Source organism: Glycine soja, chromosome 15 (genome assembly GCF_004193775.1).
Source record: "Glycine soja cultivar W05 chromosome 15, ASM419377v2, whole genome shotgun sequence".
NCBI classification, from domain to species: Eukaryota; Viridiplantae; Streptophyta; class Magnoliopsida; order Fabales; family Fabaceae; genus Glycine; species Glycine soja.
The window spans coordinates 17,412,164-17,484,252 of record NC_041016.1 but is presented as its reverse complement, the minus strand read 5'-3'; the positions used below and the strand labels follow the sequence as shown (position 1 = coordinate 17,484,252).

The following is a 72,089-nucleotide window of genomic DNA, read 5'->3' as shown; positions in this document are numbered from 1 at the left end:
GCATAAATATTTAAGATGCCATGGGAAATTCAAAGGAAATGTAAGTAGCATTTTTAAGTCACAATAAGAAGACTCACTATTTTTTAGAAGGGGAAAAAACACCAGTTTCCCTTCCATAAATAACAGTTAGTACAAATTCTTTTCTCCACTAGATATTCTCATCATAGACAAAAGGCAAATAGAGTTCTTTGTGAAAAGGCAATTACGAATACACATGAGACACCTCAAAGCATATCAATGGGAGGCTCTTTTGTTGACTAAAGTCATAGTATAAAACATGTTATCCTCTATTCATAACTCTGCAAAACTCGACAACATCTTAAGTGCAGAAGTAGCAGCATCTTGAGTGCCTTTTCTAGATCAAGTTGATCTGCATTAACATTTTTCAAGTTACACTTCATTCATATTTCGAACTCTATTTTAAATATATATAGGTAAATTCTTAAAGTATGTATCTTAAATGAGCTAACCAAGTCAAAATATGGAGAATAACTCTACCTCAATAACTTATCAAGTACTAAGAAAATTGGTGTAAGACATGGAAGCAAATTAAACTAACATAGTAGTCTTAGTTCAATACAATGGAACAACATAAACTAAAAGCCACTCACCATTTACAACAAGAGCTACCACTTCACAAAATATTGGCTCAATTCAAAGTTCATGACAAACATGAAGTGTTGTGTTTCATCATTTTTAGTTTTCGAAGAGGATCCTTAATGGATGTAACTTACCTTGTAAAATAGGAATATAGAAATAAATACACTAAATTTCCCATCCTAACTATTGCGACACAAACAAGTTCAATTTGAAAGTTCAGCAAGCCATGTGAGATAACTTAAATCTAAAGGGTACCTCGACAAAGTTGACCACAAGTGACAATGCAAAAAAGGTTTTATCGTTTTATAGGCACAACTTAAAACCCAATGTGAGTGACCGTCAAATTCCCCAACATTAGTCCTTGAATCCCCTCTTCACCATAGAATAAATGTTAGTGACTAAAAATATCTATTTATCCATTTATCCTTAAAGTCAGATAAAGTCAATATAGAATAGATCACAAAGAGAAAAAGTGGAAGGGAAAAGAAGTTTTGAGAACTAACATACAAGCAGAGACGAAGGACCTCTCTTTGTCTTTGCCATAAACAACGATTTTGAGACCTTCGAGGGAACACAAAGTCATCATGTGTACCCTAGATCTTAAGTATTGAACTGAATTGAAAAGAAAAATCTCAAATTAGGAAACAAGAAAAGAAAAAAAAATTAGGGTTAAGAAAGCATAATAGCTGGGTTGGGGTTGTTGAGAAGGTCAAGAGTGTATACAATGGTGGTGGCCTAAGAATTGTGATTATGTGAAATTAATTCTGAGAGTGAACAATAGTGGTGGACCATTGATCGAGGTCACAAAGTTAAAGGTTGCGAGATGAAAGGCCATGGGAAATAGTGAATATCCTCGAGAAAGGGAAATTCAAAAAGGCCAAAAGAAAGTGACAGGGAAATGCGAAAAAAATAAGAGGGGAAAATTTCAAAACAAGTAAATAAAATACTAATTGAGGTTTCTACAAATCGTAGGTAACTACATGTGGTTTTGCTAAGAACCCTCGTTAATTAACGTTGTTTAAGTAAACCTCCATAAGTTCCATATACTTTCGACGAACCCCTATTAATAATCCCTTGTTAAATCCTTTTTTTCTAGTAGTGAATAACCAACAACCAATGAGTAACTTGAGAGTTAGACGTATCTAGGTTGAACTTAAGGGTAAAACTTTGCTCAATATACTAGAGGATGTGGTGGTGGTTGGCAATAAAGGAAAGAACAAGACACTTAAGAGTTTGTAAGAGGATGAAAAACAAGATTCTTGGAATTGTTATAAACATTAAACAAGTTGTTAACAAGATGAAAATGTGGTAAAAAAAGCTTAATGATGTTGTTGAGATGATGAATACTAATGGATTTGGATGGGATGACACCAGAAATTGTGTCACTTGTTAGAACAGTCAAGTGTTATTTGAGTATATAGAGGCATTTAACTTTCTAGTTTAAGTGCATTGCTTTGTTATAATTATTTTATTTTTATCCTTATCGTTTTCTTACTTGCAAAAGCATCCCAAAGTTGACAATCATGTCTACAAAGAGTTTGAAAGATTGCAAGGTATATTTGGAAAAGATCATGCAAATGGTCACGGGGTTGAGAGTGCAACAGATGTAGTGGAAAATGAAATTGGTGATAATCAAGTTGATGGTGAAGACTGGCTACAACATGATAATTCACTTCTATCTAATGGAAATACTTCGGCAAGGAGTGAACATTTTTCTACCAGGCAACCTCTTAAATGAAAATGCATGGATCAATTGACTACTAGATTTTTTGAACATTTTCATAATAAAATGCACATGGTGATGACTAATTTTGGAAAAATGGTATCCAAAATGCCAGATTTTTCACATCTAGATCCTTCCAAAAGAGATTTTAAAGGAGAGGTTCAAAAATTAGGATTTACTGAAAAACAAGAATATGACTTGGATTTAAAGTTTGTTGAAAATCCAGAATATCAAAAAGTTTTTTTGGGAACTCATAGTGTCACCAAAGAGTGTCTTATGTGAAGAGTTTGTTAGGAATAAGGCAATGAACAAGAACTTGATGATGATATTTAGATGGACTATATGGCAAGAAAAAAAATTATAATTTATGTGTTCATTATTTTTATAGTTTGAATATTATTAATAGTATATTGTTTTTTATTGATGTATGTTAGGCTATATTTGGGATATTGTTGACAATAAACACCTTGGATTATGTGTTTATTAGGTATGTTGATTTGTGGTGCTTGTCTAGTTTTATCAATTATGTTCTTATATGAGTCTACTCATAATTTTGTTGACCCGGTTATGAAGTTTTGATATAATAACAACATCAGAGGGTATGGGAAGACTTTACCATCATGGTTCCCCAAATTTCACTATTTTTCATAAGTTTACCTTCAAGACAAGGTTACTGTGTAAGTCTTTGCATTAGACTAAATTTCTAGATCTATAGTTGTATAACATTTGAAGACTCATAAGGTAGTGTACATATTATAACCATTTCAAACACCCAATCCATAAAGGTACCAAAAGAAAGAAAGATGGAAAAAGAGATGCAACTCAAATGATCTTCAAGTGCAACTGATATGATTTCACTCTTTGTATAAGGTAAAGAAATTTGGGAAGAAAACACAGAAAATATACAAAAGCATGACATTGTATTGCATAAAACATGAGTTTGAATCACAATACACAAAAAACTATTCTTTTGATTTTCTTTTTTCCAAAATTTTATGACAGCATAATATCCAATTACACAATTATAAATATCCTATGTGTAAATCTAAATCAGGTCCACCAAAATGTTACAATCATACAACTTCAATTAAAGGTAATGAGCTACAATGGCATTGAGCTTAATTCAAAATTGTTGAAGGTGTTCCTCTTCACATGTCTTTTCTCTTCTGTAACTTGTGTAGCTTCTTCCACTTAAGGCAAATGTAATATAATTGAAGTGAAAAAAATACCACAAGAAGAAGGGTTGAATTGTGGTTTCATAAACTTTTAATCCCTTTTTGAAACAAAAATATATTTTGATATAACTTTAGAAAGAAACAGTTTAGAATGAACTTTTATGAGCTCATAACGAAAATGCAAATAGTTTACAAAAAAAAGTTTTTATAGTTCAAAGCTCTATTTCAAAAAGAGTTGTTTAGTTGTAAAAAATTTGATGAAAAGGTTCAGTTTTGAGTTCCTTTATAAAAAAATTTCTTTCTTAATGATTTCAAAAATACTGAAGAGATTAACAAATGAAATCAATGCAAATAGAGAGAAGGAAAAAATGATGCACAATAATTTTTATACTGATTCACTCTAACATTGGGCTACGTCCACTCCTCACCCTTCAAAATGAGATTTTACTAACACAACCAACCACTGGATTTCAACAACTTTCTAGCAACCCCACTGGACTTCACACATAGCCACTACTATACCAACAACACCATTGGTTTTCAACCTTTGCCAACCACTTGTGGGACTTTACAACAAGAAGGTTTTTGTGAAGGGGTTTTCACTTAGGAAATTGCAAGTTCTCCCTTTTATCTATGATCTATATCAGTTTAGAATAAAATACAAAAGTGAGTCTCTCTCTTTTGAGAGGGTTGAAGCAATAATGACAGATTTATCACACAAAGATGTTAGCTCGAGTTCCTATCTCTAGGATGGATTCAACTAGTCTTCATGATGCTCCTTCTTGTCCTCTTAAAGATTCAATGTTGAAGTGAAGCCTACACAATCGACACACTTCTAGAAAAAGCAAAAAAATATGATAGTTGTCAAGTCATGACAGCTAACAAGATTATGCTAAGGAACCTTTCTAAGGAACATTCTCAAGACACAACTAATATGGCTCTTTAAGGGATCACAATTTCATCATATTTAACACATCTTCATAGCATAAAAGCATTTTGAAGTAGACTACTTCATAGATAAGAAGTGAATGAACAATTGTTGATGTGTTAGTATTATGTCCACGGTTACACTACACAGTGACTTACATCTTCCATTCTAATGTGACACATCAGATCTTTTCATGGACAATGCTTTCAACTTTTAACTTCATTGCATTTGGAAATGCTTCAACATCCATCTTCTGATGAGTCCTCAATGTATGTGGTTGCATATGGAAGATGAGATGTCTTCAACTTATGTCTTCTGATGAGCCAGCTTCCTTCAGTGACAACATATGGAAGACAAGATATTTTCTATGAGATGAAGACTTGAACAATTCTAAACTCCATCTTGAAGTTCCATCCCCAAAGTCATGTTCTTTCATCATTCTGATGTAGACTCTAATGCATCTTCATTTTGATGTTGGATGCTATCTTTGTGGCCTTTGATATATCTTCTATGTAAGGCCTTGTTGTCTTTGCACTTTTCCCAGTTCAAGTACTCAAAGGAAAACATTCTTCACAATGCAAATGAGCTTCAAAAGGTCTTTTGAGGCTCTCACACTAGACAAATGTTCTGGGACAAATTTTTTTAACTTTGTTGTGAGCACCTCATAATGCATGCACGTATCTGCTTCTTAAGCATGGTTAACACTAAAACACTTAATTAGAATGTTAGTCATCATGGAATCCCATCATCCTTACAATTTGCATTGTTAATGGTTTGTCATAATTAAACTTAGGGGTGTGAATTCAACAATAATATTCTAGAGATATTACAATTAGGTGATGATGTATTGTCTCTCAAGATACTAGCGTGATTAACTCCCAAAAATATTGCATCAGTTGGTTCTATTTGTAGAGATTGTGTCTAGCACAAGGACACTTGTATTATGTCGGGTGACAATAGAACTGACCACACTTGAAGAAACAACATGGAGGAAATTGATTGTTGGACGTGTGGTTGAACCTTTACACTATAATTTTAGTGTTTGTGCACTTAAAAATAGAGTTGTCCTATTTGGTGTTTCGGGACTTAACATTAAACCTATGAATGAGCCAACAACAATGTCATACATGTAAATATATTAATAAGTAATATATATATATATATATATATATATATATATATATATATATATATATATATATATATATATATATAATACCTATTAATATGTCTTAAATTGGATAAAATTAATACTAGTTTGCCACATTCAATGAGTATGGAACCTATTGAAACAAAGAAGTGATAAATATAAAGCCCCCCAAAATAGCTATGTGTAAAGTATGCATTTTTTTAGATGAATTCTTGATGGGGAATAAAGCTTAAATGGGATAGTTACTACTACAAGATTGAAATTTATAGAAGAAAAAGGAAATCAATAGCTCTATAACCTTAATCAACAGTTACTTATGCATCAACAAATTCCTCCAATCAACTAATGGTGGAAACAATAAAGGTGGAACCATTTTCAATATAAAAATTCCATTTCCCAACAGCTTCAAAACCTAGCTTTGACACTACTAAATGTAACACCCTTCTACCCCGAGACACATACACTTGAAATATTTTGTTGCAAACCTTAACTAAAAGGATGCACGACTTTTCAAAAACTTATTTTGCACTAAAAGAGTATTACATGTCATATATTCGTAACCTTAAAGAAAACAACTCCATATATAATGTAGTACAAAGCTAAATAAATCTTGGCACTCCAAAAGGCCATACAAAATTGTGTTAAATAAAATATAAAGGAAACTACTCATGAATTGAGAACATAAATAAATGACTAAAATCCATGCCCCATTATTACATTGTCAAGGCATCCGTAAACATAAAATTAAAAATAATAAAGTAGAAACCTAAGTCTCTCACCTACAAGGGTGGCATTCAACTCGAACACAAACAAGGCAAACAGATGGGAAGTAAGTCATATTTCATGAATTGATACATTTAAAACTTAAAGAATTCATAAAGAGATAAGTTCCATTTATAAACAATTATGTTAAGTTGCACAAACACACCACTGCCAAATCAAACGCCACATACACATCAAAAGTCTCATACTCATAAACACACATGAAATGCAATGCATATTAGCTAGACATGTAGACTCGTATGCATGTGGTACCATATTCATAAAACACTATGAATGTAGACTGAGAGTCCATGTAGTCAACAAACTGTTACACATAGGCAACCTAACATTACCACTCTCACCGAGATGACATTGTTGGCAACACATTTGGGCATTAGGGTGTTCCGACATTGCAAGGATACTCGATCCAACCCAAGAGATCAATGAGCTGGAAGTAGATTCTAAACTGTTGCACCCCCAAGTTCATAGTCATACGTCAACTCATTCATGACCTCTCCAATAGGTTCATAACGTCTTTCACTTCAAAACACATATGTGCATACAACATAATGCATGGTTCACAGACAATATGCACATGGTTTATTTTCAAAATTCTTTGGAGATTCCTATACCATGGGGACTAAGTTCTCCTAATGTTTTCACAACACATATACATACCATGACAAACTGAATTCACATATCATACACAAAGTACCTCGCATCATGGCAAGTCAATTTCATAACATCAGTTTCCACAATTATACTCTTAGCATTTTATCATCTCTATAAACAACAATTAGGAAAGAATCCCATTTTAAGAATCCTTGTACATATATAAATATAGCAAACATATGAATAAAATCATAACTTAATGTTCCCAAACTTCATAAAAAGAATATTTTTAGAAATCCCATTTTTAGAAACTGTGCTGATATTGTAACATTTTAAACATCAATTAATAATAATATAAATAAATATTCCATAATATGTATGTGTATATATATATATATATATAATATACATATAAATAAATTAAAACCTTAAACTTAAATAAATATACATCGAGACGCAAGTCATGCGCATTTAATTCATGATTCACATAGTGCAACAATAGCATAGGTAGGCAAATAATTTATACAATCACATATGATAACTAAAACACAAATATCATGATTATATATACACATTATAACTAAGAACTCTCACTAATTCATGAACAAATTTTGAAAATCATGGTTGTCGAGGTAGATCCTAATTCTCAACGTTAATTCAACTGATATGTATATAAAATTACAAAACCTTATGGCCAAGTCCTCTTTGGTGTTGCTATCAGGGACATCAATGATGTGGGATTCAAGGATGACAATGTAGATCTTGCAGTCAGTGGCAACATCAAAGGCACTGGTGTTGGTGATATAACGGTAGTTTCAAAATCATTGTTCTCTACCAATGATGTTTCAGCCAGTGACACGATAGTCTTTGTTGAGGAGGTCAAACGTTCAGTGCTAGTGGTGACGGGGAGGCCAAAGATCAAATTGACCTCATGAGTGATAAATGTACTAAGATAAATTAAAATAAAGGATATTATGGTAAATTTCACATTTCTTACATTTGTGTTGTGCATTGTTCAACAAACCACGTACAACGTAAAATTTTGTTATGTAACCTCAGCAGTTGTCATGTGCTATTTGGTTTGTCTTATTCCACATTGCGAAACAAACACACCCATAGGATTAATGGAATAAGCACAATATAACATTAATGAAAACACACAATATTAATATCGAGTTTGTTAAAAATATCGACCTATAAGGAATAAAATTGGGTTGAAATTATATTTTTTTTATATGAGAGAAAAATACATGTAAATGGTTTAAAAATAATGAATATCATGTGTAAAATTAAGATTTAAAGAATAATGAAGATGAGAGGTGTAAAATTAAGGTTCAAAAAGAATATTAAAAATTTGTAGCGTTGAAGTGGCTTAGTGCCTCCTTTCAAGCGAAAAAAAAGAATATTGAAAATGTAAGGTACAAATTAAGGATTCAAAGAATAATAAAGATATAGAGGGTACAAAAATAATGTTTAAAGAATAATGAAAATGAAAATAAAATAGGATTTTTATTATTCTTATACAAAAAGATATATTTGTTAATAAAATTATAGAAAAAAGGAAAGTGTACTCAATAAATTAATAGATGCAAAAAGTAAAAGCTTATGTAACATTCACTTTCGACCAACCCACACACACATGGGTCATGTAGCATGCAACATTCTCAAATTTTTTTCTCAATTTATTTTCCTACACGTATAAAATTACACTGTTAAGGACTAGATAATAGAAATTTTGCATTGTATAATTTAATTATATGCTTTTGTGGTTTAATTTATTCTTTGTATGATATTAATTGTATAAGTTTAGTATTAGTTATATTTATTTTTTTAGTGTAAATAATTATTTATTTAGTTGGTAAAAAGTTTGGAAACTGCCTGAACCAAAATTCCATCTGTAGCAAAATTGCATTGTGCACTGAGCGGTAGTGTAATTCAACTTTGCGTGAGAGTTTTCTTTGTGTGAGGTCCACTCTAGATACATGTATTCCTAAGGATATTAGCACAATAACTTAAGCGATTAAGATAAGATTTACTAGTTTTGATAAAAAAAAAGTGAAAATACTCATTTTTAACAAATCTTATCCCTTCCATTTTTGGTAGTTTTGCAAAAAGTAAAACTATCCATTTGTAGCATGAAGTGACATGTTCAAAATGGTCAACCAAGGGGTCATTCAAGTGTCACAAAGCCTTGTCACCTTGAAGCATATGCCTTATCTTCTTGTTCATTGTGAGAAAAAAAATTGAACCCTTCATTCACCATTTTTGCATGAGTTCTACCTTGAGGGAGGGGAGTTTAGCTTTGCTTCTTCTTCTTCCAAGCTCTTTCCTGTAGAAGCAAAGGCATTTTGATGATGCCAAAGGATCATGCTCTTCTCAAGTTTAATTCAAGACAAAAATCCAAGAAATTCAAGATATATGATCAAGATAATCTCTAGAGACTTAGGAAGGGAATTCCAAGTTGAAACAGCAAGAGGTTTGGCCAAAGAATATGAGTTAAAATGTTTTTTCAAGGTATTTACTCTTTGGTAATCGATTACCAGTGGCCAAAACACTTCCTAAAATGCTTTTAAAATAATTTTAAATACTTTTGAAAGCATGTAATTGATTACATGAGGATTGTAATCGATTACCAGTAGCTGATAATATTTACAACAATCATTAGAAATTTGAATTCAAATTTTACAATGTGTAATCGATTACACATGAGTGGTAATCGATTACCAGCAGTTACAGAATATTTTAATTCAAATTTTAAAGCCTATAATTGATTACATAAGTCTTGTAATCGATTACTAGAGGAGAATTTCAGAAAATAATTTCCAAGAGTCACATATGTTCAAATGGTTTTTTTAATGACCATCAAAGGTCTATTTATATGTGACTTGGAACACGAATTTGCTTAGAGTTTTTCAGAACAAAAAGGTCTTATCCTCTCAAAAGCAAAATTATCTTATCCTCTTAAAAATTCCTTGGCTAATACACTTGCAATTCAATAAGGAATTATTTTGAGTGCTCCATTGTTCAATTTATCTCTTTCAAGAGAGATTTCTTCTTCTCTTCATCTTATTTCTGAAAAGGGATTAAGAGATAGAGGGTCTCTTGTTGTAAAGCAATTTGAACACAAAGGAAGGGTTGTCCTTGTGTGGTTCAGAACTTGTAAAGGGCTTTTGCAAGATAGTGGAACTCTCAAGCGGGTTGCTTGGGGACTGGACGTAGGCACAAGGGTGTGGCAGAACCAATATAAATCTGAGTTTGCATTTTCTCTTCCCTTAAACTCTTTTATTTATTATTGCTTATTGCTTCTATTCAGTAAGTTTAATTTGCATAATTATTTAGGAATTCATTTTGAAAGGAATCTTGGGATTTGGGTTAAAACCAAAATAGAATTTTTAATTAGGAAAAAGTTTGTGATATCTTAACTCAACCCCCCCCCCCTTCTTAAGATATCTGAGGTCACTTGTCTAACATTTCCTAGTGTTCTTGTGTCATTGAGCCATCAAGCTTAGGTAAATGAGTTTCATTGTTCATCCTAGACTTGATTTCTCTTCATTCTCTTGTTCTAGCTTCTCTAATAACTTCAAATTGTCATTTTGTTTAACTCATGAAGGGAAACCTTGAAAACTGAACATACTTCATTCTTCCATCAAGATTCCGTGAGTTCATCAAGAGGTAAGAGGGGTCTCTCCAACTCCTGAGTCCTATACATGTCAAACTTCCTTGAACATGTTGTTTTGAAATTTTTGAGCTTGTTGTCATGTCTTGAATCTATGTACTGAGCTGTTTTCCTTGAGTTTTTCATGCCAAAAATGAGTTCTCTGCATGTTAAAACATAGATTTAGCCTTAAATTTCACTTAAATTGGAGTTTCCTAGCAAAAGTTACGAATAGAACAAGTTTATGAACCTTTTGTAAAAATAAAAATTTGTCACGAAATTAGACTGAGTGTTACAAAAGTATGGAGATTTTTTATTAAATTTTTTACCTCAAAAATGAGTTTTTTAGTTTTGAAAATGTAGAGTAGCATATAAGATTTGCAAAAATCCGATTCCCAAAGCATTAGAAGCACTAAAAATAAGTTATGAGCGGAACTTTGTAAAAGTGAGCGACAAAGAGATTTTAGGCACTAGACAACTTAACTTTGAAATCCATGCCCCCGTATAAATTATTGTAGAGTTATTTATTTTCTGGAATTGTTGATTCAATTGCTATTATATTGATGAGATAACTGCAAGATTCAATAACTGATGCATGTTCTGAAACAGTAATGATTCTCTACTGATAAAAGTACTAAAATACGTGCCTATAATTTTTTTTATTAAATGATAAGACCGGTAGAGTGTGAACTCCGACAATTATATTTGTGGCATGCGAATTTATTTTCCATTACATATATGTCTTCATATTGTCATTTTTTTATCTGTACGCCCTATGGTTTGGGTCTAGGGGTGTTCGATCCTCGACAAATTGTTTGTTATGTTTGGTTAGATAGCTATAATTACACTCATTATGCTATCCAATTTTTTGTGTGTGACAAGTGGTTCTACCACTTAAGGGGCCACGAGTGGTTCCTTGAGAGTAGTACGTAGGCTTGAGCCTCCTCTCTCTTTCTTGTTTGCTTGTTGTACACGTTCGTTGATGTATGTGGTACGAGGACTGTGTACATGATGCAGTGGCAAGATTCAAGAGGACGGGACAATGTATCCGTATGTAGCGATCACTCCTGATTGTCATCCAAATGATTTTGTAAGACTATTAAGACCTGAGATGATTGATGGTAGTGATTAGGCCCTATTGTGAATTAAGTGTGATAGTTATGCGCTTTGGATGCGAAAGTGTTGTTTGTTTAGATAACCACACGTAGTGGTTACGTAGATTGTATGTTTTAAATTTTGTTTTATTATTGCCTGTTGTTTATGGTGTTTTACAAGCAGAGGACTCACCCTTGCAACCACCAATTCCAGGGGGAGGTCATGGAGCATCCGCAAGGATGCTCATGTGCATCAGTAGCTATTGCTACAACTACACGATGGAGGAAGAGGTGCGCACTTCGATTACATTTGGCGTCACATTTTGTTGTTAAATGAGCCCCAGATGCCACTGATCACCATAGAGGAAAATGCTACATACCACTTCCTATTCGAGCGTACCCCTCAACATGAGATTAACCATATTGTTTCCTACTATGCTTACTTTGGATTTGTGTGGTCGGACTACCCTTTGCAATTCTCGCAGCAATTCTTTGGGTATGATGGCAATGGGAGGCCTATTAGATCTACCTTCCATCGGGATACAACCATTGAAGTCAACGAGGATGTGGGAGATTTCAGCGACGATGGGGATCTCACACTATCCGAGATCACTTTCTACCAGGATGTCTACGGTGAATAGATATTTGAAGGAGAGATGATTACGTCCGAAGAGGAATGGGATTCCTCGGGAGATGAGTGACCCTTCCGAGGATATGACTTTGCCCTACGTAGCTTGTGGGTCTTGGGTAGTGACTATCCTGAGTGCATGATTGTTTTCCCTTTTTTATGTATATTTGGGGTGAGAAGATTTCTATACTCATGTTTGTGCTATTTTGTTGTATTAAACCTTTTGGCAATCCTGTGTAATATTTTTGAGGGGTAAAGAATATTTTATTTTCTTGCTAATAGTTGTAATGATTTCGGTACACTTATGTTTAAATTTTAAAGGTCATTGAGGCTCAATATGTATGTTTACATATTTCTTCCAGTTTATCATCACTTAATTTTGTGCAAGTTATTTTTCATAATTTGTACACAATATGTGTGTGTGTGATCCTTCTTTTCCCAAAAGAAAAAAAAAACATATACATATATTGAGATATTTTAACAATTTAGAAATAAAAACTAATTTAATGATGCATATTCCATAATATTTATCATTTAGGCAATTTTAAAGCTATATTTTAGAACAAGAATTTGATGTGTTACATTGCATATGAACACTCAATTTCTTTAATAACAGTACACTAATAATTTGTAATGAAAAAAGGATTTTGTTGTATATTTTGTACAACGAACTCATCTTTCCATGTCAAACGTAACTACATGAGTTTCGTTACTCACAATTCACAAAACAAATTCCTTATCAGTAATTAGATTGATAGATTCCCAAATAAACAAGCAATCCCAACAGGCATTTAGTGTGTTAGTTTCAGCTAATCTATCTCTCTTCCTCTCTCTCTCTATATATATGCGTGTAAATGAGACTTTAAGATTTGCCGCTCGTTAGATAGAATTTTTAATTTGACAACAACTATTTGATTTTATTAAATATAATTAATCATTAAACCAAAATTTAGAACCATTAGATCAAATTTGTAATCTTACAACACCCATTGATTTCATGTTATATATATATATATATATATATAATAATAATAATAATAATAATAATAATAATAATAATAATAATAATAACCATTATTATTATTTCTAATATATTATTAACTAAGGTATGAATAAAATGAATTTAAAAAATGCATTATACTCATATATATATATATATATATATATAATTTACTATTTATTTTCTATCCTAAATTATTAATTTAACAAGATGTTATAATGAATAGAATGATACTACTTAATATTAAAATTAATATTTGATTTAGTATTTAATATTTGAATAGATTTAAATTAAAAATCATTAACTTATGTCCTTAATAATTAACTTTTAACAAAAATAAATCATAATTTAATAATTTTTTTCATTTTTTATGCTTGATACAATGTATTAAATAACAACTGAGAGTTGTTAACAAGTTTAAACTCATCTATATTATTATTATTATTATTATATATAAAAGAAAATTTCAATTGAACTAACGTTAGTCGTTGATCAAAAACTCAATTTTATAATAGTCGTTAGATCATTTTTGTTTGTTTGTAACAATTGTATTTTATGAAAAATTAAATTAATCATATTAATGCTACTAAATATACAATTTTAATGATTAAACATTATGTTGATAATTTTCATTTTAAGTAGTAAAATTAAATATTACTTTCTACCTATGACATTTTTTAAATTAGTTAATTTAAACTATATTTCAAGAAAAATAATAATTTGAAGTGATAATTTTAAAAATACGTAGATAAATTTATATAATTCATAACATGAAATAATCAATTATATAAATTATAAATAAAGTATTATGTATATGTATCAATATAATTTGTACTAAATATTCATTACATATGTATAATAAATATCAAGTAGTTGTAAAGTATGAAATAATATATAATTATTATTAATATATCTGTATATATAAAAAATCAAATTTCACTTGAACTTTGAGAGTAGTTGGATTAAAATTTTAACTTCATAATAATTGTTGATCAGGTAACTTCTACTTTAACATTTTTAAGTCATCAAATTGAAACTTTAACTTTACATCGTTGATATAATTCATTGTGATCTAACATTAATGAATGATTATTAATTTTAAAAGCATAATCTTTTAATCTTTTATATATATATATATATATATATATATATATATATATATATATATATATATATATAAAGAGGTTAATATCTATATATTGATAAAACAAAATAGTTTTACATTATTAATGTATAATTTTTTTTCTTTTTTTACGATCCAATATCTTTTGATTTAGTATTTTTATTATTATCTTTTATATATATATATATATATATATATATATATATTTATTAAATAGAAAAAGAAAAAACTAATAAAATTAAATAAGAGAGAACCTAACTACTCCAAAATAATATTCATGCTTACCCATTTCTCAATTGATATTGTTTTACTGTTCTCACTTCTCTAAGGACAACAATACCATTAATAATAATAATATACAATTTTAATTATACTAAATAAGACTGTTTAATTTATGATGCAATGAGTTTAGTCAATTCAAATCTTCAATAATATTACATAAATAAAATTAATATATTTAAAATTTTAAAAATATTATTTTAAAATAATTAAAACTATATCTATTTAATAAAAAAATACACTATTTCAAAAAAAAATTAAAAAAATAATTTTGATAATAAATGTATTTAAAAATTACTACATATTAACATTTTATTAACAATAAATAAATAAACAGTCAAGTTAATAATTATATACTATTGTATATTCATATTTATTATTTTATATTATTTTTTAATTTATAATTTTCATATAGGAAAAATAGACTTAAAAATAAATGACAAATGTTTGATCATGTCTTTGTTTTTTCTTACTTTACATTAATTATGAGCGAGAAATAATATAAGTCTCAAATTACTCATACCATTATTAATTTGTTTTTTCAAAACTATTATTATGATTATTAGATCTGAACCGTGCGATGTGCACTGATATGTTATAAGATAATTTCAAAAATCTTTGAATTCACCTACATTGTTTAGCTGGATGCATAATAGCAATCACCTGTATTTTTTTATCATTTGCTAACTAAATCACGATTTGTATGGGTTCCTTTATATGAACAACAACATTGAGGATATATTTTGTCAAAAGGAGATAAATAAATTTTAAAACAAAACATTGTTGAGCATCATTACGTGTTCTTCTATTTGTGTGTTAGCACAATAGCTGACTTCAATTACTTTTGGATTTTCAAGTTGTGATCTCACTAAAGTGGAAAAGTGGAAGTTGAAGACACTCAAGTTGAACACCATTACAGATTTGACCGACTGATTGGAAATTTGACTTATTACTTAAGTAAATTAAACTTTATTGCCATTCATCCTATTTTCCCATATTGAAACAATCAGATTGGAAAACACATCAAATTAATACATTAATCTTCTATATATCTATATCGATATCTATATACTAAAACTGAAGTATGTGGAATATACTAAAATATCCATGGCTGAGAGCTTGACAACTGTTCAATTTTTTGGTTTTTTAGTCAAAATACCCATAGCTGAGAGCTTGACAACTGTCCAATTTTTTGGTTTTTTAGTCAAAATACCCATAGCTGAGAGCTTGACAACTGTCCAATTTTTTGATTTTTTTGGTCATTTATGCCCCTCTAGGTTGGGTTGGTTTTCTGCCACCTTGCTGCCATGTGTTATTTTATGGTTATGGGTATTGTGTTGGTTTTAAGCCACGTAGCTTGGTGTGTTGTTGGGTGATTAGATTGTCGTTTCCAATTTTAGTGGTTGGTGGTGTACGTGGCTTCTTTTCTAGCGTTTTTAAGTCCTTTCACTAGCAAGTTTGAAGCTACTGATTTATGCTAGGTTTGCATTGTTTCTTCTTGATTTTGATGTCCTCTTCGGTTTCACTTTTTTCCTTTGTTTTTAGTTGGCTTCCATCTTCAATATACCTGTTCTGTTGTTTAGTATTTTGGCGTGAGGCTGTGGTTTCCAGTTCGTGATTTTCATTCTTCTGTGGTTGAAGGTTCGAGTCAGATTTTTGTTGTTTGGTGGTTTTGGTCTGTGCATGTTTATGTTCTTCTAGCACGTGTTCTGTTCTGTTGTTTATTATTAACAAATTCTTGTTTTTCTTTTCGTTGGCTTGCATTTGTCAATTGTTCTTTGGATTGCATTTACATGGTTTTGGATTGATCATATTATTCCTTTAGAGCTATAATTCTTTGGTTCTGTTTTTTTGCTTTTTGCTGAGTTGGCTATTTTGTTTTTTGTCTCTTTTCACTGGCTTCGATGGTTGAATTGTATTTACATGGTTTTTGATTAATCATATTATTGTTCGTCTGTTGTGCATGTGTATTTTTTTATTAACCATATTATTGTTTGTCTGTTGTGCATGTGTGTTTTTGTCAGGTTTTTGTTGTTTGGTGATTTTGGTTTCTGCATGTTTATGTTCCTCTGGCATGTGTTTTGTTCTATTTTTTATTATTTACAAATTCTTGGTTTTCTTTTTGTTGGCTTCCATTTGTCTGTTGTTCGTTGGATTGCATTTGCATGGTTTTGGATTGATCATATTATTCCTTTAGAGCTATAATTGTTTGGTTCTGTTTTTTTGCTGTTTGCTGAGTTGGGTATTTTGTTTTTAGTCTCTTTTCATTGATTTCGATGGTTGGATTGCATTTACATGGTTTTTTATTAACCATATTATTGTTTTAGAGATATAGTATTTCGGCTTTGCTTTTCTGCTGTTTGATGACTTGCCTATTTTGTTTTTGAGTTGAGGTTGTTGCATGTATTGGCTGACTAGATTAATTGATAGTCTAATACTTTTTGTGGTATGTTGGCATTGATGGAAACCTTATTGCATGTGTGGTTTAAGCATGGGTTGGTATTCTGTTTTTTGAAAGCAAAACTTTGTTTGTGTTTGTTTTCGGCCCCTTCCATTTGTTTGTTGATGGTTGCAATATTATTTGTTCGGAGATATAATTTTTTGTTTCTGCTTCTCTGCTATTTGCTGATTTGGCTATTTTCTTTTTGGTTCAAGTTGTTGCATGTATTGCCTTAGTAGTTCAACGAATAGTATCATAGTTTTTATGGTATTTTGACATTGATTGAAATGTTATTGCATGTGTCATTTAAGTCTGTGTTGCTATTCAATTTTTTGTAAACATAATTTTCTACTCTAAATTGACCATCATTCTTTACATTGCATTTGCATCGTTTTGGATTTATTACATTTTTCATTTAGAATTGGCAGGTCTATGTAATTTTATGGCGAGGATTCCTAACAAGATTAGGTCTATTGATTGATCAAAAGAGACGCTTAAGCTTGCTGTTAGAATCACCGATCTTTGGTTCGTTGGGACTCCCAACAAGTCTGAGCAAGAGGAAATGATTTTTGTTGATTCTGAGGTACATTTTGTGCTCTCTATTTGATTGTTGGATTGTTGTTCATATCATTTATTGATTATATAGTTTGCATATTTCAGGGTGATCAAATTCATGCTATTTGTAAATCGGACCACCTCAAGTCTTGGAAAGCTGATTTGAAAGAGAATTGCACTTATGTTATGCATAATTTCAAAGTTGTCAAGAATGATGGTCAATTTAGAGTGTGCGAACATGAGTACAAGTTATTTTTTATTGGAGTGACGGTTGTTAGAGAAGTTGATTTGCATGAACTGCCTTTTAAGTTAGATTTGTTGAATTTGCAAATGTCGTTGCTGGCAATTTTGTGGCTGGCCTGTTGGTTGGTGAGTGTAATCACAATTTGTGCTTTCATTTTGATCATAACTTCTTTGGTTTTTTTTCAATGACCTGTTTTCATTTCTGGTGGTTTAAGATATTATTGGGGTTGTTGATCAGGTGGTCTTTCGGCATGTTTCATCAAAAAATACCAGGGTTGTTTTTAGAATGAAGGATTTGAGGTTATGATTAACCGCAATTTTTGCTATCTCCTATGTATATTTGGTTATTTAGAGTTTATATTGTCGAGGATTTTATTTGTCATTTTGCATGATGCTTATGTCTATTTTATCCTTATGAGGTGATGGATGTAATGTTGTTTCTTTGCTGTAGTGGTGAAATTTTATCTTGCACACTTTGGGAGAATTACTGCATTCAGTTCCTATCCTATTTGAATGAACGTGGGAATGATGGGCCGATGGTTATTATATTGACACATGCTAGAATAAAAGATGCGCAGGATAAGTATGATATTCTATTTACTAATTTGGGTACTCAACAGATAAGTTTTGCCGTTGTTGTTCTTGGCATTTACAGGAAGTTATCCAGCTTTAGTGAGCAATTCCTTCAAGGCGTTGAAACTATTGATTAATGATCCTATATTGGAAATTCAGGAATTTAAAGAGAGGTATTTTGCTTATCATCTTTCCTCTGTGGCTGTTAAATTCATGTATCAATTGTCTTGAGTGTTTTCTGTTGCTTTTTCCTATTTATTCGATTGCCTTAGGCTTTTAGATTTAGGCGTTCAGGTGACTCCAGTTTTACTACCTGGCGATCAAGCAAGTTCATAAGTTTCAGGGGGAAGCCAGCTATCATCAAAGGATTCGTTTCTTTCAAAAGCTGAAGTCAAAACTATTTTTGAGATCAATGGCATTTCTGAGGTGGACCTGTTATCTGTGTTTATTGTGTATTCATTGCAATTGGAAGTTGAATTTGCCTAGATTTGTTCGCATCCATATATTATGGCTAATGTCTCTAACAATGGCATTTTATTGTTGCCAATTTGATTGTTATGGTTTTCTTTAAGGACGTTGTTTGTGTTACGGTGGGGACTATTAGCAAAATAGTCATGGATAACCATTCATGGTGTTATCTAGCTTATGTTCAATGTCATAGGAAAACTGACATCCAAATAGGACCATTCACATGCGGATGTGGCAAGGATAATGATCAGCCTGTTCTGAGGTAATTGGAGTTTTAGTCCATTAGCATGTTTTATTCAGCATTTTGTATTTGACTAGCATGTAAATTGGTAGGTATAAGTTTAAGTAATGGTTACCCAAAACAATGAGAGTAGCAAGTTTTTTCTCTGGGACCGTGAATGTGCTGAATTAATTGGTGAAACAGTTGATGATGTGAATAGGGTCAAGATTGAAGTATGTTCATGTCTTATCATATGCTGCTTCTCATTTTATGTATTATATTTTGTTCTTTGAATTGTAACTGGTAGCTGGTGGATTTGTCCTCTTTCTGGCAGGATGGTGATCTTGATTTGAATGCTTCCCCTCAAGCACTTGACAAATTGTTGGGTCATGTGCTTGCTTTTAAGGTCAGGATTCAATCAAAATTCAAGAATGCAGTTGTTCTTAGATACTCAAATGACCTAGATTTGATCAATGCTATTCTCAAAATGTTGGCTGATAGTGAGGTGCTCTTTTCTGATATCTATTTTAGTTGTTGTTGTCATAATGATATGATTCATGAGTTTGACTGTCATCAACTTATATATGATGTAGGCATGTTGCAAAATAGATCCTTCCAATGTTGATTGCAATAATACTACCCATGCTGAATGTGTAAGTTAATGTTGTTGTCATGAACATCGATATGTTATATTGTTTTCTATTTACCAGTTTATGCTTTATGCAGCAATCTCTGTCTATTACAACCGACCATGATCCGGTTGCCGGATTCCCTTTAACGCCCAAAAAACGGATGTCATCTGATGAAGTTGATGATGATTTAGGAAGCTCGCAAATTTCCCCAGCCCAACTATCGTTTAACAAATTAACAAGACATTCTCATAAGAGCCAATTTAGCTGATTCCAGATTGTTATTGTTGTGTTTTCACAGTGCTATTAAAATATTGTCATATTAAGCAGGCAATTATGTAGTTTTCGTTATCGCTACATTTGACAATTCCCCTGGCGTTTTTTTCCACCATGCTGATGCTTTGGACATTTGAAAACCGGTTTTTTTGGATTCATGCTTTTAGACGTCCTAAATTGAGATCTGTCCATATTATGTGTTCCTGCTGTAGTATTGCAAGTTTTCTTATATTAAATATGGCACTAAAAACAATTGATTTTCCCAGTATTCATTGTTTAGTTGTCCTCGATACAATTGAACTGTTTTTTATCATACATTTGATGGTCTATATGCTTCTAACAAATTAATGGAGGAGTTAGCCTAAATAAAAAAACGGCGAAGGAGATAAATTGATGTTCAAATAACATCAAATATTAAAAACAATGAAGGAGAAAAATTTATAGCTACATTGGCGGTCATGTTGATACTCGATATTCTCACATTCTTAATCTGTTTCTTGGTTAACTGTTTGATGAATTCCATTCTCATCTGAATTGCGTGAAAATAACAACAAAAAAACCAGATTAAGAAAAAAATAGAATGCAGAGGATTGTGTTAAATTTTTAGTTTCAGTTTTCCTTCTCAATTGAGGTGCTCTTTAAATTAATAAAAGTTTCTATCCTGACATCATATTTTCTCATTTAGAATGTGTTTGTCATGAATGTTATCACTCCATTTTTTTTCGCTATCACTGCTTTGCTAAAATCATGTGTTCTATATTTCAATTGCAATTTTTCAGTTCATTGATGGCTTACGCAACTATAATCTTGATTTTAACTACAGCAAAGTAGAACTATATAAAACAAGTCTAATCTATGGCCAAGAGAAATCAAAGAAAAATTTGTGATGTGCCAGACAAGGTTACATAATGCCAAATAAAATATGTAAAATAGAAATTTCACATTTCAAGTTGAACACATGAGCTAATAGATTTAAGCGTACAAATTAAACAAATTTGTGTTAGTGAATACAAAATTCATCAATATATATACAATATCTTCCATTGCAAGCTTAGTAGCAGTTACAAAAGTCAATATTTCCGCCAATGACTATGATCATTTCTACCTTACCTATTTTCGATTATGGCCTTGGTTTATGTGTCTAGATTGACACCAGAGTCCTAAATAGACAATATCTTTCATTGCAAACTTAGCAACAGTCCCAAAACCCAATTTTTCCCGAAACCAAGTGTCATGATTTCTATATTACCAATTTTACTAGCTGTTAACGTTGCATCATAGTTTTGCTATGTCATCTACCTTTGGTCTCATCTCTTTACCTTACAATTCAGTCAATTCTATCATTACCCTTTTTCAATATACAGAATTAGCAACATGAAAACATATCTAATCCAGGAAATTCCACCACTAATAGTCAGCCTATAATCCAGAACCAATGAAATGTCTCATCTCCGATTTCTTCCATCTTCTAATTTTATTGTAGTTTCTGCAGATTTAAAACAAGCATTTGATTCTTCATTTGAACATAAATCTATTGTTTAGTTTATAATTCACTCAATTCTGCCTTTAGTCATTTTCAACATGCAGAACTATCAACATGCAAAGAGATTTGATTCTGCAAAAGCCAGGATCAACAGAAAACGTATTATGCAGCAGAAGCGACATGCTCATGCTCAGTCATCTTCACAACCAACAGTTAACTGCACTTCAGAATATAATAGTGAGACATCTGATATAGCATGTTCTGCAAGAAATCAATTTACTTAGCTGCCTTAATCACATTTTCTTTTGTTTTTTCTCTATTTTTTAGTGATTGCGTTTGATTCATCAAAAAGTGAAAATTCTGAATCCACACAAGGTACTGAAAAAAAATGTTTCATGCTCTTTTTTGCTATGGTTCAAACATTGCTATTATATGTATTTCTAATTTATGTCACCACTAATAGTCAGCCTATAATCCAGAACCAATGAAATGCTTCATGTCCGATTTTTTCCATCTTCTAATTTTATTGTAGTTTCTGCAGATTTAAAACAAGCATTTGGTTCTTCATTTGAACATAAATCTATTGTTTAGTTTATAATTAACTCAATTCTGCCTTTAGTCATTTTCAACATGCAGAACTATCAACATGCAAAGAGATGTGATTCTGCAAAAGCCAGGATCAACAGAAAACGTATTATGCAGCAGAAGCGACATGCTCATGCTCAGTCATCTTCACAACCAACAGTCAATTGCACTTCAGAATACAATAGTGAGACATCTGATATAGCATGTTCTGCAAGAAATCAATTTATTTAGCTGCCTTAATCACATTTTCTTTTGTTTCCTCTCTATTTTTTAGTGATTGTTTCTGATTCATCAGAAAGTGAAAATTCTGAATCCACACAAGGTACTGAAAAAAAATGTTTCATGCTCTTTTTTGCTATGGTTCAAATATTGCTATTATATGTATTTCTAATTTATACAGGTTCAGGCTCTAATTTTATGACTCCCTTTGAGGATTGTCAATCTCTAACTAATCAGCCTGTAATCAACACTGAAGGTAATGACTATAATTCTGATTTCCAGTTTCAGATGCTACTATACATGCTCTTAAATTAATATTCAAAATTCTTATCATGATATTGTACTATGATATTGAACAATTTTGGGATATTCTGATCTTGGTGATCAATTCATCCAATGTAGATATTGTAATGCGCAAATGTGGTATGATGAAAGAATATCAAAAAATAAGAATTGTCAGAATCCAAGGTTCAGTTTATGTTGTGGAGATGGCAAAGTTGAATTGCCATTATTACAAAATCCACCCCAATATCTCCAACAACTTCTATTTCATGATGATACAATTGATAGTAAAAATTGTCAACATAACTTACGAGCATACAACATGATGTTTGCCTTTACTTCTGCTGGAATTAAGCTAGATAAAACAAGTAATAATTCAAGAGGACCTCCTACAATCAGAATACAGGGCCAACCATGCCATAGAATAGGCAGTCTATTACCAATGCCTAGGAAAAAACCCAAATTTGCACAGCTATATATCTTTGACACAGAAAATGAAGTGCAATATAGAATTAATGCCATGAGGTAGAAGTTCTTTTATTTCTATCAGTGAGAAAATTATTCATTCCCTTACAATAGTTTGTGCAGTTATGAATATTTTTAAATATTGTTTTTTCAGTCAATATTCTAGAATTCAGAGTCATATTGTTTCAGCTTTAAGTCACATGCTCAATCAACACAATTCTCATGCTAAAAGTTTTAGAATGGCCAGGGATAGATTGGCATGTGATCAAGCCAATAATATCAAATTGCAACTCATAGCTGCTCGGGGAAAAGATGGTCGTGTATATAATATGCCTAATGTTCTGGAAATTGCTGCACTTATTGTTGGCGATTTTCATTCAGGCTCAAAAAGAGATATTATTGTTGAAACTCAAAATGGAGAATTACAAAGAATCCATGAACTTCACCCTAGCTATCTACCACTACAGTATCCTCTAATTTTTCCTTATGGAGAAGACGGTTATAGAGCTGACATACTTCACCGTTCTACTTCATCTAGCAAAAAAAGAAAGCGAAACCGTCTGACAATGAGAGAGTGGTTTGCTTATAGACTTCAGTCCAGGTCAAATAAAGCATAGACTTTATTGCATTCTCGAAAATTATTTCAACAATTCATTGTTGAAGGTTATACCATGGTGGAATCTGAAAGACTTAGCTATATCAGAAACAACCAAAAGAAGCTTAGAGTTGATAAGTATTCTAGCTTACAAACTTCATTGGATACTGGAACAGCTAAAGGCTTAACCAAGGGAAAAAGAGTCATCTTACCCTCAACGTTTGTTGGGAGCCCACGTTATATGAATCAACTTTACTTTGATGGTATGGCAATATGCAGTCATGTTGTCGTTTTCCAAATCTTTTTATTACTCTAACCTGTAATCCAAATTGGCCTGAAATTCGTAGATTACTTTCACCTTTGAATCTCAAACCAACAGACAGGCCAGATATTATATCACGAATTTTCAGATTAAAATATGAACACATGCTGTCAGACTTAACAAAGGGTCAATTACTGGGAAAAGTGGTTGCATGTAAGTTGACCATCATTTTTATACTTAAATACAAATATAACTTGGTCATTTGACCATTTTTCTTTGTTGTATAACACAGATATTAATGGCTAAAATATTACAATTTAACCAACACTTTTACAGATATGAAATACAGAATTATACTTACCATCATAACATTATCTTTTGTGAATCACAAATATGCATACTATAGAGTTTAGTTGACCATCATTTTTATACTTAAATACAAATATAAGTTGGTCATTTGGCCATTTTTCTTTGTTCTATAATACATATATTAATGGCTAAAATATTACAATTTAACCAACACTTTTACAGATATGAAATACAGAATTATACTTACCATCGTAACATTATCTTTTGTGAATCACATATTTACATACTATAGAGTTTCAAAAGCGAGGACTCCCTCACGTGCATTTATTACTATTTCTACATCTAGACAATAAATATCCATCTTCAACTGGCATTGATCAAATAATATCAGCAGAAATACCTTCCCATCAAGATGACCCAGAACTCTACAGATTGGTGGAGAACCATATGATACATTGCCCATGCGGAATTTTACAACCCAACTCTCCATGTATGAAAGAAGGCAAATGCAGTCATTTTTATCCTAAACAATTTCAGCCTCAGACTCTTTTGGATTCAAACGGTTATCCAGTCTATCGTAGAAGAAACAATGGTCATTCAATTTCAAAGAATGATGTTATCATTGATAACAGATATGTAGTACCTTACAATCCAAAATTACTGAAAAAATATCAGGCACATATAAATATTGAATGGTGTAATCAAAGTACTTCAATCAAATATTTATTTAAATACATAAACAAAGGCTATGACAAAGTGACTGCTGTTATGGTTTCTGATAGCAATGACGCAGCTCAAAATGTAAATATTCAAAATGATGAACTTAAAGAATATCTAGATTGCAGGTAATTTCATCTTAACCTGCATAATTTATTTTCTCACTATTATTTTTACTAACCAACCTATATCACAGATACATTTCTCCCTGTGAAGCTGCTTGGAGAATATTTGCTTTTCCAATCCACGACAGAAAGCCTGTTGTTGAGAGATTGTATTTTCATCTTCCAGGTCAACACAACATTCTTTATGAAGATCATGATGATATAGATGATGTACTATCGAAACCAACTATTTCATATTCAAAATATCTAGCTTGGATGAACACTAATAAAGATTTTGGTGAGGCCAGGAATCTAACTTATTCACAATTTGTGTCAAAGTTTGTATATAATAAAAGAAACAGATCATGGCAACCCAGAAAAAAAGGATATACCATTGGAAGACTCATATGGGTACCACCAACCACAAGAGAATTGTTTTATTTAAGAATGATGATTGGCAGCTGCAAAGGACCTACTTCATTTGAGGATATCAGGACTGTTGCAAATATCCAATATCCAACATATAGAGAAGCATGTTTTGCAATGGGCTTTCTACAAGATGACAGAGAATATGTTGAGGCAATCAAAGAGGCTAAGGGCTGGGGCACAACTAATTATCTAAGGAAATTGGTTGTATTAATTCTATTAACGGGTGCCATGACCAAACCTAAAGAAGTTTGGAATCAATGTTGGCATTGGCTAGCTGATGACATTGCATATCAATATAGTAAATCAACAATCAACTCAGGTAGGCCGTGACTATTTTTATGTTCCACAGCAATGGTCAGAATCATTCACTAACAACTTGATTTTTATTTTTTATTCACTAACAACTTGATTTTTTTTCTTAGAAGTACAGATCAATGATGATACTCTTAGAAATTTGACATTGATTGAAATTGAACAACTATTGCACATAAACCAAATATCACTAATAGACTATCCTACAATGCCATATCCTCAAGATATCAATCTCACATCCTACCTACAAAACAACTTGGTATTATCAGAACTTGACTACAACCATGATGCAACGAGATCAGAATTTGAGCATCTTTTTGCATCCATGACAGGCAATCTACCTATTCATATATTATAAATTCTATTAATGACAGTTAACATCTTACAAAAAATGCTCATTGCGAATTATAAATTGTATTGATGCTGTTAATATTCTATTAATAACAGGCAATCTACCCTCACTTAATTCTTTCCATCAACAACAAAATTAATCTTCATTTCAATATAACATTAGCTTACCTATCAATGCAGATGAACAAAAAACAATTTATCACAGAATTATCCAAGCTGTCAACAACAATGAAGGTGGAATGTTTTTCCTATACAGATTTGGAGGCACGGGAAAAACATTCATATGGAGAACATTAGCAAGTTCGGTGAGAACAGAGAATCAAATTGTGATTATTGTTGCTTCTAGCGGAATAGCCTCTCTATTATTACTAGGAGGTAGAACTGCACATTCCAGATTTAAAATTCCTGTACCAATTTTTGAAGACTCAACATGTAATATCCATCATGGCACCCAATTAGCAGAATTACTAAACCAGACAAGTCTAATAATTTGGGATGAAGCACCAATGGCCCACAAATTTTGTTTTGAAGCGCTTGATCAAAGTTTAAGAGATATTATCACAAATAAATCAAACTCAAATCAAATATTTGGAGGCAAAGTTATAGTATTCGGTGGAGATTTTTGTCAAATACTATCAGTCATCCCAAGAGGAACCCGCTCAGACATTGTAAATGCAGCAATCAATTCATCCTATCTATGGGATTTGTGTGAAATATTGACCTTGACAAAAAACATGCGGTTACACAGCAATCTAGAATCAGTTGATGAACAAGAAACTGCCACATTTGCTAAATGGATTCTAGACATTGGAGATGAAATTATAGATGATGAAAACGATGGTTATGCTACAATTCAAGTTCCTGCTCATCTACTCATTACTCAATATGATGATCCAATCAGTGCTATAGTCAAATCAACATTCCCAGACTTAGATCAGCACCACAATAATCCTGAATTCTTTAAATCCAAGGCAATACTAGCTTCAACAAATGAAACAGTAAAACAAATCAATCATTACGTACTATCCTTCATTTAGGTAATTATCTCATTACTTATTTAATTGACACTTACTCAGTCAAAAATATAATCACTGAAATTGTAATTTTGCAAATCATAGGTGACCACATGGAATATCTAAGCTCTGATTCCGTTGATAAATTAGAAACCAGTGAAGATTCATATTTCCAATCAATTACTACTGAATTCCTTAATTCATTGAACACATCTGGTTTGCCAACTCATTCTATCAAACTTAAAATTGGAAGTCCTATAATGCTGTTAAGGAACCTCAACCAAAATCAAGGTCTATGTAACGGTACTAGATTAGTGGTAACAAAGATGGCAAAACATGTAATTGCAGCTGATATTATCTAAGGTAAAAACATTGGCCTCGCTGTTTATATTCCAAGAATGTTAACGTCCCCTTCACAATCACCCTGGCCGTTTAAACTATTAAGAAGACAATTTCCGATTATGCTATCCTATGCAATGACAATTAACAAGTCACAGGGACAATCATTATCCATGGTTGGACTTTATTTGTCGAAACCTGTATTCACTCATGGTCAATTATATGTTGCATTGTCAAGGGTTAACTCAGCAAAAGGATTAAAAATCCCGATTCATGATGATGAGCAGAAAAGCATGAATTCCACTACCAATGTAGTATTCAAAGAAGTGTTCAGAAACATTAAAAGTTAAATTTCAGTTGTTTAATATCAGGTTCAATTCTATTGTCATGCTTTTTCAAACAGTCCTATTCTTTAATAATCAATTCTTCAATATTATATTATCACTGCATTATATAATTTAAGTTATTACAATCTTCAATACAATTCAATTGATATTAAATATTGAGAATTGACTGTCAGTTTCAATTCTTTTGTCATGGTTTCTGAAACAGTGCTACTCTTTTGTGATCACTTCTTGCAGACAATTCCATTGATTTTAAATACTAAGAATCCACCAACAATAACAACAACCAATCTATAATTTTTTAAATAACAATAACAATTCCATTGATATAACCGCTTTGACACAGACACACAGTGAGAAAAATACATATACATATACACATCGTTTTATTAATAACAAAATAATAACCATCCAGAAATTTAATTACCACCACAGGAACGTGTAAAATAGTTTAGTGATTAGGTGAACTTTACATTATTAATCTATTAATTAATCCATTAAGGCGAAAACCTCATAGAAAAAATTAACCCATTTAAGGCCCAACTATTACATGCACACCACAAACAGCACTACAGTCCAATCAGTTCTGAAACCATTCACAAAAAAACTGTTCAGTTACTTCCACAATTATTCACGTTCAAACTCTTCGTATCATCACTAGCTTTCCCATTCAAGAAGCAACTATTGAGTTGCACCGTTTCCAACAAAAACCTACCGCCACTTATGCCATCAAAAAGATAAATCAATTAATCAAGTCCACTCAACTATTAACCCATATTACACGTTCCTCTGGAAACATCATCTTAACATCCTATCACCATACCTTTACTTTAGAAAAACCCATAATGAGTATCTCATCCTCCACCGCTTCAACCAGAGTAAGGAGTGTCTCTTACAAAGTTGATATCTTCCAATGGATTATTTTTTCACTTTAAATTTTTGACATTACTAAATCTTGTGTTCATGCATATCAGATATCCAATTGTAAGACCACCTGCAATCATCCAATTTAGAGCAGCTTTTGATGAGGACATGACCAAGAGCAAGGGCAAGGATCCACTTGAAGGACTTGGAGGACCTATGACAAGGGCTAGAGCAAGGAAAGCCAAGGAAGCTCTTCAACAAGTGCTGTCCATACTATTTGAATACAAGCCCAAGTTTCAAGGAGAAAAGTCCAAGGTTGTGAGTTGTATCATGGCCCAAATGGAGGAGGACTAAATGACACCACTTTGTTTCAATTTTAGAGTGTTTAGTCTGTCTAAATAATGGCCCAATCCTTGTAAAGTTGGCTGACCAAAAATATGTTTTGGGTTAATCAACTAAAAGGGCTTTAGTTAGGTTTAGTTCAAGTTGTAATAAGGGCCCAATTGGCAACCTAGGCATCAGCCTTTTGGGAGACCAAATGGTGGCTGACTTGTTGGCTATTGGGGGTGACTTTTGGTTGCCACAATTTCAGTTACACTCAGCCATTAAGTTTTTTTTAATTCCCTAGGTTAATGGCATTAAGTTATTTTAATTCTAGGTTAGTGGGTCATTACTAAAATCTGCTGTAAAGCTTCTATATAAGCTGAACCATTTTATCAATAAACAGAAGTTGAGTTTTATTCAGAAAATTAGAGTTTATCTCTTTTATCTTAGTGAGAGTGATTCTCCTAAATTCTTGAGTGATTCAAGAACACCCTGGCTGTATCAAAGGACTTTCACAACCTTTGTGTGTTGCCCTCGCTGGAAAGAGTGATTCTTTCCTTCCTATCATCTCCACCCTTGTTCTTTCAAACCACAATTCCAGAAAATCCACCTCTGCCCAAAATTATCTCGTGACCATAACTCCCATTTTACACACTCAAATTAAGTGATTCTTGAGCCTAAATTGAATTTCAAAACGAGACCTTTCACCTCGTTTTGGAATCACCTCATTTGGAGCCCTGTAGCTTCCGTTATTGCCATTTCTATATTTCTGTCCAGCCACCACTTAACCTACGTTTTACCATCCCATTCATCCATTTTATGCTAGAAACCACCTTATTAAGACCCACGAAATTAACCACCTTATTTTCCATCCTTTCCTTAATCAATTTCCGCATTTTCCATCAAGGTTTAATCCTAGACGATCCTAAGTCAGGCCTTGTGCCATGAGGGTTCATATCAGCTTTGCACAGTGACCAGGTTATAGTTTAAAATAGAAAAAACTTTTTTTTCGTTCCCTTGCATCTATTTGTTATTCCTTACATTCCATTTGCATGGTTTATGATTGATCATATTATTTCTCTAGAGTTACAATTCATTCGTTCTGCTTTTTCCCCGTTTTCCTGCCTTGCGTGTTCTATTTTTGTCTATTTTTGCTGGCTTCCATGCTTCCATTGCATTTGCATGCTTTTCGATTCACCACATTATTACTTTAAATATATAGCATTTTGCTTTGACTGTAGTTTTCGCATGGAACTTTATATCATTTTCTCTTTTGACATATTATTTCTTTTCATACAATTTCTTCCTTTTTATATCCAGACATTCATAGAAATACCCCCATTCTACCATGAACAGTGGGCACCCAATTACCCACAAGAGGTTCGGTTCAAATACAATGGAGCAACCTACCCAATACGAGTCCAACAACACCGAGGCAGATATTTTTTTGTAGATGGACTCGCAGACGTCAGGGTAGATTTAAAAATCTACGAGTCTATCATCATCAACTTCTTTGCCTGCGATGATAACACCATTTTTTATCTACATTTTACACCTCCCTTAAATCAACAGACATGTGGCAGACCAATACTTCATTCCCATCAACATATCTGGACAACAGAAATAACCCAATGTATACTGGGTGCTCCCCAACCGTTGGTAATATGCAATCACATTAACTTGCATTATTATGAGAATTTCAATCACATTATTAATTTGTATAAATGATATGCTGGAAATCCCATCACATGCAAGGAAATATCTAAAAGAATGTGAGAATCACTGGACAATTTTATGGAAGAATGCACCTCCTCTGCAATGGGACGTTGTTACGCTCGACCGCGACATTAAAGATAAAAGTATCGTCCGGCCATGGTACAAGTTTCTCAAGGAAAACGATTTCCATCACGGAGATGAGGTATCATTCTACTACCGGCCACACGAAAGAATTTGGGAAATAGTCATTAGAAGAGAAAGGAAGTGGCAATAATTTTCGTTTTATATGTAATTATATTTTGTTTATTTTCTCTGAACAACCTCTCTTTTACCAACATTATAAATACATATCTATCTAATCTTCAATTATATTACTGTGATTGCAAATTTACTAACCAAGTGACCCGTGCGTACGCACGGGTTACAGACTAGTACTATCTATAAAAGAGAACCCCCTAGAAAAGCCTATTGTGCCCTTACCTAAGGTTGTGACACCTGTCCATTTCCTTGGTTTTTTGGTCTTTTAACCTTTTCATTTCCCACTCCCTTGGTTGCTCCACATATTGTTCCAAGTGTCTTCTTTTCTAACCTTTTCATTTCCCACTCCCTTGGTTGTTCTACGTATTGTTTCAGGTGTCTTCTTTTCCAATCTTCATCCCAAGTCTTTTTGATTTCCTTTTTATTTTTCCATTTCTCTTTCTCCCGTGGCAAAAGGCTCCTTTCTCTTTCTCTCTCACTCACTTTCTTTCTCTGTACAAGTTGGAAGCTTTCTCTCTCTCAAAGCAGCAAGGTCCTCCACCACCACCACCTCCAATCTCCGTCTTTCACACAGAGAGAGATACTGTGTGTGAGATCAGTTTTTGGTTCATGGATTCCTTTTCTCTTCTACACAATTCCAAGCATCTATTCTTGGTATTTGATATATTTCATTCCTTTCTCTCTCATATATTTTTTTCTTCTTTTAATTTACTATTTTTTGGTTTATAAACGGTCACCTATGATGCGGATTGGATTTTGTGTTGTGCAGGTTTGAACAAGTTTTGGGCTTTTGGTGGTAATGTGGTGGCTATGGATAAGGACTCATGTGGAGTGGGGTTCATGGCGGAATTGTCCGACGAAAGTAGCCGCAAAACGGTGAGTGCGACGACTTTGCCGTTTGCATGTGAGTGTGAGTATGAGTATGGTGTGTGTGGTGTGCATTTTTACGATTCTCATTTTTGCTGTAGGTGATTGATGTTTTGGAGATGCTGGTGCGCATGGACCCATCGGACATCGCTATTAGGCTTTTGGAGCCACTCAAGGCGGAGTTCCCTATTTTGAGCTACGCCGATTTCTACCCGGTGATGATTTTTTTGTCTTTGGTGTTTGTGCGCTTAATGATGTGTTTGTGTTGGCGCAGTTGGCTAGCGTTGTTGCCGTTGAGGTCACGGGTGGACCTGAAGTTCCATTCCACCCTAGAAGAGAGGTATAATATCGCAAGTTTTTAGTTCTCACGGTTGTTCTCTGTTATTTGATTTTATTATGCCTTATTGTATATAATAATAATAATAATAATAATAATAATAATAATATTGTTCTTCTTGATAATATGCAGTACCAAAATCAATTTGCTGATATAGAATACTTTTAATTTTACATGCAGCGAAAAAAAATTTTATCCTGTGATTCAAATTTCTTTTCTGAATATTGTCATTGGAGCCACTCAAGGCGGAGTTCCCTATTTTGAGCTACGCTGATTTCTACCCGGTGATGATTTTTTTGTCTTTGGTGTTTGTGCGCTTAATGCTATGTTTGTGTTGACGCAGTTGGCTGGCGTTGTTGACGTTGAGGTCACGGGTGGACTTGAAGTTCCATTCCACCCTCGAAGAGAGGTATAATATCGCAAGTTTTTAGTTCTCACGATTGTTCTCTGTTATTTGATTTTATTATGCCTTATTGTATATAATAATAATAATAATAATAATAATAATAATAATAATGTTCTTCTTGATAATATGCAGTACCAAAATCAATTTGAATCGTTAATGATATGCAGTACCAAAATCAATTTGCTGATATAGAATACTTTTAGTTTGAATACTAATTTTGTTGATATAGAATACTTTTAATTTTACATGCAGCGAAGAAAAATTTCATCCTGTGATTCAAATTTCTTTTCTGAATATTGTCATTTTAATTTTGCAGGTTAATTTAGAATACCTTGGTAGAGTTGTGCTCAACACAAATGATGGGAACTGATTCACACACAAATATGATTGATAGCCTGGGTGTTGCTGGATGGAGAGTTTTGCCCCAAAAAATTTCAATTTTTTAGAACAAGCACATTCACGGGTACTTGAGATTCAACATTTTCCCCCCTAAATTTCAAGTTTTTAATTTGTTTAGTCAATGTAGACATTAAACCAAAAGATATACAGTTCCAAAATTAGAATTTTGGGGATCCTTTTTTATTGGTTATATATGATAGTGATGATTTTTTTGTCTTTGGTGTTTGTTCGCTTAATGCTGTGTTTGTGTTGACGCAGTTGGCTGGCGTTATTGCCATTGAGGTCACGGGCGGACCTGAAGTTCCATTCCACCCTGGAAGAGAGGTATAATATCGCAAGTTTTTAGTTCTCATGGTTGTTCTCTGTTATTTGATTTTATTATGCCTTATTGTATATAATAATAATAATAATAATAATAATAATAATAATAATAATAATAATAATAATAATATTGGAATTGTACTGCTTTATCCATGTATCACAAGATTCAAAGTGATCTACAATTCATCACATGATACAAAATTGGTTTTTCCTATGTCTAAGTTGATTTTGATATTGATATTCTCTGTTGCAGTCAACCCGAATAGGAAATCAACTCAACATAACAACAATGGGAGAAGTTAGATGTTTCCTTTCTCAAATACTAGCACTTTGGAGGCTTAACAACAGCTATGCTCTCGACTTTGTAGTTGATAGATACACATGCAACATTTGTTAATGCAAATACCATTCAACTACATGTGTCTATGATCATACCTGATACTACAGAGAAATTATTTCTTTTGGATAGGCAATAATGGTTGTTATGACTGCCATTAAGAGTATATTGTTGTCACTGCTATTTTTTTGTTTGTTTGTTATTTTCATGCAGTTCAAGTGGAAATGGAACTTACCAAATAGTTTGGTCAGAAACAAATTAAGTATGTGAGAGTATGTACCATCAATATAGTCGCCAATGTGGCTTTCAATTTTTCTTCTTCTCTGTTTTCAAGGTTTGGTTTAACTTCTACATGAATTTGTAGGAACCATATATTCAATGTTTAATTATACACATGCACAAATTATAGCTAAATCATATATGAATCCATTGTAATTGGTTTTACTTTGTTGTTGTTGTTATTAATTTGTCAGGTCTTGCGAGATGTGGAAAGAGTCGCAGACTAAGGTGGCTGAATTACCTAAGGCCAAACCTCAAAAGAGGAAACTACACCAAGGAAGAGGAGGAAACTATTATCAAGCTGCACCGACATCTGGGTAATAGGTGCGAAAATCTTTTCCCAACTAGAATTACCGCTACACAAGCTTGAAAAGAGTTATGAAATTGTAAATCCTATTTTTTAATTTTAAGGGAGTTTAGTGGAAATTATATAAGAGGGACAGAGGGAAATAAAAAAAGTGATAAATGTAATAAACAATGTGATACAGTTTATTTCAGGCAATAGGTAATGTATCAATTATGAAATAAAATAATATAGAATTGTATGTTTTGCAGTTTTGAGTTTCCCATCTTTTTGGCATGATAGTATGTTGCTTTTTTAATTTTTAATATTGTTGACTTTCAAAAGGAGGTGACTGAGATTTTTGAGTTTGGCCACAGAAGTGGTTTTTCTGTAACTTCAGCATTCTCTATATAGTCCCAAAATACTTGGATAAAAAGTTAAATGGCAGTTGGTTTGTCAAAAGGTGATATTGAATCCAGGAAAAGTAAAATAGGCATACAAAAATTAAGCATTCCTAGACTCTTAGAATATGAGACCACAACACAATATTAGAGTTAACTCTTGCATCTTTTTTTCTTAGAATGTTGCTCCTTCATTTCTCTTTCTTTTTACCCTGTTCTAGCCTTCTAGGTTATATTTATTTATAAATCTTTGAATTACTTAATTTTGATGAGACCTTATATGGTATTACATGCAATAGGTACATACCATTTTATGTGAGTTCGTTGCCCTGCTTGATATTGTTGGTTCTGCTTCTCCAGCATAGATATGATTTATTTGTTAAGAATGTAATGGATTTAAACTTTCCAATTCAAAGTTAGTTTTCAAGTTTATGATTGGGTGAGTGAAGTTGTAATTTTGAGTAGGAAACTATAGAATTTAGAAGCATTATGTTGGTTGCTTTGTTATGCAGAGAATCACTCAGGGACAGAACAAAGTGCTAATTACTGATAGAATGTGGGCTAGGCTTTTATCTTCAACAAATCTGCCCAGCTTTATAATTGCTAAGACTGTCTCTAAAGAAAAAAGGGAAGAAGAAGCAAACGGTCATGTCCCTGAGTAAGGGCATTGTTCAAATAAGCATTTGGCTTAGAAAGAAGTCAGCAACATTTTTCATCCTGCTATATATGTACATGTTTATTGTATTCATTTTATCTTATATCTATTAGAAGCTTTGTTTGTCCTAGCAATTTGGCTTTGACCTTTGTCACAATTTACCTATATGACAAAGTTTTTGTGTAGCAGTTTAGGTTGAGTGACTCCATTATCAATAATCTAATTGATCGAATACATGTTTTTGTGAACTTTGAACAATTAGTTAATTATAAATATTAACTTTCTTCATAATTTACTTCTGAATTTAATTTTAAGCCTATATTGCAATTAAAAAAAGCTTACAAAGTAACTTGAGGGTTCTAGAAACGTTGTTGCATTTTCTGTTCTTGATATGGCTCTCTTTTCATCTATCTCGTCGTCGTTCCTGTAGGATATATCTCAGCCTCCACCGCCACATTTACCTCTTCTTTTTCGGATTCACATTTCTCTTTCTCCGCCATGACACACTTACCTTCAGGTATTTCTTTCTTCCTTTTTGCATTTCTCTATCTCCACTGCAACACACTCACCTTTAGATATTTCCTTCTTCCTTTTTGTTTTTCTTTTTCTTTCACTGTTTTGTTTTTGGAAAAGTTCCATTTGTTTACCAGATTGCCTATACAGTAATCCTACATTTCTTTTAATTCATTCATCGAAAATCAATTGGCGGAACCACCCGTGCGTATGCACGGGTTACTGACTAGTTTATTCATAAATCACATAAAAGAACAAATAGGTAGGGAAAAACCACATGAGAGAATAGAGTACTTACTTTGATATTCTTTAACAACATCAAGGTCAGCATCAAGAAAACTCTTTGTTACAAAAAAAGCATTAGAAATGCCCATATCACCTACAAATTATCCAGTAAAAAATTCATTGATATTAATTTGATATAATTTAGATTATAAAACTTTAGCATACAAATAATTAAGATAAACTTTACCACTGCTTCAGAAAAAATAAACTTTACCATTATGTAACAAAAATAAAGGCTAAAAGTACAATTTTGAATTTTTGATATTTACTGTGCATAAGTTATAGCGAGTGTAGTGTTTATGTTTTTTTATTTAGGTGTTTATGTCTACTGCATAAGTTTCCTGTTTACACTTTTTAGGCTAGCTTTTGGTTTTTATGGTTTTAATGCATTTAGCATAGTATTGATTTGGTCAGACCTTACTTCTTTGCTGTCCATTTTTCAGCTGTCCCCGTACTGTCCCTTGAAAATCACATAATTTTAAATTGAATCACAAAATTAAATATTAATAAAATTAAATATTAACACAAACTAAGTAGACAACAATGGGACTGTTGAGAAAAAGACAACAGAGAAGCCAATTTCGATTTAGTTATATGACAATGTCAGTTTAGTTTGACAGAGATTGTGTACGTCTCTTTTAGATTAAAGAATTCAAGAATTATTCAAATGACATTTCATGTATTAAAATTGAAATAAAGATTTTCCAAATAGTGATAAAAATTAAGCAGAAAGTCTAACACTTGTATTAAATTTTGATTTATAATAAATAATTTTTCATTAAAAAATAATTTCTTTTATTTCTTTCTAATTATATAAAAATATTTCATTCCAAAGTCAGATAAAGCAAGAATGTTAAGCTAAGAAAATAGAACATAATTTCTAGTGTTGTAACCTTGGAAATCTTGCTATGATTGAAGTTTGTAGCTCATCACTAAGACTCAGAACATTACTATAATGTGCATCCTGAGGTAAATCTTCATGTTAATTAGTAGATGAACCATTGACATTAGGGGGTGATAACCTGAGAACTCTTATCTTTTAGGAACTACGGTAACTAGAACAAAAGCCACTAAAAAAGGTTAGGATAGGTAATGCTTTTTTATTGGTCATAATAGGTCTCTTCAAAGTAAATGCTCCTTCAATATGTCCTTTGTTAAATGTCGATTAGGGAAAACTTTTACTCCCCTTTAGCCAATGAATTGCCTGTAACTGCAGAAAGAAAACCCAGACAAAAGTATCAACAACCACAAAAATATATGATTATTGATTTCTTTGATCATGTTGCAATATAGCAGCAAGTCCATTATCAAAGGAAAAAAGAAAACCACAAAAAATAGTCATACTTTTTTCCATCAAAGATGAATTAAAATATTTTTTTTATCAAATGAACATTGTTGCTTTATATGGTCCTCTATGACTAACAAAGTGTTGACTTCTAAAATATAATACACTACTAGAAAATAAGTTTTTTACATCGGTTATCGGCACCTTTCTACATCGGTTATCATGCATCGTTGTAGCTTGATGTCGTTGAAACACAACGATGGTTGAGTGACCGATGTTGAATTCTGACATTCTACATCGGTTGTATCCTGAACCGTCGTGATTCCTACCCCACGATGAAGCATTCAACATTGGTTGTGGCCTGAACCGATGTAGAATTATTAATTATTTTTAATTTTTTTACTTTGACAAAATTTCATATTTGCTATTTTGCTTTCCAAATTCCAAGCATTCAACCCCGATAACCTTTTGTCATTTTTATAACAATAAAACAAGAAAATAGAAAAACCAGAATTGTATAGCTTTCCATCTTAGATAATCAATATTTACCTTGAGCATGGAAGTTTGAATTATATCAATCAGCAATTTGAAAGATTTCATGTTGCCTCAAAGCATTTGTATATCAAGATGTTCCTTTTATTTTCCTTTTATAGATGATTGATAATATTGCCTTAATTAAAATCATTTTCACTGCTAAAATTCTAAGAAAGATACATTTAATTTGAAATGCATAATACACATTAAAAGAGACAAACATTGTATCTTCACAAGTATAATTGTGAGTTTAACAGAGCAATAAATCTACTGATTAATTTAACACATTTTGGCTGCCTAGCTAGGGATCAAGGCATAGGCTTTTGGTGTGAGTGAGAATGTTTCTCTAAAGATTCAAAGTCAAAACTAATAATTAAATTAAAATCTTGTGTCAATTTATTTATACATTTGGCTTGAAGGAGGATTTATGAACATATCTTAACTTCAAGTTGTAATATCTTCTTTATGCACCAAGAGATAACTATTGTAATTTTTAGATTCTTAAAATAATAGTTTATTAGAATATAAAATCAAAAGCTACACAAAGTGTTGTTCTATATAAAATCAAAATAATAGTTTATTTATCTGTACAAAGTCACATTACTATTTTTTATTTATCTATAAAAAATGAGGGAAGAAAAGTGATGTCATCACTAGCGGTCAATACATTTTGGGATAGAAGGTAATCAAGATATTCAGTGCAATACTGAATATTGAATACCCATTCCTAACTCTATATATACTCCACATGTCTTATATTACACCTACTTTAATTTTAGGTGCTTTAATTTATCTTAAAAATATTTAATATAATATACTTCTGAATAATCAAGAAAATATATTATATTTATTTTCAATAATATTTTAACCTTTTTTTTAATAAAGTTAATTTTGTATTAAACACATAATATTTTCAGTTAGATGTTTTCAAGTTGAGATAATAATCCAACGTACTCAAGCTAACCAACAACACAAGTATTTTGGTCAGATGAATAAAAAGCATTTAGGTGCATAAGAAAGTTACCTCTACAATAGGATTGTGCTGAAGGAAGTCGTGAACCACTATTTTCCTCTGAATAAAACAAAGAAGGTATGACACCTGCAGAAGAGGGAGAAAATGCAAATTTAAAAATCAGATGTGGGGTGGACATAGACATGATGCACAAATGTAACTTTCAGCTTACAACCTATTTTAAGAGAGGCATTTAATATTTTTGCCACAACCACTGCATTGCATATCTACATTTTGAAAGAAGTGCAGAAGTAAATCATTGATAGATAAATATTATATGATAATTCTATGAAACTTTCGAGGGCGAGCCCTGGTGCAGCGGTAAAGTTGTGCCTTGGTGACTTGTTGGTCATGGGTTCGAATCCGGAAACAGCCTCTTTGCATATGCAAAGGTAAGGCTGCGTACAACATCCCTCCCCCATACCTTCGCATAGCGAAGTGCCTCCGGACAATGGGGTACGAAGTTTTTAATTCTATGAAACTTTCCACAGACTCATATAACGCTCATTTCGATGTACAAGACAGCAAAATCAGCACCATAGATCAAATGCAACATTGAATTAGCATTAAAACCAATTTTAAACGTAATTCTAGCTTTCTAACATTGAATTTGCATCAAAACCAATTTTAAACGTAATCAGCACCATAGAATTGAATTGCAGTCACAGATTTGTTGAGATGCCACTTATAATTGCTCTAAGTGGATGCTACTGACAAATGCAAAATATGTTAAGTTGTCACAACTTCTAGGTTAAGATATTCTTATTACTTTATTTGTTAATTCCCTGTTTTAGCATGGTTTGCAATGCTAATGAGGTCTTAAATATCTATTAAGGAATAGAAGAAAAAAAAAAGGAAACCTGGTAAAACACCATCCTGGCGCTCAGCACAGGGCTTCCAAGATGTTGTGGAAGAGAAAGGATTTTCCCAAAGTGATGGTGATTCTTTAACCTAAAAATAATACCAAAGAATCCATGTGAATGGGAAAAGAACACCAATGGCATTGAACAATATAGAAGGAGAAATGAAACTCCAAAACACTAGTCCTTTAGAGAACTTACATACGGGCAGTGAAGAACAATCCCATCGTTTTTACACAAGTAAGGCGCATTCTACAAAAAAATTGAACACAAAATCAATTATAAGAACTAGCTAAAAATAATAGTAAGAAATATAACTGTAGCTGAATTGTTTCTTTCGGTATCCAAAAAAAATAAATTGCATGAATTACTTGCACATCTACTCATTACTGAAGTTATACAATAGCTGAGCATTACCAAATCAAAATCAAAACAATAGGTAGTTTAATTCAATTTAAGATAAACAGAATAACACTACACATTAGAGATAAGGAATTTCGTTTTCCACACATCGAAAGGCGAAGAAGGATGCAATGCATTAGTGATTTAGTAGTGAATCTGAAAATGCAGCCAAAGAGATGAGGACTAACGAGATTATTGAAGATGGTGAAAAGGGAGACTAAACCAACGAGAAGAAGAAGTAATGTGAAAGCAAGAGAGATCCTGGAGTTATGAGGCAAAACCCTAGAGTCGTCGGTGAAGAAGGAGCATAGGCCTCTGAAAAAAAATGGAATACAAGAGCAACATTTAGCAATTATACACTATTTAAAAATAAAACACAAGTTCATGTAGGGAAAAATATTTTTAAAAAATAAGGAAAACGGGGACCTTTGTAAAGTTGGTGCTGGCATATTCATAAAGCTTTCTCGTGCTGGAGAATATAACAAGGCCAACTTGTGTAGCACAGAGGATTGCTAGCTCTTTGGCTTTCTTGATCATTTGGAGTGTCCTTGTTGCAGCTACTGTTGTTTTCTTATAGTCTTTCTCATTAAAAGAACAAGCTAGAATTGCCTATGAAGCAAAGAAAGTGATTAGTATTATTTGTTTGATTTTAATTTATTGCACAATTCGGAGAGTTTGAGAAATTAACAACTGGTTTTCATAGATATAAAAGATGTACAAGAAATTAAGAAAATATTTTTTTTATTTGAATAATTACAGAAAATGTCATATTATTTTAATTTTTTATTTAATTTTTTGCCTCCTGTTATTATTAAAAATAGAAATTGAAATCCAAAATTTCCTGTACATATGAATTTGAAAACAAGAAAAAAAATATGATAATTTTCCCAAATAAACAAACAAATATGTTATATTAAAAATTCATTTAATATGAAACATTTGAAAGAGGTTAGTTGAGCTTGTAACAGTAACTTAATAATAGTCTTCCTACATGCTGTTTCTTCTTCTACTTTTTTTTGTGAATAATTAATATTCTTTTATGTATGTTTTTATTTAATAAATGATTGATTAAGTTTACCACAAGAACTTGTACGGCCTGCAAGTTGCATTGAATTGTGAACAATTAAGTTAGAGTAGTAAAAGAATTATGAACAAACAATTAGTCAGCAGAAGCGGTCATAAAGAGAATTTTATGGAAAATAAAGAAAATAATATCCATATATCATTTTTATCCTAGTTAAAAAATTTAAAGAGCACTGAGCTAATTCAGAGGAAGTAGAGTCAAGGAAGGAACCAACCTCTTTGAGCCTTTATTATCTACTACTGCTTGATCCCTAATAGCATTGAATCCATAAGCAATTGCCACATCCTATAGATTAAAGAAAAACAAGAATAATAACAAGTTTATGGTGATATTTGGTTGCTTAACACACAATCAAACACACACTTATACAATACTTACATCTAATTGATACTTTTTATTTGTTTATATCTTTTATCTTTTATCAAGTTTCAATTTATTGTCTATCAAAATTATATTTTTCCTTTTTTATCTCTTTATTTTTCTAGGTCTAGATTAACATAACGTGTCCATGATTTTTTTTATCTCTTCACTATTTTTTAGTGAAGTTGCCTATTGAATAATGAATATGATGAGTATGAGACACTATATCCTTTCAATCAAAGGCCAACCAATTGATGCTGTCACCAATCAAAGGCCAGCCTCTCCTTCCTGGTGGTAATCTGCATTTTCTTTTATCTTTCGTCCTTAACTTGAATTGAAATAGCTTTGCAAATATTGCAATGGCCAGTATCACAGTGCTCTGAAATAATAGCCATGATTCTGAAATATTTTCTCTCATTTTCTGTTTAGAATAAAACGGAGAGAGAAAAGCAAATCACGCCTTAACCTGCCAGAGAAAATTGAATATTCATAGTGCGGTAGACATGGCAATATTAGCAATTCTTTACTTTTGGCTCAGAAATTCAAGAATTGAAATTAGCCATTGCTATGGCATGAACCCCCTTTTTGGCAAGTAACATGATAATGCAAGTGAGTCCTTTAGCCAATATATACAAAATACTAAATGACTGAAAGATAAAGCATGCTTACCTCAATGCACAAAATAGCTACTTCCCTAAAGCAGGATTTGGATCATTAAGCAATTGCAAAACCTGACAATCAATCATGTTTTGGAAGAAGTTATTATTATATGCCAACAATATTTAAATGTACAAAACATATGTACTGGTTATTTGTAAAAGTCAATACAGGGGGGAGGATAGCTTGTTGAAGTGGAAGCTCAGTAGCTGCAAATAGATTAATTGTAGCTGGGACATTTTGTGTAAACTCCTCTCAAACTCTCCAGCTTTTATGTGCCCAAGCAAAGGACCCTGCTCTTTCAACAATTATTGTAGGAGAAGAAACCTGTATATAATAATGATAATAATAATAATCCAAAATGAATGCAAAACGCAAGGACTAAAAACATATCATTTTCTGCAATTACAATCATAATTTTTTCATGAAAGGAAACTATTTCATACTCAAAGGATTTGCAAATTATGAAGTTTGGAAATGTCATTTGGCAAAAAACCCTTCAGACCTTGATTGTCAAGACCACTGTTCATCAGCAGATACAACACCAAGTTATTAACATATTGAGATTGAATATTCAACACAGCTTTCAAAGCAAAATACAATGGCTTTGTACCCTGGTGCTACCAATCTCTTAGCAAAATACAATGGCTTTGAATACCAACAGTACATCCACACAATCTCAAATCCAAAGAACATGCAATCCCTAAATAAAAATGGAAATAAAAATTACAATAGTAGTTCTATCTAATAGATTTGAGATATGCAACAATCTTTCGGTGTTGCACTTGACGAGATTTGAAATTAGGAGTTACTGAAAAAGTGGCCAGAATAATAGGAAAGTAGATAGGTTTCATTGTGGTTGACACAAGGAAGGCTTTGATCATAGTAGATTTGTAAGATGCTTACCGTGTGGGTGGAAATAGCTTTGATGGTCACAACTTGGATTGGGCAAAATCAGAAGATAAGGCTTATGGTGGCCGAAATCAACCTCCGTGGTGGCGAAGCAGAGAGATTGAGGGAGCGAGGTCGAGCAAAGGCCCCAAAGTAAGAGTGCGGAGGGACCTCGATTAGGAGCCAAGGAGAAGAGAAAAAGGAAGGGGAAGAGACTGCGGAGGCCTTCGGTTCGCATTAGGGTTGCGTTGTTTTTGGCTGTGTTTTGTTTTTATTAATTCAGAGGGAAAAATAAAATAAGTAAAAAAATTTAAAATTTTATAAATTCCATCAAAGGGCAGTAGTTAGATCCACTAACAAAGATGGTTTTTATAGAACCCCTTAGTAACGTTCACATCAAAGGCGACTTTATAAAAATCATCGTAGTTATATTTAAAAAGTTTGTTTTATTTACAAAAATGTCACCGTATCATTTACTACATTAGTTTCTTTATAACCGATGTAGATACGGCGATGTAAAAAAACCCTTTTGTGGTAGTGATACCAACTGTACCATTCTAAAAATGGTTCTTATTTCGATTAAGCAAGCAAATGTGTAGGTTCTTGTTATACTGCAAATATTGGTCATTGAAATGAACACTTCAAACTTCAACTGACTTGCTTTCTTTCCTTTCTACCTCTACCACAGTCAATGTAGCCTAGCTTTTCCACAATCTCTCTTCTTCTTGCAATGGATGGAAATACACTTAGAATTAATTATTTATTATTGTCAACTTGTTATTACTTAAAAAAATTATTAGAAAATAAAGAAATTGTTTCCTTATGGGAAATAGTGAGTTGTCTGACACCTTTCCTATGTCCAACTATCTTTTTATAGGAAAGTTAAGTATGAATAGATTAATGCTTATTAGCAGATAAAATTGATCTGATGAGTAAATATGTGTATGGATTTGATGAGTTTTTTTTACGATGTCCAACAATTTTGCCTTTACCAACAATATCAGAGTAATTTATGAGGAGAAAAGACTCAAATTTATCTTGGCAAAAATTAAACGAGCAATGCTCCATCCAGTTTAACATATCAACTTGAGATGTAAGAGATCATGGTGAAAATATCATAAGAATAACCATTGTAAATGGAATTGATTAGTAGAATATTAGTTATTAATTAACACAAATTGCATAATATTTGTTATTATTGACACAAATTTGTTGGTCATTATTATTTTCTTAATTAGTTATCCTAGTTGTAGGATAACATTTATTGCATACTAGCTATTTAATGCAAAGATGTATAAATCAAATTGTATGAACATTATTTAATACAGAATTCTCCATAAGATAACACATAGTTTTTCATATACAACTTTCTTAATCTAATATGGTATCAGTCTAGGTTGTGATCATATCATAGTTCTATCCAAAATTCCCAGGCTCTTGGTTTTGCAAGATTATCCAGTTCTTGCTCCTTGTTCCTTTTGTGATTTCTCTCTTGTAATTACCTGCTTTTTTTCCTTAGTCTTATGTCTAGTGACAAGTATAATGTCTTATTGATTTGTCTTAATGACAAGAACCAATTCCAGTTCCAGAAATTTGTGAAAGTTAAGAACCTTTGGGGTCATGTTGATGACACCAGTTCTGCTCCTAACAATGAAAACCAATCGAATGAATATGTTGAGTGGGAAGTCAAGGATGCCCAAATCATGGCATGAATCATAGGCTCTGTTGATCCTCATATTGTTCTCAATCTCTGACCATTCAACACTGCAGACAAGATATGGGTCTATCTCAAGAAGATTTATAGCCATAATAATACTGCCAGAGGATTCTAGCTGGAACATGAAATTGCCATATTTCAATAGGATAGTCTCTCAATTTCTGAATTCTATTCTCAGTTCATGAATCATTGGGATGAATACACTAACATTGTCTATAAAAATTTGTCAAATGAAGGTCAAATTGCAGTGCAACAAGTTCATGAGACTACAAAAAGAGATCAATTTCTTATGAAAGTGAGATCTGACTTTGAGGCTATTCGGTCCAATCTCACGAATAGAGCTCTTGTCTCATGCCTGGATAAATGCCTCAATGAGCTTCTTCATGAAGAACAATGTCTCCTAACTCAAACATCCATGTAACAGCAAAAATCTAGCTCTTTTCCAGTTGCATATGTTGCACAAGGAAAACCTAAATGTCGAGACTTAGTGTTGTCCAATGCTTTTGTTGCAAAGAACTTGGACATTTTTTCTTCACACTATCCTAAAATTTTTTGCAATTAGTTAAAAAAAGATGGTCATATCATTAAAGAATTCCCATAAGACTACCAAGGATAACTGAAACAACCTTTATAGTTGTGGCTGGTCCTTCTATTGCTGGTGGTTTTGTGAATCAAAATGTTCTTGCCTTTGCACAACCAATGACCCCTGAAATGGTTCAACAAATGATAATTTCTACATTTTCTGCTTTAGGACTTTCAAGTAAACCTTTTTCTTCTTGTACTCTGTGGTATTTTGACTCCGGTGCATCCAATCACATGACCAACAATGTTGAATCCCTTAAAAATGTCACAAAATATTTTGGTAACCTTCAAATTCATATTGCTGATGGAAACAGTTTGTCAATCACAGCTATTAGTGACATTTCTTCCTCTTTAACCAATTGTTTTGTTTCCCTTAGCCTCATTAGTAATCTTATTTCTATTGGTCAACTAGTTGATAATAATTGCAAAGTTGCATTCTCAAAATTTGATTGTCTTGTGCAGGATCAACAATCAGGGAAGATGATCGCGAATGGGCCTAAAGTCAGACGTCTTTTTTTTCCTCTTTATTTCTATCAGCCTAAATGTTCTTTTTCACTTTTTGTTTCTTGTAATTCAACTATTGTTAATTTTCAAATATGACATAAGCGCCTTGGTCACCCAAACTCTTGTACTTCATGACTTACTGAAATCTTGTGTTCTTGGTAATAAAATTTCCCCATCTCTTAGTATTGTTCAATTTGATTGCAACTCTTGCAAACTTGGGAAAAGTAAAATTCTACCTTTTCCAATTCATAAATCAAAGATAAATAATCCTTTTGATATGATTCATAGTGATCTATGGGGGATTGCACCGGTTATATCCCATGCTAATTACAAATACTTCATGACTTTTATTGATGACTATACTCGTTTCACTTGGGTCTATTTTTTGCGCTCTAAAGATGAAGTTTGTTTCAAAAAAATTCATGCCTATGTTCGGATCCAATTTTCTTCCAAGATTAAAATTTTATGTTCCAACAATCGAGGGGAGGGGGAATATACATCTCATTTATTTTAGGAATTCTTATAGACAAATGGTATTTTATCTCTAAAATCGTCATCTTGATGTTGTTTGTACCCTTTTGTTGGAATCTTTTGTGCCACCTCGATTTTGGTGTGAGGCTCTCTCCACTGTTGTCCACCTTATTAACTGCCTAGCTTCTCAACCATTAAACAATGATCATCCTTTTCTTCAAGTTATTTGGTCACAAACCCACTTATTCCAATCTACCTACTTTTGGTTGTATTTGTTATGTCCACTTTCCCAACAAGAACGCACCAAGCTCACAACTCAATCTGTTAAATGTGTTTTTCTTGGTTATTCTGCCCACCATAAAATGTTTGTGTGTTATGATCCTAATCTACATAGGCTGAGTTTCTAGAAATGTCATCTTTCAAGAACATATATATATATTTCCAACTAACCAAGACACTCCCTCTTATACATCCATATTTGTTTTGCCATTATTTCCTAACAATATTGTAGGAAAACCAACACTACAACCTTTATTGGTGTAGCAAAGATGTCAAGTTGTTCCACCAAATCCACCATTCGTACCTCCATGGCCCCTTGCCGATCAATCTCTAGTTGTTGATCCGTGCTTCATCCAACACTAGCTCCTTTACGTCGCAGTACTCACGTTAGTAAACCACTAGAAAAGTATGGTTTCTCTTCCCCTTTATCATTGACAGCAGCTATAGCATTTGCTCCTATTCCTTCTTCATTTAGATAGACCATGGAGCATAAATGTTGGAGAGAAGTTATTGAAATAGAACTTCTAGCATTGGAAGAAAATCAGACATGGGATGTTGTAACCTGTCCTTCTTCTGTCAAACACTTTGACAACAAATTTGTATTCAATATAAAGCTTCATTCGGATGGATCAATCGATCGATACAAGGTCAGGCTGGTTGTTCTTGGAAATAAGCAAGAACTTGGCCTTAATTAAGAGAAGACCTTTGCACTTGTGGTCAAAACGACTACTGTGTGCACTATTCTTGACATTACTGCATCTGAATCTTGGCAAATACACTAGATGGATGTTAAGAACGCATTCCTCCATGGTGACCTCAAGGAGGAAATTTACATCAGACTTCCCACTGGTATGTCTTCACCTTTGCCTAATGTTGTTTGCAAACTAAACCATTCTTTATATGGATTGAAACAAGCACTGAGAATATGGTTTGAAAAGTTTTGCACAACACTGTTTGGTTTTTCCTTCATACAAAGCAGGTATAATTTGTCACTTTTTTATACAAAGGAGCTTAAAAGGAATTGTCATACTTCTTGTTTATGTGGATGATATTGTGGTCATCGGATTAGATCAAGAGGCTATCAGTACAATCAATAGGCTGTGGCATTCAACTTTCCACGTGAAAGACCTTGGCCAACTCACTTATTTCTTGGGATTAGAAATACACTTTCAACAGAAAGACATTTTTGTCAATCAACACAAATATATTCAAGATCCAAGAACCATTGTCTAAATAAAGCCTTGAATACAATGGAGAGTAAGCCCATAATCTTATCTATCAATTTAAGAGTCTAGCAAGGCAAAGACTTCCAGAAGTAGTTACCTGCTTTGTAACAGGTTCAAGAATGAGAATTGGAATTTTATTATATCTCAAGAATGAGAAGTGTTTGGGTTGGTAAGGGTTGCTTCTTGTGTTCGAGACCAAGGATAATCTCCCGGGGAAAGAAGGAAAACAAAAGCAAGCTTGGTGAATTTTCTCTACCTTTATTCAGTACACCGTTGCCTTTTTAAATACATGCAACTTGGAAGTTAACATAATAACCACTACATGGAAGTTAATATGATAACCACTACATGCCACTACATGCTATAATAACCACTACATTAACTACTTCTAGAATGATAACTACCCCTATGGCAGTTTCCATGGCAGAGCATCTTCTTCCTAACATTCCCTAACCCATCAAAAACACATTGTCCTCAAGGTGTTGGGTGCAGAAAACAGAACCCGAATCCCAAATGAAAATGGGTGTAGGAATTAATGCCTGAAGATGATTGCGGAGACAAAGTCCTTTGGCAGCGATGAGAATGGCAAAGAGGAGGAGGTAGAAGGGGTGGTGGAGATTTGTGTCCCTGACCGTGATGACACACACAACAAAAAGGGAGAAGCGGATGTCGTGGCTGGAGAGCTTTGTGTGGGACTGGAGATTGGCAGCCGGGAGGGGGCCGGAGGAGAATGTGTGGTACTTGTTAACGGGAAGGTGGAAAGCTACCATGGGAAGGGAAGGCGGCGTGGTTTCTGCTGTTGGTGGAGGCGGCTTGGTTTCTGCTAGGGGTGGTGGCTTAGCAGAGGAAGAAGATGGGTTGGTTACCTTGGGAAGCAGAGGCAGCATGGGTGGTGACTTCGTAGAGGCAGAAGATGGAGAGGGTTGTCTGGGTACCATGGTATTCAATATTCGGAGAATGACATCAAGTTTGGAAGCCATGGAAGTTTGGGCTGCAAAGATGGAAGTTTGGGCTACAGCGAGTTTGGCCATGGCGGCCTCGAGGCGATCCACGCAGGCGGCGGAAAGTTCGGTGTCCGCCATTGAAGAGTGGCAGGTCGAACCAAATGGTAAGGGTTGCTTCTTGCGTTCGAGACCAAGGATAATCTCCCGGGGAAAGAAGGAAAACAAAAGCAAGCTTGGTGAATTTTCTCTACCTTTATTCGGTGCACCGTTGCCTTTTTAAATACATGCAACTTGGAAGTTAACATAATAACCACTACATGGAAGTTAATATGATAACCACTACATGCCACTACATGCTATAATAACCACTACATTAACTATTTCTAGAATGATAACTATCCCTATGACAGTTTTCATGACAGAGCATCTTTTTCCTAACAGTTAAGCATGTGTCTTACTTTGTATTTTTTCTCTCGAACCTGGAATATGTGGAGAAGAAAAAAATAAGAGTAAAGACATCAATAAAACAATAATATGTACTGAAAAGGATTGACGAAGAAGAAGCAGAGCATACTTAAAGGTGATAATAGGTGATAATAACTGGAAAAGAAATGCTTCAATTAGAAGTAGCATAACATATCTATCAGGATTGACGAGGAAGCATTTATGATTCAAATACAATAATGTATGGCAGAATTTAAAAAATGTTTACCTTGCTTACGTCTCTCTTTCTCGAATCAGAAATGTGCGGAGAAGGAATTTAAAAACTCTTTGATAATTGTTTGAACAGCCATACAAAATATGTGGGTAAAGGATTATTGGAGAAGAAACAGAGCATAGCTTTGAATGGTATTTTTCAGATTGAGTTTAAGAAAATTGAATGACAACGATAAAGAGCATGAATTAAACCATGAATGATTGTGTTAATTTTTACCTAAGGTGTTTGTTTGGCTAATCCTCCAATGAAGGTTTCCTTGCACTGAAATGGGAAAATTAGAAGCGAAACACAATGGGTAGGTCACCTGGCGTTGGAGTAAGGGTTGTCAACACTTCTAGAAGCCATGGATGGAAGCTCCTTTCCGCACCTCCTCCCTTGTTTTTCTCTCTCGTAGACTTGTTGAGTGACGCTTGCACACTCTAAAATCTAAATAATGTGTTTCAGAATGTGGGAGAAAGAATGTTTTCCTTTTCATCATTTATTGTTATTGGGAATTATTAACTATCAATGATAAAATAAAATGAACTGTTATGAAATAATTAATGCTGGATGAGAGATGGATTTGAGCATATTATTTATTTATATATATATATATATATATATATATATATATATATATATATATATATATATATATATATTATAAAATAAGACTCTTTAATAATTTTTCTTTTTTTCTTATTTAAATATAAAATATATAGTTATAAGGAAATATATGTTAAGTTATTTTAATAAATTATAATATTTGATATATTTTATTTTATAGTTTCATAACAAAATTTGGCAATCAAAATGTTTAACTATAGTATTACATTATTATTGTTATTCCGCGGAAGAAAAACAAATAATTATAAATTTTAACAGGCTTTAAGATAATATTTGCTTAATTAAAAATATGATGTATTTTTACTCAATTTTAATATAATTATATTTATTATAAAACTAAATATTTTTTCAAATAATGCTAAATACAAATAATACTAAGTATAAATATAAAAAAATTATAATTTAATCAAATTCATGCATCATATGGGTATAAATTCTAGTTATATACTAAACTTTACTTGAAAATTTTCTAACTATTAAATCAATCACTAAATTTTATGATAGCAATCATATTTAACTAAAATTAATGTTCCCAAATGCATTTAGTGAAGAATTAACTTACTGTTATTAATAATATAATTTTAAAAATTTAATATTAATTTCAATAATTTTAAGATTAGTTGGTAATATTTTATTTATGATAAATTTTTAAAAAAATTCATAATTAAGGATAGAAATTATATATAGTTATTCAAATATATATATATATATATATATATATATATATATATATATATATATATATATATATATATAATTTCATTTTTTTTTATAGAGAATCACATCAACTGCATTAATAATAATTAATACATATTTTTTATAATCGTAACTTAATAACAATAACAATAATTAAAGTTTTTTAAATTCATATGAAAAATTCAATTTTAACAATATAGTTTTTTATTTTTATAAATTCAGACATTACTAATAATAATAATAATAATAATAATTTTTTATTCCTCAAAATTTAGAGCATTAAGTATTACATATTCATTACGTATAATAAATAAATAAAAAGTTGTAAAATATGCAATAATAGTATAATTATTATTAATAATAACGTTATCTTTTTTAATTTAATGAAAACACTATTAACAGATGAAAAATAATGTTTATTATCGATGAATAATATGTATAACAATTAAATTATAAAATATAAAAATTTTGATCACATAATAATCTTTTACAAGTAATAATAATAATAATAATAATAATAATAATAATAATAATAATAATAATAATAATAATAATAATAATAATAATAATAAACGACTAAAAATAATAATAATAATAATAATAATAATAATAATAAACGACTAAAATTACATCAGATGTTTGAGCTGTCAAACAGATTGGTCTGATTCATTTGAACTTGATCCATCTCGACTCACTTATAAGTGGATCAATCTAATCTGGTTTTTTTATATTTTAGTCTTAAAAAAATGGTCCACGGCTTAAGTTAAACGGGTTGGCCCATCTGAAATTTAAAAGAAAGAATTTTTTAAAAATCAACAAAAAAATCAATTTTTTAGAAAAATAAATTTAAATAAATTAAAAACATATTAATTAAATTAAATTTTCTACTGTCAACACAACACAACAAGACATATTATTGGAAAAATGCAAGTAATATGTTAATTTAGATTCTAGTTTTTTTTAGCAGATTTGACAAGTTCAAATTGGAAAAATGCAAACACCTAAAAAATGTCTACACAATAAAACGTGTCAAACCAAAATCAAATCTTAGAAATTGAAAGCATAACCAGAATAAAAAAAGATAGAAGTAGAATGCATATGAAAGTTCATGATTATTTATCAAATTACGCAAATTGCATATATCCACCACCAGCATTAGCAGGAGATAAAATGGCTGCATTAAATATCCCCTTAAATGTAGATTAAAAGTACGAAATAACTAGAAAAAAATTAGGAACTTTATTGAGCAAGTCCCTTATTCCCAGGTCTGAATCAAGTAGATTGCAGATCATAGAGATAGAGTGTTTTATGCTCTGTATCCTCTCAATTTCAGGAAGCTGAGAATTCTGGCCCACTACCCACCACTTTCCAATCTGAACTCCCTTCCCTTGTTCACCACTTTTTATTACCAAATATCCCCTCCTTACCCCTAAAAATTTCAGTTAGAGACTTCTAACTAACAAACTTCATTAACAGAAACTAACAAAGTTTATTACTACTAATCTGTGGATTTTGGTCATCTATTGTTATACCTAACATACACCTTGTCACTATCGTTATCACCGAGTTTCCTAAATGTTATTAATACACAAAACAATTTAGTCAAAATTTGTGCAAGCGACTTTTCCAAAAAAGATTTTGTTTTTTGTAGCAATGGCCCTTTCACTTTTTTCTTCTGCAAGATTACGTGATCTGGATGATTAAGTGTTTGTAAAAACAAATTTCACACATTTTTAGTTGGGCAGGCCTTCAAACCACTTATATTACCACCAACATGAACAGTCCAAATGATGTCCAAGATTCAAATGCAAATAGTAACCTAAAACATATTCAATTAGGAGGGCTTTAAAAAAGATAATTATTCAGCTCTACTCATCCAACAGGCAAAGTTGCAAATAAAATTTCCCATAAGATTTTGACAATGTACGAATTGAAATTTTAACTTTTCTCATACCCTCAATCGTGGAAAACACAACGTTATTAGTTCCAATAAAAAGAACTAACTACAATTTTCTATTCTATGTCCCACAAATAAAAACCAATTTCCTTTATCAACAATATATTATCAAAATAAAACTCTAACTTTAATCAGAAAATAATATAAAAAAAAAGTTCATCCATATTATGCATTTTATTTCAACATCCATTACAATAGTAGTCAATATTTTTTTTCTTCATATTTTCACTGTTAATTTTGACTTGTTAAAAATGCAAAAGAAAGATGGAAGTTTCCCCCGCACAATCATTTCTAGGTGGAACTTGGGGAAGTGTTATTTACTTGTTTCATGTCTCACTTGAACATTCCAAACAAACTATTAATATTAAATTAAGCATGCTCCTAATCTAGCCGCAATTTTGTAGTTTATTAAAACGAATGCTGCGTAAACAAGTCCACAGAACTGAAGTGAAAAATAGTGAGATTATGACATTCTACCCACTAATCCATCATCTTTTCCAATTAATAAAACCTTTACCATATTATCATATAATACTTTTTTTGTTCTTTTCATTACATAATATTACACACAAATTCACGTGGATTAAAAAACGAACGTGGTGGTCCAACTTTGTTTCCTCCAACCTCAACGCGTATGAGCAAAGAGCATATCATCACTGCAATCGTCATCGTCCACGTGTACATCCAATCCCATTCACTTTTACACGCCTTTGAAGTCTTACATCACAGTGAGTCAAACATCTTCACTCGCCCTTCATCACATATATAAACAGCCGCAACACAAAAACACCCATTCAGAAAACACAAACAAACGCAGCCAAAACAACAACTAACGACAAAGATTCTTCCCCAACACAAGGGAAAACCGGAGCAACAAAAAAAGTAACACACACGCACACACGCATCATCGTATAACATTTGTTTTATTTTTTTTAAAGAGCGAGTGTTGTAACAAATGGTGAAGTCGAAGAGCGTGGAGAAACCTGCGGAGGAACAACAACGAGGTGGTGTTTCAGCGTACAGAGGAGTACGGAAGAGGAAGTGGGGGAAGTACGTGTCGGAAATTAGGCTGCCCAACAGCCGTCAAAGGATTTGGTTGGGTTCCTACGACAGCGCCGAAAAGGCGGCGCGTGCATTCGACGCGGCCATGTTCTGCTTACGTGGCAGCGGTGCCAACTTTAATTTCCCGAGCGACCGGCCCAACATCGCTGGCGGGAGGAACATGACGCCCTCGCAGATTCAGATCGCCGCGGCGCGTTTCGCCAATTCGGAGCCCCGAAAGGAGTGTTCGGGTAAACCCGTGGAGTCTTTGACTTCGATTGAGGAAACGACGTCGTTTCCAGTAAATTCGGATACGGATACATCTTCTCCTCTATCAGTAGTGACGATCCAAAACGACACCGAAGTAGCAACCGGGTCGTTTCCGGGTATATTTTCGGGTTTCGGGTCGGGTAATTTCGTCCCCGAATTCTCCGATTTTCCGAGCTTCGATGATTTCGGCCACGATTTCTTCGTGCATGAGCTTCCGGGTTTCGATTACGGAGAAGAGAACTTGGATGGGTTGATAATTCAGGACTCGTTCCTGTGGAATTTCTAAGCGGGTCGGGGTTAGGATAATTTTATTATATCCCAACCGTGTTTAGAATTCGGATCGGATCCGGATTTGGGTTGGTCAATTTTTGTGAGACCATGCCCTCTGTGTTAGTAGTTAGTGATGGTAATGTTTTTTTTATGTACCTAGTAGTCAAGGTTTCGATTTTTTGGGATGAGAATCATAATTTATTTATTTGTCATGACTCATGTCATTAATTGTAAAGTTGTCTGCTGATAGTGTAATTTTCTTTTGGCCATTCATTCAATTATAAAAATGATAAGATATTTTCGTCTGGATATTAATTAGTGGTGGCTTGGTTTGGCCCATTATATTAATTTATGTCTATCTACTACGCTAGAGATGGGGAATGTGATTATCAAAGGTAAGGAAAGAAAACTCAATTATAAAGAAAAAGGACTCCATTTTCGATTGATGTGCACACGGCGGGAGCATGCATTTAAGAGCAACTTTATCATATTTGCTTATTCTCGTTCGTAAAAAAAGTGACAATAACATTTTTTTATCGAGATATTTATCGGTCAAACATAAAAAATTAATTCCATAAATATTAAAATTTATTTAAGGTATTAAACTCTTTTAACATGTAATTTTTTATAACTTAAGGAATAAAATTATTTATCAATCATATAATAACATATTGATAGCGATAATTACATGTTATAATGGTTATTCATAAAAAATTATTTTTTAATGCATAAAAAAGCAATAATTTCTTAAGTGAAAATGTTAGTCTCACCAATATGCCATTGTACTTTTCACGTATTTGTTGATTGTTTGAAAAGAGAGATCAATTAGTTTTAGTAGAGTTAGTAAATAATTCAAATTTTTAAGGTTTTTTTTTTTTTTTATCGAAGTGGGGGAGACTCCAGAAAAAGCTAATCAAATATTAGCATAAGTTAAAAGAGACCAAGAAATAAAATTAGGAACAACATTAACAACCCTATCTATAGAGTGTGTAGAGAGCACACATTTAGACATACTATTTGTCACTTGATTAGCTTTTTGGAAAATATGTTTCCAATAGAAACAACTACCATCAACTTCAAAGGCCTTAGTTTTATTAACTAGACAGAAACATTGGGTTTCTTAAGTATGAATTCAATTTTTAAATCGTGAGCATGAAAAGATTTTATTGAGAGCAAAACTTTTAGAAAAAAAAAGAGAGAGAGAGAGAGAGAATAACAAACATGGTACTTGAGGTTAGAAATATAGGAGGAAAAAAATGTTATAGAAATAAGGAAATTTTGTGTAGCAACAATAATCACTGTCCTGAAAGCAAATATCGGTGGACCTCTAATGTAACCTAATATCTAGTTTGCTCCCCAAGATTTATACAGCGTCGTGTTTGAACCTGTGCACTCAAGGTAAATACATTGCAACCTCACAAACAATACCCACAAAATATAGAGAATAGAAGGGAGAAGAGAAGAGATGAAAAGAAGAGAAAAATATTCTCGGCGTATGAAGACTCAAGCTACCATCACTCTTTCTATAGAGCATTTGTCAATTCTGTCCGTTGGAGAAATTAAGAAAGGGTTTTAAACTTTTAATCCTTTTAAAACCAAATTCAAGTGTTATAGAATGGCTAATAAAGCTATTGAATACAAAAACCAACATATATGATTTTTTTTATACTGACCAACATATATGAATTAAACATGTGCCAACGGATTCAACTTTTGAATAAGAGTTACGGGATAAATGGAATGGACAAAAAAAAAAAAGTATTTAATTGCCATTATTTTCTGACATTGGAAATGTCATCTGATAGGCAAAGAACCATCACTAGAGTGAGCATTGAAAGGCCCAAAAGCAAAATTAATCCACCCAAGCACTTAGAGGATTACGTTTGAGGAAGCTCCAACAAATTCTGTTATAAGATTTGTTATGCTGGCACTATAGGATTGGTTGGCACAAATTAGGAGAATCTGCCATAATAATTCTGTTATTGCTTTCATTGCATTCTGTAGTGCATTCCGTCATATTTCCATTTTGTCTTACTCATTTAGCATCTACATATGCTGTATATATAGCCTTTGAATGGAATGAGGAAATAATAAGAAAGTTTTTAGCTCTTTTTCCTCACCTTTGCTTTTCTGCTTTTGTGAGGTTCCTTAGTCCTCAAATTCTAAGGATTACTTCTGAAATTCTAACATCTTAGTGTTTTCATTAAGCTCTATGGTTGAATCCATGCTTTCCAAATCCAATATGATTACTTTTGAAATTCTAACATCTTAGTGTTTTCATTAAGCTCCATGGTTGAATCCATGCTTTCCAAATCCAATATGAATCACATTGAAGATGTCATTACCAAACTTACCACCACTCAATTTAACCTCACTGCTATCCAAAACACCATGTCAATCAAACTAGACAACCTCCTTCAGAAAATGGCCCCCCTGGAAACCACTCAGCATTCTCCTACCACTTTCATCACTAACCTGCATTCAATTATACCTTCTTCCAACCCTCATCGCATGAATTTAGAGGTCTCCCGTTTTGATGGTTCGAACCCTTTGGGGTGGATCTTCAAGATCACCCAATTTTTCAAATACCACTCCACACATGATCATAAACGACTTACCATTGCATCCTTCTACATGGAAAGCCCTGCTCTGGCCTGGAATTAATGGATGACGCATAAGGGACAAATTGCTTCATGACCTCATCTCTTGCAAGCTCTAGAAGCTCGATTTGTGTCGTCACAATATGAAGATCCTATAGGGGCCTTGTTCAAGTTAACTCAGCATGGCTCTATTAACAATTATTTGTCGAAATTCGAGACTTTGGCTAATCATATCAAAAGGTTACCTCCCTCTTTCATGTTGAGTTGTTTCATTTTCGGATAAGCTCAAGAGATATGCTGTGAAGTTCAGGCGTTACAACCTCTGACATTGATTCAAGCAGCTGCTCTAGCTCGTCTTCAAGAAGAGAAGTTTTGTGACTCTCAGCAGACGTTCCATAGTAAGCCCAATTTCAACGTTTCTTCTGAACCCCAAACTCCTACATGCTTCGACCTATGTTCGTGAGCTTTTCACCATTACTACAGTTGTTAAAAAGTGGCAAAAGTATTTGTTAGGCCATCATTTTATCATCCTTACAGACCACTGAAGCCTTAAAGAACTAATGGCACAAGTTGTTCAGACACCGGAACAACAAATGTATTTGTCGAGACTAATTGGGTATGACTATACAATTCAATATCGTTTAGGTAAATTGAACCTGGTGGCTGATGCTTTATCCAGAATCCCTGAAATGCCTCCAGGAACTTTACTCATGTTGTTTATGCCGTATTTCACATTCTTATAGGAGCTCAAAGGTGAACTGTTTGTTCACCCTAAATTCATTGCATTTCAGCAAGACATTCAGACTAACCCTGCAGCTCATCCAGACTGCATAATCACTAAGAATTTGATTCTACAAAAGGGTCATATTTGGTTACCTAATGGGTTTAATTTCATCAATTCTTTGTTGGAAGAATTCCATACCACTCCCACGGGTGGCAACATGGGAATCAAGATAACCTTAGCCCGGTTAGGAGAAATTTTTACTTGGCAAAGCATCAGAAAGGATGTTCGACTGTTTATAGCAACTTGCACTTACTATCAACACACCAAGTATGAAGCAAGCAAACCCATTGGATTACTGTGTCCATGGCATGTTCCTTCAATTCCCTGGGAAGACCTATCCTTAGACTTTATTATGTGTCTTCCAACTTACCGTGGACATACTGCCATCTTGGTAGTAGTAGATTGATTCTCGAAAGGCATCCACCTAGGAATGTTACAATCCCATTACACTACTCATGTTGTTGCACTTTTCTTCATGGATATTGTTGGCAAGCATCATGGTATGCACCGAAGCCTTGTCTCAAATCGAGATCCCTTATTCATCAATAGATTTTGGCAAGAACTGTTCAAATTGAGTGGGACCAAGCTGCATATGAGCTTCTCTTATCACCCTCAATCTGATGGCCAAACAGAAGTATTGAATCGTGCCATTGAACAATATTTGTGAGCTTTTGTACACAACAGACCTTCTACTTGGGGAAAATTTTTAATGTGGGCAAAATGGTCTTACAACACCTCAAGACATTCAAGCACTGGGGTTTCACCATTTGGGGTGACCTTTGGAAAAAAAAAACTCCCACCTTTCCACAATATTTAGTAGGAGCATCCAGGATTGAAGCAGTGGATGACATTTTGACAAACAAGGAAGTTGTGTTTACAAGCCTAAAAAAGAAACTCTTGAATTCAAGGAAAACATGAAGTAGATTAGTGATACTCACATACAGGAAGTGAATTTTAAGACTGGGGATTGGGTTATGGCCAAACTGCGACCTCACAGGCAACTCTTAGCTATTGGAACATCATACTCAGAGCTTGCCAAGTGTTATTATGAACCATTTCAAATACTGGAACGAATTGGCAAAGTAGCTTACAGGTTATTGTTACCAAAAGGTTCTCGCATTCATCCGGTCTTTCATTGCTCCATTCTCAAACCATTTCACCATTCTTCAACAAGTACATGTTATTCGGTAGCTCTACCGCCATAGATGTTGATAACAAACCCGTCATCACCCCCTTTGCTATTCTCAACACCAATTTGAATCACTCTACTGCTGAACCACGATTGATGGTGCTTATGCAATGGACAGGCCTCCATCCTAATGATACCTCATGGGAAGAATGGGCCAATGTGAAGGGTACCTATCACCTTGGGGACAAGGTGTTATTCGATGGGTTAAGGGATGATAGGCAAAGGACTATGGTCCAACAGGACACTAGAGTCGGCAGTGAAAGGCTAAAAAGGAAAATTAATCCACCCAAGCACTTAGAGGATTACGTTTGAGGAAGCTCCAACAAATTTTGTTATAAGATTTGTTGTGCTGGCACTATAGGATTGGTTGGCACAAATTAGGAGAATCTGCCAGAATAATTTTGTTATTGCTTTCTGTGGTTCATTTTGTTATTTCCATTTTGTCTTTGCCATTTAGCATCTACATATGCTATATATATAGCCTTTGAATGTACTCAGGAAATAATAAGAAAGTTATTAGCTTTTTTCCTCACCTTTGCTTTTCTGGAGGTTCTTTAGTCCTCGAATTCTAAGGATTGCTTCTAATATCCTAACATCATCCCTCACTGTGTGTTGAAATAAAAGAGAGAGAGAGAGAGAAATAAAAATGAGATAGAGTTTAAATATTAATTTTCAATTTAAAATATATTTTTAATCTTTCATCTTTTTACTAAAATTTGTCTTGATCTCTTATTTTTTAAAATATTTATTTTGGTCTTTTAGTTCTTAAATTTGACATTATTTTTTTTCCGTCTACTTGTAGACTATCTTTTTGCACAATTTTTACCATCTTTAATTCTTTATGATCCATTTTGGTTTCAACATTAGTTGGTGTTATAGTTTTTATGTAAGTGAATATAATAAATTAAGTTTCATATCTTAAATTAGTAAAATAAAAAGGATTCAAAATTGAAAATAACCATTGTTTCAAAATAAAAACACTGATTCTAATTTTAAAAATAAATGATTAAAATAAAATTTTAAAAAATAACGGATCAAAATAAAATTTAGTAAATATATGAAGGGTTAAAATATATTTTAGCCTTTTCTATTTATATGAGAAAAATAATGAAAAAAAGAGTTTTTTTTTATGATTCATTAAGAAGTAATTTCTTCTTAAATTGACGTGAAAGAGGAAAATGATTTTTTAAATTAAATAATAAAATACTTATAAATAATAAATAATGTTATTTAAAGAAAATCATATTATTTTTAATTAGTATAAAAATTATTTTTCAAATAATTTATTTATGGAGAATTTCTACCCCTATTTTTTCACTCTATTCCTGTCATTGCTATTTGACTTCTTCTCTATTTCTTTAATTCTTAATTCAACCAACACGTGAAGGAGACACCAAAGAATTACTGATTGGAAAATGATTAAATAAAATACAAATGCTCTATTAAAAAAAAATTTCTTTGGGACAATTGTAGGGTAGGTTGATCAACAACTTTGATCCATTTGTATAAGCATATTGGGTTGGATTAATGAGTTGAATTAGGTTGAAAATAGATGAATCAGAAATAATTAAAGGAATTAGATTTCAAGTTTAAAATTTTATTCTGTCAAGAAAAAGGTTTGAAATGTTAAACTTAACTTGATTATAATAAAATGTAAAAGTATTTATTATTTAATTTTTTTATTTTATTTCTTTTTTCATCAATCTTTTGACATATAAAATGACAAGGATAAAATACAACATGAATATTAGAAAACAAATAATTTTAAAAATTGTAGGCTATTGCAGTGGAATTCAAAATTTAAATGTCAAAAATTATTTTAAAACTACCAAAATTTTCCATTTTAAAAATGAGTATAAGTTATTGTATATATAATAAACTACTTTAATTTATATAAGTTTTATGTGTTTTTTTTCTGATGGTAATTGTTATGTGTTTTAATAAATCAACTATCATCCATATAAGGGTTTGAAAATTGTACTTATCAAAATTTGGAGCTAGCACACGTCAAGGTAGACGTGGTTAAGGTGGGTTCCAAGATTTCGCACGTCAGACTGAGAGTGACCTTTAATAGGAGGACAAGAGGGGGGACCTATAAAACAAAGGACTTCGTCGCTCAAGTAAGTATGTGAGTTAGGAAAGTAAATGAGAATACACGAGTTTTTTAGCAGGTGTGTGTATTCGTTAACGTGTCGAGAGAGTATGAGAGAACTTGGTACTTATAGTGTGGAGAGGAAGTTGCGGGTCCTTGTTGATAGAGGTTGTTACGGTGACGTAACAGCCCTTGCAGATAATTATCGGCTTGTAGATAAAAGCCATTAGATAAAAGTGGCTTATAAATAATGTTAGAGATAGTGTACAACTTAAAGATAAAAGCTAGTAGATAATTATTACTTACAGATAATGTGTAACTTTGTAGATAATTGAATATTTGTCAAGAGATAAAGAGTTGATAGTATATTCAAATAATAAGAGGTTTGAGATAACATGTCTATTGAGAGCCCAACTGCTAAGGGTTGGGCATCCATGCTCCTACGCCAGGGCTGACATGGTTTGTGCCTTATGTGAGTCAATAAGAAGTTTAATTGGTTGTTGTCTGGGGTAAACAATGGTAGGCCCAAAGTATACTGGGGAGTTCCTCATTCCATAGACCCTTAGACTTGTCGAGTCTAGTACGCAGGGCCCTAAGGATGACTCTGTTGGCTGCCTCTCTATCTGACTGTTGGTCTGGGGATGTTCAACAAAGGTGAGGAGGTGCTTGACGCCTAGCCTCGTCAGGAAGTCTTCTTAAGTTTGAGCTTTGAATTAGGTGCCATTGTTGGTGATAATGGTGTACGTGAGGCCATACTTCCATATGACGTGTTTCTAGGTGAACTTCTCTACCTCATTAGCTGTGATTTCTCAAAGTGGTCTTGCCTCGATCCACTTGGTGAAGTAGCCAATGACGACTAGTAAATATTTGATTGCTCCTGGGGACTTTGGCAGTGATCCCAATATGTCCATTCCCCACATGGTAAAGGGCCAAAGGGAGCTCAGATTGTGGAGATTGTCAGGAAGAGTGCATGGAATGTCTGCAAACTCTTGCCATCGTCTGATCTCTTTGTGAAATCAAGGGCGTCAGCCCTGAGTGTTGACCAGTAGTAACCAGCACACACCACCTTGGTTGCAAGGGAGCGCCCCCTGGTGTGGAGACCGTAGATCCCTTCATGAAGTTCTCTCATGACGTAGTCTGCATGTTGGCTGTTTAGGAATTTTAACAAGGGTGTTATCAACCCTCTTTTGAATAGCTCACCATCAAGGATGACATAGTAACTGGCCTTCCGTTTTAGACATTGGGCTTCATTATCGTATGATGGAAACACCCCTCGAATTAGAAAATTCTTGTAGGGGGTCATCCAATTTGGTTCCTCTTTTTCTCCGACCATAACTTCCTCAGTGTCTATGCTGGGAGTTTGGAGTGTCTCCTGGATGATAGTCTTGAAGTGTTCGATCTTTTTGGTGTTGCCCAACTTAGAAAGCAAGTTTGCTTTGGTGTTGCTCTCCCTAGGTACGTAGTACATCTCAAAGCATTCGAAGTAGTTAATAAGAGTTCTGGCAATATAATAGTACTTGAGTAGCACTGTTTCCTTGGTCTGGTATCTGTTGGCAACCTGCCCTTGGACAAGTTGGGAGTCTGTGTAGCATTATAGCTTCTTGGCCCTAACTTCTCTTGCTAGTTTTAGACCTGCAATGAGCACCTCATACTCAGCCTAATTGTTTGAGGCTTTGAAGTTGAGCTTGAGGGCTTGCTCTATAGTGACATTATTAGGTCCTTCGAGGATGATTCCTACCCCGCTCCCTTTCACGTTGGACACACCGTCAACATAGAGGCTCCACCAGTCTCAAGTGGTCTGGTCGTTCCCAGTGAATTCTACTAGGAAGTCTGCCATGAACTATGTCTTCATGGGGCTACGAGTTTCGTACTAGAGATCAAACTCTAAAGGTTCTACGGATCATGCCACCATCCTCCCTGCTAGTTCATGCTTCGCAAAACCTGTTTGATGGGGTAGTTCGTCTTGACTACCACTTGATGACTCTAGAAATAGGGCCTGAGACGTCAGGCCGAGGTAATGAGTGCTAGCGTCACCTTTTCTATCATTTGATAGTGCTTCTTGGTGTCATGGGGTATACGGATGGTGAAGTAGATAGAGAGCTAGTGCTTCCCTTCCTCTTGTACAAGGGCTGAGCTAACGGCTTCATCAGCTACTAAGAGATATAGGTGTAGGGGTACACCTGGCCTAGGTTGATTCAGGACTGGCGATGTGGCAATGGTCTTCTTGAAGGCTAAGAAGGCTTGTTCGTATGTATCATCCTATAGGAATGACTCAGTTTTCTTGAGCAATTTGTAGAACGCTTCGCTTTTTTGGCGAGCTTTTGGAGGAACCTGGATAGGAATACTAGTCTACCATTTAGCTTATGGACTTCCTGGACGTTAGTAGGTCTATGCATCTCCAATATGGTTGTGCATTTGTCGAGGATGGCTTCTATTCCCTAATGTGTGATCATGAAGCCCAGGAACTTGCCTCTGTTGACCTTGAAAGTACATTTTTTCGGGTTGAGGCGCATGTCCTATTTGCGGAGCTCTTCGAAGACCTCTTCTAGGTTTGCCACGTGTTGGGCTATGCTTTGAGACTTGACAACCATGTCATTGACGCAGACCTCGATGTTGCATCCGATCTGCTATTTGAAAATTTGGTCCATCAATCTCTAGTATGTAATGCTTGCATTTTGGAAGCCAAAGGGCATGACCATGTAGCAAAAGTTGGCATCTTCAATGATAAATGTCGTCTTCTCCTAGTCTAGAGCGTGCATTTGGATCTAGTTGTATCCAGAGTACGCGTCCAGGATGCTTAGAACTTGGAACCCAAATGCTCCATCGACTAGCCTATGGATTTTGGGCAGAGGGTATGTATCCTTGGGGTAACCCCTGTTCAGATCAGTGTAGTCAATGTACATTCGCCATTTGTCATTGGCCTTTTGACCATGACGATGTTGGCGAGCCAGGTGGGATATCTAACTTCTCTTATGAAGTTGGCTTTGAGAAGCTTGTCCACTACTTCTTAGACCGCTTTGCGTCGTTCTTCTATCATGTTCCTCTTCTTCTATAATATAGGTTTGGCCTAAGAACAAATGACGAGCTTGCGTCAGATAATGCTGGGGTGGATTCCCGTCATGTCAGATGGCTGCCAAGCGAACAGGTCCTTGTTCCTGTGTAGGACATCACCAATGTGTTTGTGCTCATGGCTAGTAAGGTCCCTATTGAGCTACATACACTGCCTGGGTTTGGGTTCGAGCTGCAGCTTGACGAGTTCTTCGATAGGCTTTGGGCCTCTATCAAAAGTGTTGTTGTGTGGATCTACATTGAATAGGTCATCCAGGCTTGCTTGGTAGACAGTTAGGGCTCAAACTGGAAACCTTTCCTCCATGCTCTTGACCTGAGTGGTACCATCCGCTGTGAGCTGAGGCTTGGTGGCCTCCCCAGTGGGAGGATAGGGTGCCACTCTTAAGCTTTCTACGTAGCACTGTTGTGCCTACTTCTAATCAGCCTTGATAGTCACGATCTCTCCCATCAAGGTGGGGAAATTTATCTTCAAATGCAGAGTGAAGGAAATGGCTCTGAGCTTGTTGAGTGTTTTCCTGCCAATCAAAGCAAAATAAAAGGTATTTGCATTGACAATTAAATATATGATTGTAAAACTCCTCGAGAGCTGGCCTTGACCGAAGGTAGTCATTAGGTCAACATAGCCTCTGGTCTCTACTTTTTCTCCTACGAAGCCAAGGGGTGGACCGATGTGAGGCTAGATGGTGTTAGGCGAAACTTCAAGTCTCTGAAATGTCTTTTAGTATAAGATGTCAATGGAATTGCCATGGTCGATGAGGACCTTGGACACCATGAAGTTGGCGATTATGATGGAGACAACCATGAGGTCATCTTGGTTAATGGGGTTGATACCCTTGAAGTCTTTATTAGTGAAAGTGATGGGAGGGAGACTTCGTGGTGATGGTGTATCGACACAGTTGATGTTGATGTCTCGGATGGCGTTGAGGTGACGCTTATGAGACTGGCTGGACTGTCCTCCATAGGAGAATCCACTCGCAATGGTGTTGATCACACCTCTAATTTGCTGGGTAGGATACAATTTTTGTGGAGGTTATCGATCGTGTGTTTATTGGCGGTGTCTTTGTCTCCCGCAATCTTCTGCTTTGTTCCTTCTTCTGTTCGTGTCGTGATTCTTGTGTTGATCCTATTGGTGTCCTCCGAGTCTCGCTCCAGCTTGGTGGTTGTTTGGCCTATGAACAAACTGGGCTAGATACCCATCCTGTATGAGCTATTCTATTTTGTCTTTGAGGGCCCAACAATCTTCTATGTTGTGATTGATACCGCGATGATACCTATGGTATTTGGTTGTGTCTAACCCTAGCTTGGGAGGACGCAATGGAGGTAGCTTGATGGGTACCTCCAAGTTGATAGCCTTCTCAAGGATTGTAGTGGGATTGGTCGTCAGGGGTGTGTAAGGCTTGTACCTTGACATATTACATTATATGATTTATTTTTTATATTATATTATATATATATATATATATATATATATTATTTTTAGTCAATTTGTTAAGTTAAAACAAATTATGATTCATAATACTCATTTAGACTATTGACTTTACATAAATATGTATATATTTTATTAGTCAAAGAACATAAGTCAACTAAATGTAATGCAAAATCTTGGAATAATTTGATGCAAAATTTTGTTAAGTTAATTTCATTTTAGAAGAATTATCTTATGCCTATAAATTGACGATCATTTTTCTTAAAAATAACAAGAATTTAATATTTATACAAAATTCTTAGATAGGTTGTAAAGACTTGGTGAAGAGTTGTGACAGAAAAATAAGATGAAAACTATTAGAATTATAATTATTATACTGCTTATGTTTGGTTTCACGCAAGCTGATGATAATCTTCCAAGTGTGCTAGTTAGCCGAAACATTGTATCTAGTAAATATGAATCCAAATATGCTGAAAAATGTTCCCTAGCATGTGCACCTTTGATATTAACTATCATTGGGTATCCATTAGGTCTTATTCCTTGGAATGCAAAATGTAAGAAGAAGCCCGTCAATGTTGTCTATGATTGCATTACTGATTGTAGCTTGCCCAAATCTATCGACATTGTATTGCTTGGGGTCCATAAATTGACATGACAAGTGATGTGGCATTGGAATATACATGTCAATCCTCCTCGTCATCCCTACTACAGGAACATGGGTGTAACTCCCTTAGCAGTCAGACTATTGGAACGATAGGTTGTTCATATATTTGAATTCTAATGATAATGTTATTATCCTCTTTTCAAATTACAGACACTCCACTTATCTAGTAGATACAAATTATCTATAAGAATTGTTACTCTGTTGTAACAACCTCGAAAATAAGGACCCGAGACTCTCATTCAACACTATAAATACCAAGTTCTATCTCCCCTTTTTGATTCATTCTCAACTTACTCACGCATGGACTTACTTGAGCGTGAGAGTCCTTTGTTTTACAAGTCATCCTTTGTGTTTCCCAGGTAGAGGACATCTGTAAATCTGACGTAGGAGATCGTGGAACCCTTCGTGACTATGTCAACCCCAATGCCAGCTAACTCTAGATTTTGGTAATTACATTTGGCGCCCACCGTGGGGCCACGATAAAACTCCCCTTGTGGCCACCCACATTCATAGTTAGTACACGCTTTGGCCTTCGGCAAGACCCACTCCCAGAAAACTCTAACCTTTCTTTGACGACCATGATGGACAATGATGCTCTATTTCAACTTCAAGCACGCATAGCAGAGATGGAACGCTATCACAAAGAAGAACTTAGAAAATTGAAGGCCAACCACGACGAGTTTTACAATCAACAAGCGCACCCAGGGTGAATCACATCCCTGTCATACCAACAATACCCTGAACTACCACAATGTCTCGCACATACATCGGCATGAAGGATGGATGACTCGTCGACACCTCTTTGTCGATCGCATCATAGAGGTAGACTTGCCTTTAGGTTAGAAACCCCTGAACCTGGAGCGCTATGATGGAACCACTGATCTAGAGACCCTTGAACCTGGAGCACTATGCGTTCCTCACCCAGGCTAATCTATACAACAATGACGATGTGATCCCATGTTGAGTCTTTCCAATTTCCCTCAAAGGAGTGACATTGGCGTGGTACGGTGGACTCCTTCCCTAGTCCATTGACAGCTTTGACACCCTTGTCGAACGCTTTAGTTCCAGTATGTAACGAGCTGGTCGCACCGCATGACATCTGCAGCCTTGGCTAGTTTATGCCAGGCTGATGATGAGTCACTACGCAAATTTATGGACAGGTTCAGTCGAATTGTTGTCCAAATCAGGAATCTCAATCCTGAGGTGGCTTTACACTTTATGTTGTTGGCCCTGCAACTTGGCAAGTTCGCTGATAGTCTGTGCAAGAAACTTCCTAGCAGCATGGGCGAGCTACGCGAATGAGCCAAAGGGTACATTCAGATGGAAGAAATGTTGAGGTTCTGAAACGAAGTTCGACAGGCTAGATAAACGAGAGAGAAAGGTGAAAGTAGCGCAAGGACTCACTCACACAAGTCGAACAAGCGGCACAAACTAGACAAACGCCAGCCCCTTCCAAAGAGACCAAAGTACGAGCATTACACACCCTTGACAGCAAATCGAGCCACCATTCATGAAGAAGTCTTCACTGCAAAGATACCTATACAGTTACCCCCTATACCCCCTCTTAGACCTGGGTTGGAAAAAACTAAACATTGTAGGTACCATCGCAATCACAACCATAATATTGAAGATTGTTGGGCTCTCAAAGACAAAATAAAGGAACTCATACAAATTAGGTCTGAGATGACAGCTGAACTGGAGGCAGGTTTGGCAAGCACCAAGATGACCATCATAGGGTTCGAGATGCCGATAGAAGGAGAGACTGGATGGAAGAGAGAGGAAAACAAAGGCATCATCCCTAAAGGCATGAGCATCAACCTCAGTAAGAGCAAGAGGACGAACCCACTCAGCAGATTAGAGGTGTAATCAACACCATTGCGGGCAGATTTTCTTATGGAGGGTTGCTCAGCTAGTCCTGAAAGCATCATCTCTACACCATAAGAGACATTGACGTCAACTGCATCGACATACAATCATCGAGAAGCCTCCTTCCCATAACATTCACTGACAAAGACTTCAAAGGCATCAATCCCATCAACTAGGATGACCCCATGGTCATCTCCATTGTCATCGCCAATTTCATGGGGTCCAAGGTTTTTATCGACCAAGGCAGTTCCATGAATACACCTTATTGGAAGACATTCTAGAGGCTCGAAGTCTCACCTAATATGGTTCAATCACACTATGGACCACTCCTTGTTTTTGTGAGAGAAAGAGTAGAAATCAGAGGTTACGTAGACCTAATGACCACCTTTGGTCAAGGCAAGCTCTCATGGAGCTTCACTGTCAGGAACTTAATTGTTGATGCAAATACTTCTTATTTTACTTTGACTCATAGGAAACCGTTAAATGAGCTCGGAGCTATCGTCTCTACACCACACCTTAAGATGAAGTTCCCAACATTCACGGGTGAGATCGTAACTGTCAAGGTAGACTAGAAGTAGGCCCGATAATGCTATGCTAAAAGCTTGAAGGTGGCTCTTTATCCTCCTATTAGAGAGCCGAGAAAGCCTCACCCCACATTTGGTGGTAGCGACAGTCAAGTCATGAGCGTGGGCGAAAAATCTCCAATAAGGACCCTGGCCGTCTACGAAGCAACTAGGAGAGATCAAGATGAGGTATTCGATGTAGACCTGCTTGATGACATTATTGATAAAGGCCCAAAACCAATCAAAGAGCTTGTCAAGTTACAACTTGGACCCAAACCTGGGTAGTGTACTTAGCTCAGCAAGGACTTCATTAGCGACAAGTACAAACATGTAGCAGAAGTCCTACGAAGAAACACAAATCTATTTGCATGACAGTTGTCTAATATGCCAAGTATGCATGCTAGCATCATATGCCACAAATTGGCCATCTATCCTCTGACCAAACTAGTCTCACAAAAGAAAAAAAAAAGATGGGAGAAGAGCGACAAAAGGTGGTCAGACAAGAGATTGACAAGTTACTCAAGGCTTAGTTTATTAGAAGGTCAGATATTCAACTTGGCTAGCCAACATTGTCATGGTAGAAAAGGCCAATGGCAAATGGCATATGTGCACTGACTACACCTACCTTAACAAGTCATGCCCCAAGGACGCATATCCCTTGCCCAACATCGATAAGCTTGTGGATGGCGCACATCTGATTGCCAATTGTTAAGCTTCCTGGATGCTTATTTAGGGTATAACCAGATTAGGATGCACCCTCCCGATGAGGAAAAAACCGCCTTCATCACCGAAGACGCCAATTTTTGTTACAGGGTCATGCCCTTCGAACTGAAGAAGGTAGGAGCCACATTCCAAAGGCTCATGGACCGATTAGAAATATTCCTGAATGCCAAAGTCTATGTGGACCACATGGTCATCAAGTCTTATAGCGTGACCCACCACATGGTAGATTTGGAAGAGGTATTTAGAGAGATCCGCAAGTACGACATGTGCCTCAATCCTGAAAATTGCACTTTTGGGGTTTGCAGTGGAAAATTTATAGGCTTCATGATTATTCACCGGGGATATGAAGCCAACCCTGACAAGTGCACGATGATACTAGAAATGCACAGTCCTACTAACATTGGGGAAGTTCAAAAGTTGAACAGTAGACTAGCATCTTTGTCCAGGTTCCTCCCGAGGCTTGCAGAGAAGGAAAGGCCATTCTACAAGCTACTCCAGAAACCGAGCCATTCCCGTGGGATGAAGCTTACGAGCAAGCCTTCTTAGCCTTTAAGAAAACTATCACAACACCACCGATCTTGAGTCGATCAAAGCCTGAAGTACCCTTTCTCCTTTACCTCTCAATAGAAAAAGAGGCCATCAGCTCTGCCCTCATCCAGGAATATGGGAAACACCAAATTCCCATTTATTTTGTTAGTCGTGTCCTTCAGGATGCGGAGAAGGGGTACTAAATGATAGAGAAGGTAGTGTTGGCACTTATAACCTCGGCCGAACAACTTAGGTAGTATTTCCAGAGTCACCAAATCGTGGTCAAGACAAACCCTATCAGGTAGGTGCTACGAAAGCCTGAGCTAGAAAGAAGGATGGTAGCTTAGTCTGTTGAATTGTTAGAGTTTGATCTCTAACATGAGCCTCATGGCCCCATGAAAACCCAATTCATGGTAGACTTTCTAGCAGAATTTACTAGCGGCATCTGACCTACTCAAGACTGGTGGAACCTATACGTAGATGGCGTGTCCAATGAAAAAGGAAGTGGGGTAGGTATTATCATAGAAGGCCCCAATAATGTCACCTAGAGCAAACCCTCAAATTTAATTTCAAGGCATCAAATAATTAGGCCGAATACGAAGCACTTATAGCAAGCCTAAAGTCGGTAAAAGAAGTTGGAGCGAGGAAACTCAGGTGGTACAATGACTCGTAGCTTGTCCAAGGACAGGTTGCAAACAAATATGAAGACAATGAGGCAGTGCTACTCAGATACTATCACACGTTCAAAACCCTTGTTGATGATTTTGATTGTTTTGAGATCTATCATATACTAAGGGAAAAAACACAAGGGTATACTTGCTCTCCAAGTTGGCAAGCACTAAGAAGACTGAACACCTCAAGACCATCATCCAGGAGACCTTCCAAGCACCAACCATAGACACCAAGGAGGTCATGGCAGGAAAGGAGGAGAAGGCCAGACTGGGTGACCCCTTATAAGAACTTGCTAATCCAAGCGTTGTTACCACTAGAAGAAAATGAAGCCCGATGCCTGAAAAGGAAGGCTAGTTACTATGTCATCCTTGATGGCGAACTATTCAAAAAAGGGTTAACAACACCCTTGCTCAAGTTCCTGAACAACCAACAGACAGACTATGTCATGCGAGAGTTACATAAAGGAATTTGCGGCCTCCACTTCAGGGGACACTCTATGGCAACAAAGGTAGTGCACGTCAGGCACAATTGGCCAACACTTAAGGCCGACACCTTTGACTTCACAAGGAGGTGCAAAAAATGCCAAGAATTCGCAAATGTTCCATGCACACCCCCCGACAACATCCATAGCATGATTTCCCCTTGGCCTTTCGCCATATAAGGGATGGAAATACTGGGACCATTGCCAAAAGCCTAGGATAGGTCAAGTTCTTATTGGTCACCATTGACTATTTGACTAAGTGGGTCGAGGCAAGGCCATTACAAGAAATTCCAGCCATCGAGGTAGAGAAGTTCACCTGAAAACACCTCATATGCAAGTATGGCCTCCCTTACGCCATTTTCACCGACAACGGTACTTAATTAAAAGCTTAAGCTTATAAAGAATTCATGACGAGGCTAGGTGTCAAGCACCTTGTAAACTCTATCAAACACCCCTAGACCAATGGTCAAGCGGAGGCAACCAACAGAGTCATCCTTAAAGCCCTACACACTAGACTCAACAAGTCTAAGGATTTGTGGAAGGAGGAACTCCCTAGTATACTTTGGGCTTATCACTGTTCACCCTAACCCACAACCAATGGAACTCCTTCCCGACTCACATATGACACAAACACTATGATCCCTGTCAAAGTTAGGGAACCATCAACAAGGAGATTGTTGTTCCAAGAACAACAAAATGAAGAAAACATTAGGGTAGAACTAGAGACAAAGGATGAAGTCCAAGAGATAGCCAGAATCAAAGAAGAGACCACCAAGCTTTGAGCATAAAGAAGATATAATACAAAGGTTTAGCCTCGAGCCTTCCAGCCTAGCAACCTTGTATGGCGAGTCCAAGGTGAAGCCAGAAAAGATCCCCGAG

General features: G+C 34.2%; 2 protein-coding genes, 1 long non-coding RNA gene and 1 pseudogene across 5 annotated transcripts; 3 read left to right on the top strand and 1 right to left on the bottom strand.

The window, feature by feature from the left end:
• Window positions 1-12,043: 12,043 nt before the first annotated feature.
• Window positions 12,044-28,921, top strand: LOC114385910 (annotated as a pseudogene).
• A 5,070-nt stretch (window positions 28,922-33,991) lies between these two features.
• On the top strand, window positions 33,992-35,295 carry LOC114387153. The gene is made up of 3 exons (XR_003661249.1): window positions 33,992-34,105; window positions 34,245-34,374; window positions 35,247-35,295. It is a non-coding gene; the product is annotated as an uncharacterized LOC114387153 (long non-coding RNA).
• Window positions 35,296-35,527: 232 nt separating this feature from the next.
• Window positions 35,528-43,610, bottom strand: LOC114387152 (protein PECTIC ARABINOGALACTAN SYNTHESIS-RELATED-like). 3 transcript variants are annotated; one of them, XM_028347283.1, is made up of 10 exons: window positions 42,828-43,605; window positions 42,553-42,708; window positions 42,394-42,455; window positions 41,579-41,649; window positions 40,707-40,889; window positions 40,469-40,595; window positions 40,080-40,130; window positions 39,879-39,969; window positions 39,031-39,105; window positions 37,074-37,397 (listed from the first exon to the last, which is right to left on the bottom strand). In XM_028347283.1, exons 5-10 carry the CDS (start codon window positions 40,733-40,735, stop codon window positions 37,366-37,368), a joined length of 405 nt encoding a protein of 134 aa, XP_028203084.1. In that variant the 5' UTR covers window positions 40,736-40,889; window positions 41,579-41,649; window positions 42,394-42,455; window positions 42,553-42,708; window positions 42,828-43,605; the 3' UTR covers window positions 37,074-37,365. The 3 variants fall into 3 exon arrangements, 2 of the variants coding, with proteins under 2 accessions (XP_028203084.1, XP_028203085.1); XM_028347284.1 differs by lacking the exon at window positions 37,074-37,397 and adding an exon at window positions 37,440-37,833 and having other exon boundaries at window positions 42,828-43,610; XR_003661248.1 differs by lacking the exons at window positions 40,469-40,595; window positions 40,707-40,889; window positions 41,579-41,649; ... (1 more) ...; window positions 42,553-42,708; window positions 42,828-43,605 and adding exons at window positions 35,528-35,943; window positions 36,201-36,281; window positions 39,194-39,245 and having other exon boundaries at window positions 37,081-37,397; window positions 40,080-40,112.
• Window positions 43,611-53,757: 10,147 nt separating this feature from the next.
• Window positions 53,758-54,864, top strand: LOC114387106 (ethylene-responsive transcription factor ERF017-like). The gene has a single exon (XM_028347239.1). The coding sequence runs from the start codon at window positions 53,928-53,930 to the stop codon at window positions 54,567-54,569; it is 642 nt and encodes a 213-aa protein (XP_028203040.1). The 5' UTR covers window positions 53,758-53,927; the 3' UTR covers window positions 54,570-54,864.
• Window positions 54,865-72,089: the final 17,225 nt, after the last annotated feature.

Excerpts from the sequence above, each read along its gene's own strand:
- LOC114387152 (XM_028347283.1), bottom strand. The coding sequence starts at position 40,735 with ATGAATATGCCAGCACCAACTTTACAAAG. Across the intron at positions 40,596-40,706 it reads CCAGCACCAACTTTACAAAG|AGGCCTATGCTCCTTCTTCA; the intron begins GTCCCCGTTTTC and ends ATTTTTTTTCAG. Across the intron at positions 40,131-40,468 it reads TCACCATCTTCAATAATCTC|AATGCGCCTTACTTGTGTAA; the intron begins GTTAGTCCTCAT and ends ATTTTTTTGTAG.
- LOC114387106 (XM_028347239.1), top strand. The coding sequence starts at position 53,928 with ATGGTGAAGTCGAAGAGCGTGGAGAAACCTGCGGAGGAACAACAACGA.